Consider the following 72,089-nt stretch of genomic DNA (forward strand, 5'->3'; position numbering starts at 1 on the left):
CGCTAAATATCAGCCGGCATAATGGGCCTCAAATGGAATGTATTTACTCAGTAGACCAAGAACGGTTGTTCCAAATGCGACTTAGCTGATCATTCGTGGTTTATAAGTGTTTGATTCAGTTTTGCAACTCCATAAAGAGGTTTCTACCGTCTACATTCTGTTTCGTACAGCTATACTTAATAATAGGGTGAAACCTCATAAGATGCCAGTATTTATATATAAATGTATTCATACATAAGTTAAAGAATTAAAGAGGACGCATCGATTCTCTGGGACTCTGAGTTTCGCGCCTAAGCGCTCGTCAGACAGAACAGAGTTAAGAATATTCTTACCATCGTTTATATTTTATATACTTTATAAATTTGCATAAAAATAATACTTCAATTGTTACGCAGTAACGTTTTGTTTCTGTGGCAGCATGAGGACACGAGCTCATTACGTTTATTGAGTGATGATAATTCGGGTCGGCGAATGATGAGTAATTTTTCTTTGAGGCAGAGGTTGCATCTTTTGTTCGCGCTGTTGTAGGGCGATCTTGATGTAAGGATGCGCCATGAATTATAGTGGTTAATGTTATTTTCTTTAAGGGTCCAGATATGTTTGCTGAGTTCGGTAGAGTTTCAGAGTTTTGTTTGACGGAATGATGCAGAGTGGTTTCTGTATCTAGTCTTGAAGTCGTTTTCTGTGAGTCCGATATATGTTACAGTGGTGCTGTTGTCCTTGCGTGTGACGGTGGCTTGGTAGATTAGAGATGATTGGAGGCAGTTTCCGTTAAGTGGGCATGTTGTCTTCTGTCGGAACTTGCAAGTTTTGGTGTCTTTTGTGTTGGTGTAATCTGCGGTGTCATTGATGTGTTTGGAAGAATTTAGAATGCATTTGTTGTGGTTGTCGATGATCTGTTTAGTGTTATTCATGCAGCTGTAACTGATCTTGATTGTGTTACGATTAAAGATTTTTCTAAGTTTGTGATCTTTAAGGAAGTGCTTGTCTACTAGGGCAAGGAATCTGTGTCCCATATTGGTGCTGACGTTTTTGCTGAATGAGGGGTTGTACCAGAGAATGTTGTTCCGTTGTCTGTTTTTTCGGTTGTTAGTCGTGGGTGGTTCGTAGTGTAGAGTGTACCGGAGGGGGAGGATTAGGGTACGGTTATACGTAGGCCACCTAGGGATCCCTGCGATATTTCAATTCGTTTATCACGCATTCCTCTCGCTAACATTTGCGTTTAGCGGCTATTCGAGAACAGTGGAGGCGCGTAATTGCCGTTCAGATCGAAGAGAAACCGGAACCCAAATAGGTTAAATAGGAAAATCCGAAAACCGTATCGGATATCAAATCCGAAAGCCCGTTAGTATTTTTCGTGAAAACCGAAAACCAAATACTAAAAGACAGAAAATTCGCAAACCGCAATGAACCAAAACCGAAAAACCCATCTAAAAAAAAAGACAAAACCGCAAAACCAAAAATCCCAATGCCCCCCTCGCGAAGGGCTGGTAGTTGTTCTTGTTTGGGTTGAAAGTGACGTCTAAGAAATTGATGGTATGTTTGTTGGCTTCGATGGTGATACGTAGTCCGTTGTGATTGAAGATGCGGCATATTTCTTTTTTGAAGTTTTCTGTGTCTCTCGGTTCTAACTCAAGAGGAGCAGCGAAAATTAGATTTCGCTCAACGGAAATCAGTTATTCCCAACTGTGGGTGAAAATTTTGATTTCCTTTCTTATTTTTTTACAATATCGTCCATTTATTGATTCGCACCGTAAAATTAATTTAAACGTCACAAATCTTTACGGTGGTTCTAATTTGTAACCACATACAGCACAACTTTGAATTACATCCGCGTGCGAGATAGGCGAAGGATAGAAGGAAAGAAATGTATTTTAATGATGGAATCATAAAGAAAACTAATCCAAAGATTAATATAAAGGAGGCTCTTAGCGAGCGAACTACAGAACTAAGATTGAGACATTTGGAGCGACAGTGTTCCTTCGGCAATTTAGTCCAAGACTGGCTTGATGAAAAAAGACGGGTGAGTGTTTTTTTTTGTGAAGGATGATGAGGTCTGATGTAAAGGCTTTACTTGATTTATAAATAGGTGGTCTTCTTCCTTTTTGAATATGCATTTAACTAATAAGCACATACAAAAAAATTTGCAGATTTCTAAGAGGCACCTCATTGAACCGAAATATGAGAAATTTTTCATACAAGATACAAGGATACACCGTTACAAATGCACAGTCGAATCTTGATAACTCGAACCTTCAAGGAAAATTGTAAGAGGTTCGAGTTATCGGGTGTTGAAACCAAAGGATCGGAAACGAAAAATGGAAAAACGGTGTTTGCTGTTTTTTTACTCAACAGTATACATTTTAATCCAATTTTATAATAGAGAAGTCGAGTGAGAATAGAACACTAAATCACTGCAGAATTCACAACGTAACGTAAATAATATATATAAAGAATGACCTGAAGGGAAACGAAAGCTGCCTCGAATTGGCGGAAGGTTCGAATTATTGAGGGTTCGAGTTACCAAGGGTAAAAATACAATACATGTATGACGGAAATCCAGGGGAAATCGATTTTGGTTCGAGGTAGCGCGAGGTTCGAGTTAACAAGGGTTCGAATCATCGGCAATTGACTGCATAACCCTTTATAATGCGAAAGTGATCAAGCTAGTATTTCACTGCATAAAGTTTGTATTGTGTTATTTTACGAAGTTCGCGATGTTTTTTTTGTTCGTATTGTTGACTTGAAATATCGCTCTCAGGTTTCGGTTAGATTTGACAATAAAAATGTTGTTTCATTCAAGTCAAGGGCAGGAAACAAAAGCGAAATCATTTACGTAAATAGAAAATACAAAATTTTTCGCAAAATCTTGAGCCGAACTATCGCGAAATGTTTACTCTTCTCTCTTCAAAATCGCAAAGTAATCTGTTGTTTAAGGGGATAACTTACACTGGATTATCCGCACAACAATGTGTTAATAATACTCCTACTTGCTCCATGCTGGGAAAAATGCAATAACTACAGGCAGTTATTTACAATCAAGCTTTCATCTTTCTTGTAGCAAGTTTGTCTTTTGTCTTGTCAGCTACAAAAGAACAAGATTATTGAAAATGGAATTTACAGTAGGTACCACCTCCCTAAGCCCTTCACAGATTTACCAAAGATGAAAACCTCTCATGCATATATGGTAGGTATATTTTCTAGGATATCTCCAGTTACCATAACGGTTTCTTCATAATTTTGTTTTCCTTGAATGGCTAACGACCTATTAGAGGACAGACTGCCCCAAATCTCTTAGGCTTAGTTGTTCCAAGGCCGACTAGTGCTAACTCAAGGTAAGAGTTAAATTTTAACACCGGTTTCTTTAATCCTTTATTGAAAAGCCCTTTCCAGATAATTTCCTCCGTTCTTTTTTAAAGCACCCAATCATCAAATTGTAGGCAAAAAGAACTGTACTGAATTTTCTTACAAAACTTTCAGAACTGAGATTAGATTTCACACGAACCCTAGGTTCTCTTAACCCATTCTTGAACCACCAGGCCCTGATCTGACCTTGTACATTTCTAATTCTAATTAAGCTAGAATGCACAGATTAAGTAAGATAAGGTTGATTCGATGATACCAAAGTGCAATAAAGACAAACTTCCTTCAACAGAACTACAGAGATGTATGATTGTTATTGTTAGAAAGCCAGCAGCCATGTTTGAAATTGGTATCATCGACATATTTAGGACAAGTGTGGGTGGGTTTGTGTGTTGAGTATTTTCCCCAAAGATCATACGATTACATCCAAGTGTATAAAATGCTGCTATTTTAAAAAAAAAATTCAGAACAAACCTCCACCTTGTTCTCGTAATAACTTGTCACAAGAGAACATGAACTACTTGTCAGTCATGATTTTCCTCTATATGTGTTTCAGAGGAAATGTAATCTCAAGGTTGCGGACGAAAAGTTTCCAGCCAGAAAGGAATTTTACAACAAAGAAGTTAAGAAGACTTGTAGGTCTCCAGTATGCATACCAGTTGCAAATCAGCTCTACAAACTTCGTTACAAACACAGACCTCACTTCACCAGATATCCAAACTGATGTGGATCAGAGAGAATGCCCACTATGAAAACCACCCCAATAATTTTTCTTTTTAAATGATAAGTAAAGAAATGTTGAATGTGAAAGTCGAGTTTACTTTTCATTTTTTTTCATTCATTATTTGCTCATTCAATATTACATATTTAATGGCCGGAAAATTTTTCAATTCGTAAGATGAACTTGCGGACCACTAAACTACTAAAAGTGGGAGGTATTTTACCGTTCCCTCTATGGATGTATTTTGTCACATTATTCCTTTGACGCTTATTACGCAAGATGATCGTCTCACAACTGGAGCTTGGGCTGCGCGGCTTGTATTTCCATGGCCAGTTGGTAACGAAACTGAGACATCGTTACCTTCGAAAAACATATCTATGGCTTTCTGTTGTTCTCCTTGAAATTTATCTATCCCAAAAGTCGCGCAAACTTGCCTAAAAGCGTAGTCGTAGATCCCTGTTGTCTGAGAAGTTGACCATGAAAGCATTCTATTCAACATTTTGTTCGTTTGTACATGAAAGAAAACTCTTACCAATCCAAATTCACAAAAGAATCGACAAAATCGACTCATGACCTCTGCGATACCGGTGAAACTTTCCAGAGCTATAGCTTTTTGCGACTGCAAAATTGCAATCCTATAGAGGACTTTTGCGCGAATTTCCTGGGCTCCATTACCAGCTGCTGAGTCCGCAGAGACCACGCTCGAGGCCCTCGAGAGAGCAGCCGTCAATTCAAGCAGATACTAAAAGATAAGAATGCCAATTCCATGGCATTCATAATTCCTGTATTGAAATTAGTGTAGTTTACTCTGTATGCTCCACTTATCACCACTATATCAGATCGAATAAGGTTTTAATAACTGGGATGTGAAAATGTATCGGTTTTAACAGTTTTGCATGCGGTTTCGGTTTTGATCGAATTTTTTTTCAGTTTTTCGGTTTTGGATGATTTTTTCTACAGTTTTGCGGTTTCTAATAGGCCTCAATGCTCCCCTCTTTATTTGTAACGGAGCCGGCCCGACCTCCTCCACGAACGCAGTTCATTCTATTTGGAGGGAGCGTTGTGGCGCGATCTTCAAAGTTTGTCATTTGCAATGCAACCTGTAGTTTTTTCTTGAAATTATAGGTCTTCAGAGTTTTCAGTTCCTCGATTTAGAGGTAGCTTCCCAATGAAGAAGGAAATAAATAAAAATAGAAAAGTCTTTAGACAACGGGTCGCGGTCACTGTTATTTTTGTTTAGGGAGGGCCCACCTTGCAGCAGGATAATTTTGCACATTGGCGGCATGTTTTGTTTAACGGAAAGAAATCTTTTTGGCATATTAGAGTACTGACATTTGGGGTGGAAATTAATCAGACTTATAAATCTCGTGGGGAATCGCAAATACCTAGGACAGAGTTTGTACTCGAGATCAAGTTGCCATGAATACGTTTTGTTACTGGAAAGAATCGAAATTCTAATCAGGCCCTTACTGAGTTGTTGGAGCTATACATCTCTGAAATTATTTTATCCGGGAGAGAAGGGTCACTTAATTATGGTGTAGGATTCAACTAGTGAAGTACTTAATCGACTTAAATGAATGGGAGAAAAAAGTATACACAGGAACTCAATAATAATAGTCATAGTAACAGTGAGCAATGATAATGGTTAGTTACAGTAACAGTAATAGTAATAGTGTTAGCTGAGTATAGTAATAGTGATAATGATGGCAATATTACAAGAAAAATAGAAATAATAATAATTATAATAATCATAATAATAATAAAGATAATAATACTAACGATGATAGTGCAGGTAATAAGGGTACCGCATTTGCTGGGTGCTTACTTAAAATGAATACGAATGAGCGGTTGTTTTTTCTTCGTCGTGTTGGTATCTTTGCTCCAATCTATTCGCTCGCTTGAGTCAGGAGATGATAACATAGCTATCTTTGAGAGGAAATGACGCAGTTAGATTGTCTCCCTTTATGATCACACCATATATTCGAATTCCCAGCGGACATCTAAAAAACGTTTCAAATGAGTTCATTTTCGAACGGGAAGTTGTTGAGAGTCAAAGGGCACACTTAACATAATCACATGCATTTGGCAGCACCTGTGTTTCACCTTTATACGTGATGGCAGCATTGATCACACTTTTTAAAGTGAAATTCTTTCATTGTTGTCATAGCATTTAATTTGACATCCTGGAGCTCCCCAGTGAGCCATAATGTGATACACACGAATTATGATGGTGGCCTCTTAATCTTGTAAGGACGCGTCGCAAATGTCTGCGGCAGACGAAGGGTTTGACCTTGTACGCCAGATCTGAATCTGTAATAATTGAGATACATGATGATCTTTTTTTAACTCTGTGTGTCATTTTATTACCATTCAGTCTACGGGCAGTCGTGTTTGGCTCGTGACTAAGCAGGACGTGCTTTCCATTGGGTTTGCTTAAGTAAACGTTAAGCTATTCCTTAAACTAATGATTATCAAAAGTACTCAGAAAAGAGGAGAACAGATGGGATATCTTACGTTTAATAAACAGGTGATGAACATATTTGTTAACTTTCAATTCACGATGCGAAACGAACCGGTGCAATGCGGAAAAGAGAAAGGAATTTTTAAGATGAAAAGCTCCGTAGTAAAACTTCCTAGTTCATTTAGATTCCAGACATTCAATGACGTATATGGCTGGCTTTATGAGCGATTTCCCGATCAAGCTCCTCTACACTCGTCTTCAGTCAAGTCCACTGAGACCGTTTACCCCTAAACCATTGTGAACTACGAAAGCTGAGGATCTCTTCCCGATCTGTCATGGTAAGTGTACTGAGGATGGCAATGTTTTATTGAAGATTGTGGATGAAGGTTCGAGGATTACTCAGAGTAAACCGTGATTCCTCTTCGAATTTATTTCAAGGGAAACTGTTCGTAAAGAATATGAAAAGGAATTAAAGTTCATTAAGATGTCGAATATTACGGCATTACTTTGTCCAAGACAAGCCTATCTAGACAGCCTTGCTAATTTATTTTTCAAAAAAGTAATATCTCGATGTATATGCTATAGGACTGTTTATCACACCCGCCTTAGACTTGAGATTTCTTGTCTAGTGATGCACCGATCGGGTGAAAGAAAATTTTGCGCGTCATTTAAATATGACGACATTACCTATACAAGGTAAAGTTGTGAAACAGGAGAAAACATTTCGTATCCTGGCAACATTCCAAAACACAATTTCCTCAATGTAACTAGGATGTTTGTTGTTTTGTTTTTTTTCCAAGTTACTTCTGAGGTATAAGCTTATTCTTATGAGTGTCTTTCTTAGCAGGTCAAATAACAGAATCAATTTTGAGAAGTTTCCCAATCATTTCAAAGGATAAGGGCCTGTTTACATGGAAGTGGGGGACCCTAGGTAGGTGAGGTAACCCGCTTAGCCGTGGTCGAAAAATAAAACACGTTAACATACAATCTTACGACCCCGGGGTGCAGGGGTGAGGTTTCTTGAGGTTGTTGTTACGCTTGCGATTAGGGAGTTTGAGCACAGGCGTCCCAAGCTCACGTCTCGAGAAAGACGAAAGATTAATTCTTGGACAAGTATGTATTTATTTATAAAAGTGTCACGCGTTGTGTTACGCGAGGAACTATCGACTTAATACGTCATAAGAAATAGTTTGAAATATGGTCGATTTTACAACGCTAAATATTCCGAAATGTGAACATTTTACATTCCTTGTGTGTCCGTTGTGGTTTCTGGTGTTTTTTGCCATGAGACGGCTAGGAAATGTACAAAGTTTTAAAACATACGTGTTTCGCTTGTGAGCTTTTTGCCATGAAGGCAACCCCAGGTAGGCGGGTTACCCCACTTTGAGACGTTTACATGGCAAATTGTCACCCCGGCTGACAGGGTTACCCTACCTGGCAGACCGGGCAACCCGCCTAGGCGGGTCAACCCACTTATCATGTAAACGTGATCGAGAAAAAATAAGAAATTATATGGACAGGCGGGTTACCTCACCTACCTGGGGTCCCCCACCTCCATGTAAACAGGCCCTAAAATAGGTAGAATTCGGTTTTGGTCGATTGGGTTGAAAAATAAAAGGCTGCAAATCGGTGGTTGGTTCTCTAGAAGGGAGTTTAGTCTTGACCAAGGAGACACAGGAGACAATGATGTTCCTGGCTAAAAAATGACTACTCTGTGCTAGATTCGAACACCACTCGGTAAAACTGACACAAAGACAAACTTTTCGTAGCTTCTTTGTATGGAAGTTCCTTGTGACTCATGTATCAAAAAAAAGGAAATTTAGATACCTCCGGATTTCACATTCCTTTTTTCTTACAAGTGGTATGAAGGCGGGTATTTAGGCGGGCTCGTAAGATGTTGTAAGCTTCAATAAAAATTTCCAATTTGTGTCTATGATAAACAAAAAAAAAAATGCGCAGAACAAAGAGAAAGGTTATCAAATGAAATTTCGACGCTTCCTTTAAAATACGCAGTAACTTTGAAAAACGAGCAACTGGTATTTATATTAAAAAACAGACGGCATTTTTATTATAAAAATGGACGCTTCTCATAATTCTCCCTTTACCCTCGCTCTCTTCACTTTTCGTTTGATGTGGCTCGGGATATCGAGCTTAGGATTTACTTACGGGTCTCAAAGAAACGGGACCTGCGGGGCGTCTCTGTTGCTTTGTGTTTGTCAGGGGCACTTTGCTCGACAATATCCGAGCGCCATATTGGTTGTTGCAAGAGGGCTGGAAAATTAGGAGATTTGTTTTGCTCTATCATTTTTTCTCGACCGCATATTACGCCAGAGTGAACAGGACCGAATCGTCCTCTTCTCAGAAAGAGTTCGAGGACATTGTTCGGTCTGAAGGCGCTATTATTATTTCGAAACGAGACAGATTTCCTCCGGATACAGAGATCTTACGTTTAAACAGTAAAGGTTGGACATTCAAGGAATTCAAGTGTTCGACGGAGGTTTACTTTTTTTTTCACCATCCATTGGCGGAACGCAGAGGAAAATTTGCATTACTCTGTGAGATCTTTTACGCACTCGATCGATGCATTGGCTGTGAAAGAATGATTGCCATTTATTTCGTTGTTTATCGCTTCAAGCTGACTGTGCAGCAAGGTTCGGTGCCGGTTTATTTTTTACTAATAGTGGTTGATACAGTGCGAGAGCATTTCATGTACATACAAGTTACCTTAGACTGTGGAGAAGGAAATAATTTTTAGGCATGAGCGGGCCTTTCTCGTGTTGCGGGTGAACAGCATTCCATGTACGAACACAGCTCGAATGAAATAGAATTTCAAAAATATACGTATCCACTTGTGTTAAAAGCTGAATAGCATGCAGGGTTTGGAATTTCTTGATCATATGTAATGTTAGGTCTGTTTTGCTCTCTCGTCTCCACGAACTTTTTCAGTGGCTTGTGAGTGAAGTTTTAATCAGTGCTGGTTATATTTATAGCCATTTTATATATCATTGAGCATTTGTGTTTCGCTTTGTAGGGTGACCTACCGTCGAGGCTGACTTTGGTGCTTATGATGGACCTCGCCGAAAACGAAGAGGGTGAGTTACATTTCGTCGTAGAAGTCGTCTTTTTGTATCGTGATCAACACACTTTCTCTATGTGAAGTAATGTTCGGCTAAACAGATAGTCATTCAATTCATCAATTTTTCAGACGGTCTCCCATGACAAGGATTATCGTCACTGTTTTTTTTTTCTCGTTCTATTCGGCTTTTCTTAATAACCTTCAATAGTTTTTCAATACCTCACATCATTACTAGCTGCTTTCTGTTCAAACTACCGTCGATATTATCCTCCATAGTACAAGTAACTATTCAGACAAACATTTTACGCCGCTGTAAAAGGTTCGCATAAATTTGTTTCAAATCCCCTTCTCAGTTCCATAACAACGTACCTGTCATCGGTCAAAGAATATTTACTTTATGTTTTCGGTTCGTTTGCTCATTTCGTATTATATCATGTCCGAACAGACGCATTGCTATCAATTTTTGAATATGTTGCCTCCTAATAATTGGCAAAGTGGTTATTTGGAGGAATACAATGAACACTTATGGTATCAGTAAGTGTTTTTAACACCTAGTTTTGCCTTTGGAAGGAATTTAACGATCGTCTTCGGATTGCTCATTTCACTGCTCATTGAACGTGATCGATGTAAAATTCATCTGTCCGCAGCTGTTAGTATCAGAACGACTTTTTCTTTACTAGATTATTTACTTTATCGGTTGATTCCAGGGAAATACAAGTGATAACTTCATCTCTCATAAGAATTTAAAGAACTGTAGTCATTGCATGAGAGTGGGAATATGAAAGGGATTTGGTGGAAAATAGGAATTCTTGTTCTTTGTGTTTCCATGGTAATGGCAGGTTAATATGATCCTGAAACACATTTTAGTCTACAGTATTTACACAGTTGATGTCACTTTGTTGATTTTTGAAAGTTTAATCACCTGACTTGTTTAAGTATTAATATGAATTTATGTTGGTAGTTTGCTTTCAAACCTGGCTATTAATCTTTTAGTTTCTCTGATTGGATGGTTGATGGCACCTTGTAACTGCTTATTTTATTCCAGAATTTTGAGGCATTAGCGTGAAAACTTGGAATGAGATTTCTTGAAAATGTGTTCTTCCCTCAATCAATTTATCGCATGATTAGGAAGCTCACAAGTAATAAAGAAAAAAAGCAGAGCAGTGAAGCATGGGCAGCAGATTCTGATGATCTCTTTTCATGTGTACAAGCATCTGCAAACAAAGATGTATTTGGGACAACCTAAGTAGAATTATTGTTATTTGTCAACTGGAACACAAGTTTGAATAAAGGGAACTAATGAAAATATTGAGATTATTTGGTCAGGGAGACTTCTGTGATTTATGAAGTTGTTTTCTTTTTTCCACAGTTGATGAATTGTTATCTTTGTTTAAAGTAATGCTAAATTGGTTTTGATCTCCCCCTGAGTTTAAGTATGTGGACAATTCATCTTTGATAAAGATCTTTGGTGGACAAACATGTAACAGCCATTATTTTTAAGACTGTTAGGTGGGTCAGTCCACCTGGGTCATGTGCAATTTTAAAAGTAAGCGATAGAACTTGTACCCCATTTGTATCTACAGTAAGTCCAATATTAAAGTATTATGGGAGGGTCTGGGGGTATTGCAAGAGGTAAATAGGAGAACTCCAGAAGCTCTGTGTAAGTGTGTAGTTAGGATTATTCTATGGCTGTCTAAAATTGACTTTGTGATATAAACTCTAAGTGGGGAAGACAAAGTATAGGGGGAATGAAAACATTTTGTAAGCTTTGAGGAAATGCATCAATGGATGGTTCTCTCTTTTTTCAAGAATCAATTTTTACTCAGGACTGCTGGGCTCATTTAGCTTGCCATAGTAATTTCCTGCGTATACTGGTTAATAGAATTGAAGTGTTGAATTAGAGTGTTTGTCAAACTACTATGGAACTTAGTTTGTCAATAATTCTAAATCTATATGATCCTTTTCCCCTCCCTTGTATTTTAAATGAAGTTATTGTTTAGCTAGAGTACTCATCATTGTAGTTCATAGTGGGAATGCTTTGTAAGGTATAATTGAGTTGATTACGCTGAATGATACCTTATCTTTTTATTTGTAGTATTGAAAGAAAGGTGTCAATGCACCTATACATATATATAAATCTAAAGGAATTTTTTGTCATAAGAAAACTTTTCATTTTCCTAAGGCTATGTCTTATGAAGAGTTGGACATCTAATGATGAAACAAATCACACAAATTGCATTTTGATGTTTGTTTTCAGTTTTTGTGGTGAATAGGTAAAATAATTAAAAGAATATTAGCCATGAATTCAATGGAAACTGGAGGTAACTAGGTAATCAAACATTGAAACAACAGTAATTTAATTTTTTTCTGCCTTTTAGGTCAACACTTGATCCAACACTGTGTTATTATCCAACGTGATGAAAAAGGCTATGGACTGACTGTCACAGGGGACAATCCAGTTTATGTGCAGTCTGTGAAGGAAGGTGTGTACCTGTACCACTGCAGTAACTTTCAATTCATATCAGCAGGAATTGTTTTCTTTTTCCTTAGTAAATCTCTTAAATATTATGATTCAATTTGTGTTGATTATTATTCAGAAACAACTTCTTTATTATGATAATTCTGTATAATATATATATATATATATATATATATATATATATATATATATATATATATATATATATATATATATATGAATGTGGGGGTAGAGTTTACCTTGGCATAAAGTGCTCAATGCTGTGGTAGCAGAGCTAAGTATACATAAGTTAAATTCTGTCTGACGAGTGCTTAGGCGCGAAACTCAGAGTCACAGAGAATCGATGCGTCCTCTTTAATTCTTTAACTTATGTATGTGTATATATATATATATATATATATATATAGCTCAAGCATTGAGTAATTCAAGGTATTACTGGTGCTGCTGAGTGAGTGAATGGTACAAGGTTAAAGTGTAGCTCCTTTCTGTTGAAGAAATGTCTCACATGTAGGTATTTTTATGGTTTAATCTAACAGACTACAATCCCACAAACTCTGCATAATCTCACTGCTGTCTCCAAAGTTCCTTGAAAGGAGCAATTTTTCATGGTAACTCTCTCTTGGTATAGCTTTCAAAACAGTCGTCACTCCAATAACAATAACTACTTCTACTACTACGTGACTGAGTCTTTATATATATTCACTAAGTGTTCTGGAACATTCCAGAAGCTTACATAAGAACTGTTTTAGTAGTATTGCATAATAAATGTGTGACTTGATGAAATGTTCAGGAAAGTTCTACAGTATGCAAGTCAGCATGACTTAGCAGTCTGGAGATTTCTAGAAGCAACAACAATTACTCATAACAGTATGCTAAAGTAATGACAACTGGTCTTTTTTTATCAGGTGGAGCCGCTCACCGCACAGGTGTGCAAGTTGGTGACAAGATTGTCAAGGTTCAGGAAAAATATATTTGTATACTAATTAGCAAACAAGATGAAAATTGCAGAGGCAATGATCGAGAAAGATCCTTTTCTTTCTGAATACAATTCTTAGTTATTTCTTATTATACATGTACAGGACTGTGCTCCAGCAGAGCTCAGGTACCGTGGGCAACTGTTGCCTGGGGGCTACTCGTTTGTCCTACCTTTCATGAAAGCATGTAGGAACTGTTTACAACATACTACTGATACAACAGCCTGCATGCAACTTGTAGTTATTATAAAAGGACAGCTTTGTTAAGGTTACCATACTCCTTTTGAAGTGTCACGAGACAGAGCAGGGTTCAGTATCTGCCTTACAACATAGGACACTGTTTACAACATGCTTCTGACACAACAGCCCTCACACAACTCGTAGTTGTTATAGAAGGACAGCTTTGTTAAGGTTACCATACACCATGTGAAGTGTTACAAGACAGAGCAGGGTTCAGTATCTGTCTTAGCCTGTTCAAGAAGAAATGTTTATGCTTAGAAAGATGTTTTATTAGTACACTGAACAAACTATAAAACACATAGGTTAGATCTTAAGTTGCTTTATTGTATGCAAGAAGAGTTCACATTACATCTCTTGTATAGTAAACTGGAATTTATTTGTTTTCTACTCTCAAGGTGAATGGAACTGATGTCAGAGAGTTCAATCACATTGAAGTTGTCAACTTGATTAAATGTAAGTACTGTTTGACATGCATTGTGCCAGTTTGGTTTGTTTTCTTCTTGAATTCATTATGCTACTAAATCTTTCTGGCAAGCTGCTTTGAGTATAAAGTGTTGAATTGAACTGTGGTGGTTCAGTTTTTTGCCTCTTCTCTTACGAGGAATATTAATTGACCCTGACAAACTGGCATGCAAGGGTTTCATGAGGAGCCAGGCACTAGGCAAATTTAGGGGCTGGGAAGACAACTTTGTCCAGCTGCTCTCAAAATCTCAACTTAGAAGATTGAAGAATTAGTCACTACCCTATATTTTCCTCATGTATCTTCTCAAAGATAAAATGTATCTGAACTAGGAAAATGTAGAGATCTAAAAGGTAATAGATTATGCACTTACATTTGGAAACTAATTTTTCTGTCAATCAAGGCATAAAATCATGATTAAATTTTTTGAAGGGAATGAGAGCTTTTTTTGCACCAGAAGCATCTTAGTTTACTTAATTGTTAGTTTACTGAAAAAATTTATCATTTTCTGGGAGAGCACACCTCTACACCACCCTTGGGTGAGCAGGGCAAGGCTCTTTGAACCCCTGGGCATGGAGAGGTGATCATCAGTCGGTGTATTGGGTTTTTACTGGTTGTGAATAAGTATCCCATTCAGCTAAGGTAACAGTACTCGTCTTAAAGACCTGTTTTATTCTCATGATACTTACTATGCCTTGAAACTTTGGATTGAAAACCACATGCTAAAAGAGAAGTAGGTCCAGCAAATCCATCTTTTCTTTAGAAATTACATCTAAAGATGCTCTGTGTCATTTTAGCTGGTTCCTATGTGGCGCTGACCCTCCTAGGAAAACCACCCTCACATGCTCAAGGTATGGTAATGTTTACTGCATAAAGGTAAATAACAGTCTCCTCTAGTTTGGGATGAGGCAAAATTTTGTTCTTATGTGAATCACTGAAATAGCAAGTGCTACCTCTTCTGGTACCTTCTGGTACCTTTCTGGTACTTTTTGAGTCCTGAAAAATACACATAGAAAACACAAATTTGGATTGCTGATCCTGTACCGGTCATTGGCTTATCTAGAAGTTTTTAGACAGTTGATAGTTTTAAATAATATTCTCCACATTTGGTTTTCCTACTGCTATAAGAAAATTTGTGTATGTGAAAGTACGTGGTGCACTTGTGTGTACATTTGGGTATTACTAATATAGATTTTTTTACCATTTCTTGTTTTCCAGCTGACAGACAGCATGAGAGACCACCACAATTGCCAGTAAGTTAACTGTTAATTTTGTTCCATCACCATAGCTGGTGATTGAAAAAGATACTAATACATGCAGAGAAAGTTTGGGTTGTTTTACATTTGCCTCAGTGCTTAATGTTTGTTTTGAGTCAAGTTGTTGCTTTGAAGACAAACAAAAAATGCTCTGATATATGAAAGATATCAAGGAGTTTGTATCACTATCAGATGGTGATGATGTTGCCTTGGACAAAACTGAGTATCACTGCAAATGTTACTCAGGAACCCCTCATAATCATTTGGTTGTCCTTGAATATCTTCAAACTTGACTTAAAGCAGGATCCTTGAACATTTAAAAAAACTGAGGATCAAGACTCTAGTTTCAAAGAGACAAAGTTACATCTTAATGGCACTGTACTTTGTCTGTAAATACATTAATTTGTGATTGTATTCTGCCAAAAGCAGGTGCCCAGAGACCCAGTCATGGATGAGAGAACAGTGACCATTCAAAGAGTGCTTGACCAAGAGAAGCAGTTTTACAGGGTAACTGTGAAATTTCTTGAATCATACTCATAAGCTCATGCTGTCTTTAATTTCTTACACTTGTAAAGTTGCTCATTACCTGACTTTTTATCAATGTTTCCTTTGAAGAAAACATTGGATGAGTATACAAGGAGACCAACAGAAAACCTTCAAAGAGAGGTATGTAATATTTGGAAGAGCTGCCTTCCACAGCTTTTAGCCAGGATTCGAAAAGTGTCCATTCACAAGTGATATGTGGCTGAAGGTCAAAGGTCCCATTCTGCTAAAGGGGCCTAGGGGTATGCTCCCTCAGAAAATTTTGAAAATTGGAAGTGCCTTGGGTGCATTGTCTGGGATTTTCAGCCAATAATTCTATTGATTGACAATTCATAAAATGTGTCAACTTTTTTGTCAACAACCTAAAATTGATTTAAATTTGACCTGCTTCTGCCCATACTTAATGCCTCAGTCGCATTATTCCAAAGTTTGGTTGATGTTGCTCTTGTTGGCCATTTTGAGGAAAGGTAGAGACTTAGAATGAAAAAACATTTTCTTTCCACGAAATTGGTTCCATAATGTTTGTCATGCTCTAAATACATATTAATGGAAAATGGTGTCCAATTTTTGACAGTGAAAGAACTATAGATAGCTGAAGTAGAAGTTAGATGATGGTGAGACAGTGTCCGAAGTTTTCCCACAATCAAACAATTATGAAATGAATCAAAATCAACAAGATCTGCTTTTATTTATTTATTTTCTCCTAAAAAGTGACTGTCTACCTGGCTAAAAGCCTGCTTGGAAGTCAAGGGGTGGGTCTCTCACTTCTACATGTACCTAGAGGCAATGATCTTGTAATGATTGATTTTCCCAGTGTCTTACTAAATTTTTTTGTTATTTCCTTTTTAGCTTGCAGAATCAACAACGCGAATCAAAGCTTTTGAGGCAGAGCTCCATGCGCAGGTTTTTGATGGTTTATTTATTTTTACTTTAGAAGATTGAAATGATGGCATAACTGTGGAAAGTATTTAGAAAAATGGGGAAAAGAATAAACACTAGGAAGCAGTGGTGGCCTAGGGAAAATAAAATTATATTCAAGTGGCTTTCATCATTCTGCTCTCTTTCAAAGTTCTCCACATGGATTGGTTGGACTGCTAATCCCCTCAGTAACCACAAAGAGTATGTTAAGTAGTAGTATTAGTAGTCATTATGTCCTCACAAGATAAAAATTTCCTATCTTATGTTCATACTAAAAATGTGGAAAAGTAGCAAGAAGGTCAAAAATGGTAAAAACATGTAAAAACAGTTCTAATCTTGCAACAGTAAAGAACAAGCCTTATTGCATAAACTGTACCTGCTATTATTTGGTTTTGTTCCTCACATCCCATTGGTTACTTCCTATGTTTGACCATGTTCTTGTTTGCATCCTTGTCCATTTGTCTAGATAAGATTTTTGTACCATATGGGTGGATCGTAATTAGTTTGATCACAAGACCCATATGGTTGTGTGTATGCAATGGAGCGAGCAAGGCTAAGAAAAGCTTATAGGCCACGCATGACGTGAGCTTAAACAAGAAAGGAAGAAAAATAGGAAGGAGACTTTCATGTTATAAAATGTTTGTTGACTGAGTTAGGTTGGTCAGGACAGGAAAATGTTTGGTTTTTGGGCATGGTGCACAGACCCCACTACCCTTGGTCTGTACATTATGAGTGAAAGCTAAATATTTCCTGTTTGACCCTCCCATGCTGTCAATAAGTATGAGTGATTATACTACCTTTCTTGAAGAATGAAAGTTTACTGAAATGCAGTGTAAGAATGTACACGTTGTTTTCTTTAGCGACTGCCTGTATCAAGTAAGAATGGACCCTTTTCAGCTCCTCCTGGTAAAACAGTCTCTCCAACCTGGCAGCAAGTAAACCGATTTCCAGCCAGGTGTAATTCAGTACCATCAGCGGACAACACCAGTCCTCCTCCAGATCATGATCCAAATGCACTGTATGATAACTATCCACCAGCTGTTATTTCACCTGGCATCAGTGACAGTAGAGAAGTTCCTTCTTCTCCACCTCAGCCTCCCATGAGAAAGATCCCTCAGAAAGGGGACCAATTTATGGTATGGTATCTTTAACCTTTTAGTGATGGTTTATTTATTATTTTTATTTACATGCCCCTTCTCAGGAAATGAGGGAAGGTGGGAACATGCTGCTAAGTTTGTTTAAGGGGTATGCTTTTACTTAGCATATTAAATTGGCTAGAAAAGAAAGTGACGTATCAGCTTGATTTGCAAGGTTTGTTCTAATAGCATGTTCAATGTGTTACATTGAGCATTTAGTATTATATTGTACATTACTATTACAAACAGTAGACTCCAGAATAGTTTGGTGTCAGCAAAAGTTGGTTTGAGTTGTGTGAGTTTGAGGTGGGAGCCCCTGTCTTCTGCTGATAAGAATCTGGATATTGAGGGTTTTCACTGGAATGAAATCCTGTCTGATTTTCCCTTGATTTAGTTCTAAAGAATTTTTTTATTAGGATTTTGAGTAAACTGTAATGGCAGTGATGGTTGAGCTCTATATATGCGTGATGACTCCCTAGAACTAACTTGTTAACATGACCTTCTAACAATACTGTTGCATTAATCTGTAGCCTCTTAGTGGTATAGCTTCAGGTACTTATCCTGGAAAAAAAAGGCATAAGAAGGTTTCAGTAAGTATTTTTTTAACCCTTGCTAATTACTAAGCCATTCTTGAAAATAACAGCAGCTGTCTCACACTTGTTTAAGTACAGTGTACTTGGCTTTGCTTAAAAGCTCTCCTATATTATACAGCTTACTGATGGTCCAACTCATGTGAGACAACACTCCAGTCCAGAATCTTTCTTTCGTCCCGCTATGAATGGCAGCTCCTCTGAAAAATCTTTGCCTGTAAGAAATAATAACAAGAAAAAGAGTTTCGATGATGGATCTGGACTGTCATGGAAGCCTGGTTATCCAGCTGCCAAGGCACACAAAAATCCTCTGGTAAAGGGAGTTTTCTTTGAAGTTGCTCTGACTTTTTTGTTGATTTTTCACTTTTTGAGTTTAAGACTAATATTTTCACATGTGATCTTCCTTGGGAAAATGTACACTCTAAGGTGTCCTTTCCTTTGAACAGAGTGCTGTTCACTTGATGTGTGTTAGTGTTGAAGTGACTTGTAAGTCAGTTTAATCTCTATCCTTTCAAAGGGGGTGCACCTGTTTTTGAAAAAATATTTTCCTTGTTTGTCTGTGGCTGAAGCTGAAATTAGAGTCAGCTCCTAAGGTGTTTGAGTGAGAAGCTTTCATTATTTTGATGAATTTTCCTAATGCAAAAAGTGCTATACTTAAGTTTTGTGACCTAAGTGTTATTTTTTTGGTGGGAATGACTGAAAACTACAACTTAACTTGTCCAAGGTAGTAGTTACAGTAGAAAAGTTCAAACTTGAGAGCAAAATAACTGAAATAAACTCCTTGAAACATACACACATTAATTTTATTTAACTTGAATCTTGTTACTCACTCATTCTGTGTAGACTGCATCCCTTCCAAAAGCATGGAAGCCAATCGGTCAGGATAACAAAGGTATACTTATGGACAATGTCAGCAGTAAAAGCAGTAGCAGTGGCAACAGCTCACCACCACCACCACCAACACCAACATTAACAGAACCATTAGAGAAGAAATTACGCAATGATGCTGCTGATATTTACATTGATGAAGATGAAGAATCATCATATAACACCATTGAAATCAGCAAGGGTAATGACTCTCAGAATGATCCAATCATGTCAATGGAAGATGAAGAGTTTGCCTCAGATGATGAGAAGGTGAGATTGAGAGGATCTGAAAGTGTTGTATAAATTTCATTACTAACCAAATTGCCTTCTCTTTGTTTAACTTATTCCAATATCTATCAAAGTAACCTTCAAAATGTTTTATACTATATAAAATCATGGAAAAGAGTATCAATCCAGTACTTGTCTCTTTACCTCTAACATTTAGAGCAAACTAAGGTAATGTTGATGACTGACCCAATAGATATTGAATTTTCATACTTGTCAGTGTTGAGGGTTCATAACACAAAAATATAGCTTTCTGTCATTAATGAGGGAATTTCTTTATGGTGCCTATGTATAAATAACAAATCATTTTGTGTGAGTGGCAAACTTTAATGAATATTAGGTTGCATTTGTATAGGTCTAATGTTCTAGCTTTGAAATTACCCACTAACTTTTTTTTATTTTGGGTGAAAATGAACCAGTTGCCAAGTGCTGTTTCAAAGTCCTGAATTTTTACTAGAGATTCTAAAACCAATTTTTTTTTATTAACAGATAGATGACCATGGGCCATTCAATGATCTAGAAGTGCTTAAAAATAAAGCAGGTATAAAAAGCCTAAAAAGGAGAACCTTATCACGGGAATTGGGGGTAATAAAGACCACTTCTTGACAAGAAAATGAAGTTTACTTGTGGCGGGAGCCTCAGATTTGGTACAAGGCTTTAGAAAGTTGCATGTCTGATATGGTTAACTCTTGATGTTAAAACTTGCAACTCTATGGAAAGACTTCTGTTATGGTTAGTTTTTGATGAAGACATCAAATCAGAGATGAATTTTATTTCTTCCCAGGAGGAGTAGCTGTACTCCTAATTTTTTGGTGCTTACAAACCTAAATAAGTTTGTGCTTCACTTAAATGTGAAGAGACTTGAGGTTTCTCATTCACTCACTGTTGAATGGGAACTTTATATTGTAGGGGAGTTATATCTTTTGTATATTTTATTATGTCAAGGGGAGGCAAAGAATGAATGTTGTAAAGTAGTAGTGGTGTTCTCATGAACATGACCCCTTTCTAGAGGAGTTTGCAAAATTTAAATGTTCCTCTTAAAATATTTCAGTAATGAGACTACTGTACATGATTTGACGCAGATGATTTGGGTCATCTTAAACTTGGCTTTGCCTCTTTAATTACAGCTCATATGGCAGTTTTCCTTCACTACCTTATCTCAAATTGTGATCCAAGTAGTTTGGTAAGTGCTGACATTTCAAGGCTCCATCACAGGGTTATGCATTATGTGCTTGTGCTCATTGGTGGTCATTGATCTCTTTTGATATTGAGCTTTGCAATGGCTAAACATGTCTCAAAAAAGAGCAACATGTATTATTGTCATCATGTTGGTATATTTATCATGCACTAGTTTTCATTATATTCAGTTTTAACAGCTAAACTTGCTGACATAAACAGCACATCAAAAGGTCTTCCATTTGGCAATGGATAACAAGTTAAGATGTTTCTTAAGATGTATAGACCTAAGGATTTTTCCATTAAAGGAGGATTTTTTTCCTTGTTTAGTTCTTTTGGATGGTCACAGATACCTACAGAGAAGGAACTTTAAAAGAAATGAAGAAATGGGCATATGAGATTTATTCTACTTTCCTGGATGAGCGAGCAGTATGTAGAGTTTGACCTCTCTCTTTAAATTCTATGCCCTTAGTACACTTATAGTTGCTGTCAATATTGTTTGATCCAATGAGAACACTAATTTCAAATTTTATTTAATTTACTTATTCTAGCCCCTGAAGGTTGATAACATGGATAAAGAGACAGTCATTGAACCAATTGGTAAGTTATATCCTCCCCTTTTTTTTTATTGTGCACTGTTATTCTATTTTTCTAGGCTAACATAAACAACAATTGTAATTTTCATTGGCAACATTGGTTAATTTTTTATACAATAACTGGTACATTGCAAAATCATGTTTCAGTGAGTTGTCTCAGGTCAGAAGAAATCACCAAAGACTTGTTTCAACATGCAAGGTAAATTTCACTTCAAAACTAGTATTATACTTTGTTGTGCAAAAGTAATGCAAACACCTGCTGATGAAATTCCCAGCTTTTTGAAGAATTCTTGAGCCATGTATTGATTTGAACGGCTTGAACTTTTGGGGAGATATTCATTGAAGGCATTAATCACCTCGAAAATTTTGAGGGAAAATTAATTTTGTTCTTCGGGGTGAATCTTTGTAACGGAAATTTGTTGTTATTGTTCAGTCTTCTCTAAAAGATTTGGTTGAATTTGTAGTTTGTTGCTGTGTAATGCAGGAGAGAAAAATGTTGAAATCAATTCCATGGACTGAATTGTTCGCCCATGAGTCTGAGCTACAAATTTCTCTATGTGTTTGTGTCTTTGTTAATGAATGTTAAACAACCAGAAGCTTCACAGTTTGAATGGAAATTTGCTCTTCTGGTTCTCTAATGGTAACTTGCATTAAATGAAAATAAAAAGAGTAAACTACTTCATGTAAAACTTGCATGGGAATTTCCGCTATGATTCCAGTCTCTGTGTGACTTATGTTGTTTGCAATCTGCAATGCTCAGTGTACTAGTTGTGTCAATGCATTTAGGATAATTTACGTACTCTACTTTTGGTAGTCAAATTATTTAAAAAAATAAAATTGAGGTCCTCCATAAGCAAGGCCTCCACACGCCTGAAATACTGAAGTCATTGAAACATTAGGGTTACTTGTAAGCTTTTCCCTTATCACGCACATCATTACAGAGTTGCATTTTAATGGTTCCATGGCAGATTTACATATCACTGCTGGGGCATGGAAGATGTTGTGTGGATGTGAGAACAATGTAAAATCAGTATTGGCAAGATATGCCAGAAATTACACAAAAATAGGCCAATGTAACCAAAAGAGTAGAAGTGGTGCTTTCCCAATTTGATATTGTCAGCCGCCTTATTAATTACTCAGTGTTTTGTTGTGAAAGTGTAAGTATTTCACAACCTTTGTTTCACACACTTTTCTTTGTGTCTGCTTCAAATATGCTTTTATTAATGTTAATTTATGCACTCTGAAGGTAATTTTTTTAATTGTGAAGAATAAATATTTTCTAAACAAACACTGTGTTGTAATATCTGGAAAGCATACTGCAACCAGCAATATGGGTGATTTCTAATTGTGTGGGACCAAGAGCGAATGAAAGAATTGAAGTGGCACTTTCCCAATTTGTTATTGTCAGCCGCCTCTCACTAATTATTCAGTGTTTTGTTGTGAAAGTCAAAGTATTTTGCCGCCGCCTGGTTAGCTCAGTTGGTAGAGCGCCAGTCTGCTGTGCGGGAGGTCGAGGGTTCGAGCCCCAGACCGGACCAACACTCAGGGTCTTAAAATAACTGAGGAGAATGTGCTGCCTTTGTAATTGTACCAGCAAATGGTTAGACATTCAAGTCTTCTCAGATAAGGACTATAAACCGTAGGCCCCGTCTCCTGCATCTTCAGTGTTACATGGTCAGCAGGGGACGTTAAAGAACCCACATACTTGTCGAAAAGAGTAGGGGGCGTAGTTCCCGGTGTGGTGGTCTATCTGTTGTTTCATTGTACATTTCATGCATGGGCTGGGTGGGTGAGTGAGATCAAATATGGACTGATAGCGGCAGCCAGAGGCGCCTTTACAAGCTGACGTTCGATCTCACTCAATTAGAATTGTAAACCGCCTTGAGACAGTATGTGATATGTGCGGTATATAAATACACATTCATTCATTTATTCATTCATTTTGCAACCTTTGTTTCACACACTTTTCTTTGCATCTGCTTCAAATATGCTTTTATTAATGCTAATTTATGCACTCTGAAGGTAATTTTTTTTAAATTGTGAAGAACAAATATTTTCTAAACAAACATTGTGTTGTGATATCTGGAGAGCATACTGTAGCCAGTGATATGGGCGATTTTTAATTGTGTGGGATTGAGATTGAATAAACAACTAATGTATTTCTCAATTGCAAACATTTGACAACGCTCAAGACACGTTCTCTGCTCTGTCTGGTGAAAAGTTAATGTGCAAAACTATTCCAACCATTTGAGAGTTTATTTCTATCAATACTTATCTCTTAGTTGGAATTGCTGTGAGACGTTTGGGGCAGTTCATCCCTATTTGCTTTGGTTGTTGTAAAGAGATTGAACTCTGAATCAGATGTGATGGTTTAAGCTTTTTTTGCCCTTTTGTTTCTTTGTTTAAACATCAGACAAATGAAGTTGATGTGCAAAATATCTGGATTCCTTTGGGAAATAATTTCAGCCAAATACATGTATCTTGGTCAGAATTACTGTAAGATGTTTAGGGCAGTTTACTCTATTTACTTTCGTGTTCATACACAGATTGAGCCCAGAATCGGACGTGATGTTTTATTCATGTTTTGTCCTTGTCTCCTGTGTTTGGTCTTAAATTTAAAGTGTTGTTATCATACTGTGTCTTGGTGACTGAAAAAAAAGTTTGGAGGTTTATTTGGAATTATTTCTTGTTCACTACATGAATGATAAACAAACTTGATCACTTGGAGATTTCCATTGTCAAATCAAAGCAAAATTTTGGTTGATCAAAAAGAGGCTTTCTTCCACAAATTTTTGTTTCATGATGAAAATTGAAATGACAAATCACTCTTTGTTCAAACAAAATTTTGCTTAAAACTTAAGGCCTCAAACTTCCAATCAAATTTTCTCTAGAACTTTGGATGAAAGATTATTAGAACAAAAACAGAAATTTGCGGTATTTAGTTTGCATTACTTTTGCACAATGCTGTTGCTGGCAGTGCTTTTAGCCTTAAGAGCAGAATAGCTTTAGAGAAGGCAGCACCCCTAAGTTGTATGGTGGGATTAAATCAGGCACTAGGTTTGTAGTGATTTAATGAAAGTCATGGAAAGGGAATTTTGCCATGAATAAATTTATCCCTCTGAAGGGGACATACATATTCACAAGACAGGAGCTTTTACACAATTTAGTGAAACATATAGGCTCTAAGGGAATGTTGCTATCTTGTATAAGATACATATTTATTTTTGTTGTTCAACAGGACTTTTGCTGAAGCAGAAATAAAAGAATTGTTACAGGACTTTAGGAATAAACGAGCTCTTGGTCTTGGAAGTTTGTTTGGAGACCACCAACTGGAAGGTACTTTTTGATAACAAAGTCAAGTTTTGCTATATATTTTCTTTGCATAGGTCAGAGAAGATGCAAACAAGCAAGCATTGTTTAAATCAAACCATTTTGTGTATAATAAAATGTTTTTTACTCTTTTTTACTGCAGATGACAACATGGACAAAGGAAAGGAACTGCAAGTAGTAGAGCAAACTCTGATGCCCCATTTGGAGGAGATTCTGTAAGTTCAATCACTTTATTTGTATCCTATACGGAATGTAAGTGACAATTTACTTAGCCTACTGGGACACTAGATGTGCACCCATAAATCTGTGACATGTGTTACTAGGCCAACAACACGGAACTTGGTTTACATGTGCTGTATTTATTCTTGTATAAGTCGACCTTTCATGACCAAAAAATCATCCTAAAAAATCACCTTTGACTTATACACAAGTCATACATAAAGACCTGACCCAATCAATCCAAGAAATTAGCATAACAATTGTCTGAAGTCCATTAGGAAAACCGATTTTAAAAAACCAGTTACAATTGTGTTCACTTTCGTTTTCATCAAACAATTTCTGTAGCTTAGTGACTTGGCAAATGCCGTTGTCTCGCACAGTTTGGTTTGTTACATGAGATCCTTTGAAGCTCTTTGGCGTTTCTTCGGTTTACTTAATCTCCTTTCAATCTCAACATTAAAATAAGGTTGGTTAAATGCAAGAAGATTTCATTTTCAATGTGATTCACAAAATATGGTAAAATACTTCTCCAGCAAATCGAAGGGCCCATGGATGCCTAAATTGTGGTGATATAAACAAGTGCTAATAAACTTCATAGCACATGATTACAGGGTTTTCTTTAAGGTTTTAAGTAGTTGGAGCTTTTTTAAAGGTAAATGGTTGTGGGTCTTGAAATCCAATATGGCAGACAAAACATCATATCGTTCATGCTTTCCTGCCACCGCAGCAAGATTTGTCAAAAAGACAGTCCCCAGCTGAATGTTTTTAAACTTACCTTGAGTCAGAAGTCTTTTTATGTTTTCAGAAAAGATAGACAGTGCAAATTTATATTTTTATTGAGCCCAAGTTTAGACCTGATTAACACCATCTCTGTACGGGCTCTTGAAGCAATGAAAGTAGCTGACGAAACCTTGCAGAGAAGTTGGCCTACTTCACAGGCTGCCAGCTCTTATCTACAACCCGAAATTACATTTTGCTCTGAACTTTTTCAATTCCCCATGTTTTCAATACATCATCAGAAATAAGAGATTAACTTTTTGGGAAATTTCTATTTGTCAAAATTCTACTTCTTTGATTAGAAATGATGAAAAATCTGATTTTTGACCTTGAAAATGGGGGGTCGACTTATACACGAGTTCAACATTTACACAAGTAAATATGGTAATCCATCCAGCCTATGTAAAGTGTTGATCAGTTTCCCACTTAAAAAAGCTATGATTATTTTCAAGGGCTGAGTTGGAGACAAATACAGATGCTTCACAAGTAAACAGGAAGTAAGTGAACTTTTGGAAGCTGTGATGGTTTTGTGTCAAATGATTTTGAGAAACAGAGAAATGCCAATGCTAACCCATAAATAAGAGGGATTGTGGAAACTACATAAAAACTTAAACATAAAAGAAAATGTGAGTGATACACAGGTTACAGTTAAAAAAATTTCTATGATTTGCTGATCAGTGTGTCCTTTGAATCTTAGCAATGCAATGGTGTCAGCCCTTACCACCTTTCTAAGACAGGTTGGAATCACCATGAAGGTTAGTGCAAGTTGTAATATGTAGTACTCAACCTAGAGGGTTTGTGTTTGAAATGGCTATTGTTGTTTCAAATTCTGAGAGGCAATTGGGTAAGTTATATGAGGCAAATAAGCTGCTGTTTGAGTGAAAAGTAAGGTTACTACATAAATGTTACATGGGTAGGATGAGGCCATTTATTTTCCTTGTATACGATTAATGGCCCTCAAAACCCAGGGCACCACAACCCTCATTCATATACTTCCAATGTGAGTAAATATCTTGGTAGGCAAGGAATATGGCTTGCTTACCTTCTTATGGAGGCAATGCCTTTGACAAACCACCTTTCATCTCAATCGTGTGGTGCTAGCTGCATTCCAACTTTCTGTAAACATGTTAACACTGAATGAATTTCAAAACATGGAGCAGGGTGGTTCTCTAACCATTTTGCCTTTCAAGTTGAAACTCCTTGACAATCTTGCATTTTGTTAAGTCTTGTTTTAGGTTTACTTCAGTACAGTCTTCCTGCATCTGGCTTAGTGTAGCAGCTTATAATTTTTTTTTTCTTTCTAAGGGTACATTTTAATTTTGGTTGGTTTTGCAGCAACAAGGAAACAATGCAAACATTCTAGAACGATATCAAAGCTTTACTCGAAAAGAGAACAAACCATTATTCAAGATGAAATCAAATAAAAAGGTAAGAATTATTTATTTAGGGATTTGTTGCCTTCTTTGGCAATTATAATTTAGTGTTGTGTGGAATATAAACAAGCAGTGTAAAGCAATTCTAGAAGTTAAGCTATCACTGTCTTCAGCCTCTCTAAGGTAACTCTCCTCGTGACCAGACTGATCTTTTAATTGTGCAAGTTGTATTGAATAACTAATGGTAGGGGGCAGATTGGTCACTTGGTTTTTGCCGAAAAACAGAGGGGTTTGGTCTCTTTGAGTTTGGGATCACATACATGTAATCTTCTGAGCCTAAAGAAAGATAATATATCCTTACTACAGCATAAACCTAATGTACTGCTTTTACTGTTTCAGTCATTTTTGTTGTATTTTTTATGTTCAGACTGAAACAAGCATGTCTTGAAAAGAAAAAAAATAATGAATAAAAAGAGAACCCCTAAAGTTAAAGCAAAATGCATGCTGCTAGGCACAACTTTCATTGTTTCAGACATAATTAAATTTTCTTTCCTAGAAAGGCACTTCCACCCCTTGTTTCTTATCTTTCATCACTTTACCAGGTAGACTTCCAGTTAGTTTCCCTGACTTGTTCTCTCACTTTATGTAAATCATTTTCATAGTTGAAAGTTTGATGGAGCTTAAGAAGCATCTTTCAAACACATAATTTTATATTGGGTCTCTGCTTAATGTTGTGGTCTTTTATTGCTTTTTTTACCAGCTTTATAAACAATATGATATAGTGTTTTTAAATAAGGGAAATGCTGATATGTACTAGCAGAATTGGAGACCTAAAAGGAAGCTTTTGAACAAACAAAAAAATTGTTTCCATACCTAATCCTCTTTTCCTTTGAGGCCTTTCCCAGGGAGTTCTTTGATTAATAACTGACTTTGTATTATGGCAGATGAAAGGGCACCACTTTGTTAGTACACAGTATACAACTCCAACTTACTGCAATCACTGTGGTTACCTGCTGTGGGGGGCTGGAGACCAAGGATACCAGTGCTCAAGTATGTTCAATGATTGGAACTGATGCAATTAAACATAAGGGAGCATTTGTAGTTATATGATCTTCCACTGAGGAAGATGAAGAAAATAACAATGATTCACCAGTTCATTACATGCTATGTGATTCAAAGTGCAAGTTTAGAAAAGTATATGCAGCTCTCCTCTAGTTTTAACAAAACATAGTTTTTTCAAAGTTTCTCAGGAAGGAAAGAGATCAATCCCTTTAGCCATGGAAATTCCAATCCTTGAGTGGAAGAGGGAAACATCTCGATTAATTTTTGGAAGCCAGTTATGAACTGATATTAACTTTTAGCTATTAAGTTCCCCCAATGCCCCTGTTGTTTAGTTAAGGGGCCTGGAAACTTTCTTAACAAAAGTAAAAAAAAATCTTGAGAACATATCTCTTAATAAAAACATTGTCAATTCACCCTCTTAATGCTGTTTTGATTTCTCTTTATGGAATACTGCCTTTGTCTTTGATCAATTACTAGCTTGTGAATACAATGTACATAAAGGAAGCTGTTTTGAGACAATTGAGGAATGTCCAGGAACAAAGAAAAAAAGGGAAAGGGTGAGTGAAGTAGACAAGATGTTCAGCCTAGTTTATTGTTCACAGAAGATTTGTTGACTGTCTAAAGCAAGATTTAAACCTCTGACTGGTGAAGGAAATTTGTTCAAAGTTAAATTTTGTTGGTGTGGGGTATAGCACTATCCAATTTATGGATAATCCTTGCTTTTTCAGTTAGGATCTGATTATCATATGATTATCCCAGTTAGCATGATGAACAGGATGAAGATGCAAGTTGTTAATGCAATTATTAACTTAACACTTATTTTTATTTTAAGGAAAATTGTTTGAATGTCTATTTCAGTTCCAGCTAAGACTATCAATGTCCAAGTATGACTGCTTTGAAAATATTTTTTATAATAACTACAGCATTTTGCAATAATGAGCTGTGACTTATTGTGTTATTTCTTTTAGAAACCTACCATTCAAACTGGCAGGTCACCGTCCTTTGCAAATAATTCAAAGAAAATTAGTCAACCAGTGGGGCCATCTCCTTGTAAGTGACATGTATTTCAAGGACTTATAAATCAAAACAAAAGATAACTTTTTTCTTTGTGCTTTGATAGTAATTAGAGAAATTGTTGGATTGATTGAGTTTTCATGACAAAGTGGTACCATGATGAATGTTTAAACTAAAACTGCTTCAGGCTTCATTTTCTTATAATGTTTGTTCCACACTACAGACTGGTCAATTATTTAATAAAAGGAGAGAGAAAGGGTGGAAGGAAGGGTAAATGAGAGAAGGAATAACAATTGAGTAAATGGAGGCATTTTGTAATGATATTTAGGGGCTCAGAGTTAGAACCCATGGGTGGAAGGATTATATTTGGCAGATAAATCCTTAAAAAATATATTAGGCTATCTAAAGATTGCATCTCTTCCCATAGACAGCTTAAAAAAAACCTTCCAAATATGCCATAGTTGTATGTGAGCAATGGAATTTTTTTTTTGTTATGTAGTTGGGGGGAAAAATTGGAACCCAGAAAATGATGATGAGAATGAATCAGACACTGGAAACACAGGTATGTATCAGGGGAAGTAAATACTAATCTGCATATCTTAAATACATCAGTATTCGCTTTATTTATTGCACAAATTGCACAAGGAAAATTAACAATGTTTTTACTACAAATTGGACTTTGTCACAGTGACTAAACCTGTGTGTGATTTTATTTCTTTGTAATTTTTTAATTTTTTAAGTAAATAGCTATACGAAAAAAACCAAACAAACAAAACTAATAGTCCTCCTCTCCTGTGGCACCAAACCTTTCTGTTCCCAAAACAGCTTTTAGTCGGGTTTGCCTGCAGGGTTCTCCAATTTCTTGCCCTGTTGCCACATTGTGAATATGAGACTGTTGAAAGACCCATCCAGGCATATGTTTCATGTTTTTGTTCTGTAGAGCACAACAAGAAAAAGAGTGGTTCATTTGATGAAGATCTGGTAAGTATCAGTGCTCTTTAGTTGGAGCCATACAAAACTCTTAATCTGCTTTCATTTCCAAAGGTTTGTCAACAAGTTGCAGAACAGATTCAAATACTTGGCAACTGTTCTTGGCAATAGGTTTTGAAACCTTTATTCTGTAGAGAGAATCTGTCTAAAGGTTCAAATCCTAAATAAAGGAAAGGCTTGCGTGAAGTTGAAGGTGTAGAGAAAACTAAACTATTGTATACTCATCTGGATTTCCAACTCAGAATCACTTAAAAGGAACTGAAATTCCCTGGGGATGATTTTATTGAACTAGTAACAAGTTTGATTGGTCTAATGTTTTCAACTCTCTCCCTTAATTGCCTTTTGCCCTATAACCCAGTCACTGTTCTTACTAATCAAAGTCTTGTTTTCCAGATTTCTGGTGGCAGAGACAGAGGGTGAGAACACAATTGTACTCATATTTGTGATACTTAAGTGTGACTGTAGTAGCTTGCTGCCATGTACATGAATCAAGTCTCATTGCTTAGACTCATTCTTTTGTGGTTTTTTTATTGATTGATATGTTTGTTTGGTTTAGAATGACTGCAGATGACCTGTCCAGGTAAGTGCTCAATGAAGCTTGTGATGACATGGGGTAATTTCAAGTTCTTCATACGCAATTCATTTTGGCTTTGGTTCACTTTTAGAAACATTGTCTATACATGTAAGTTTCAGCAGGGTGCAAAGTACTTTTCAAACTTACACAATTATTCTTCCAACTGGAAAGTGTCAGCAGATTCTGATTTTTGGTAGAAGTTTAGTGAGGGATAATATTCAGCAAGTTATTCCCAGCTACAAGATTTTTCCTGTTGAGACTTGTGTTAAATGGTGGAAAGTTTGTTTCATTGATTGCGCTCTGTGATTTGGTGTTTATTTAGGTTTTTGGTTAAAGAGAGGGTAATTTTTATTCAGTAATTTCTAGGTAAAAGAGATTTTCCATGGAGAAACAATGTTTATTTCATTGATTGGGTATCACTATATTCCCCATTTTGTGCTTGTCATTGGCAGGTTTTAAATTGGAATAGTTAAGCAAATGGAGGTCTTTTCTCTTAACATCACTGTTATTACTTGATGTAGTGATGTTGGAAAGTAAAGACATCAAGGAAGATTTAGATTACATCAACCTAAATATTTCCACATTTAAATTTTGATTCGTAGGGAAGGATTTATTGGTTCTGGTGAGGTGAGTTTCCCAGTTATTCTTTCTGAAGTACCATATTTACTCATGTATAAGTCAACCTTTTTTGACTAAAAAAATCACCCTCAACTTAAACATGAGTTATACACAAAGACCTGACCCAAGCAATCTAAAAAATTAGCATAGCAATTGCCTGAAGTCAGTCAGGAAAACCAAGTTTACAAAACCAGTTCTAATTGTGTTTGAGTTTCTTCAGGGCATTTGTTTTCTTCAGCACATTCTTCGTCAGCGAAAAAGTTTGGAATAATAAATTTTAAGTGGCTTAAAGACAAACCTACTGGAGCTGACTTCTGTTGTGTCTTCTGATCTGTAGAATGGACATTTTGTCTTACAGCTTTGCTGCTGTTTATGGTGTTGAACTTTCATTTTCATTGAATGATTACAATAGTTTAGTGACCTGTCAAATGCTACTTTTTCGCATGGTCTTATTACACAAGGTTACATTTTGCTCCGCAGTTTTTTTAATTCACCTTGTTTTCAATTAATTCTCAGAAATAAGAGAATAACTGTTTGGAAAATTTCTATCCCTCTGAATTTTACTTCTTTAACTAGAAATGATAAAAAATCTGATCTTTGACCTTGAAAATGGAGGGTTGACTTTTATGCAAGTTCGGCTTATACTGAGTTAATATGGTAGTCACTAATTATCATTTGGGCATTAGAGTAGGGATCATACTTGTTTTTTGTTGTGAACAGTATGACATCTTTTTAACAAATCATTTGGGAGTTGGCAAGGTGGTTGATTTAAAATGTACCATTCAAATGAGAGCTTTGGCCTTTGACTGTTGATTTGCACTATTAGTAAATCAGTAAGGGATATCATGTTATTTTGTGTGACATTTGTATCTGCCTGACATGAGAGAGTTATTGCACCACAGTCCTACCCATAGTAAGGGTACATGTAGCTCAGGTTGATCAGGATCTTAATGATGTAAATTTCATCTATGTGCATCTTAAAATAGTAATACTTTCCACTAAAAAAACTTTCCTAATTCAAATTTTAAAATTGTTTTAAATGAATTTTTTTACAATGGAGTTTAACTCTCAGATGCTCTTAATCTTCATGTTGGTATATATGTTATGAGATAGAAGTTTTAACTTTAACAGATCACTGACTGTGTTTTGTGTTTTTTGATTTGGTTTCTCAGGAGGGAATGTTAAAGATCAAAAGGTTAGCATTATAAGGATTCTTACTAATTTGCTTTATCAAAATGAATCAAGATTTATTTTGAAATCATGAAGTAGCGTTATTTGAAATTATTATCTATCTCTTTCATTGCTAATGTTGGTGTCTGCTTTATTTTGCTTTTGTTTAGCAGTACAAGTGAGCTGTTTCTTGATAAACCACACCTCCCAAAGGTTGGAAGATCAGAGAGTATGAAAACACCTGTGAGTATTTTAACCCCAAAAATGAACATTGATGTGTAAAGTAATCTTTTGACATTATTTTTACAAGTGAAATATTAAAAGAGCTGGTATTTTATTCAGTGTAGATCTCTTTCCGAATGGCATGGGTTTGATAGTTGTACATGAACTTTTACTTGCATGAACCTCATTGGCCTCTTTCTAGTGAAAATTCTATTGATATGCTGCTTTTCCTCTGTGAATTATCAGGTGATGTTTTAAATACTTCAAAACTTATTGCTTCAGACGTCCTGTAAGTGGGTAGAGTAACAAGAAGGATGTTGAAAACCAAAAAATATCACTGTCCAAAAACAAATATATATATACATTAGTGAAAGAATCAATGAAACCATTTTGATTTTATTTTTTATTTTGGCCATGATATCTATGCTTGGAAATTTTGTAAATCTCTGGCCTATGGCTCATGATTTACAAACTTTTTGTATGTTCTCTCAGCATCGCACGTCAGTTTTTACGCTGGTAAACTGATGTAAAGTGTGGTCTATTGCAGCTGAAAAAGCAACATTTTGTTGATTGTTAGGGTTTTTGCCTTTGTAAGGTATATGTCTTGTAGTTTCCAGCAAGTGTTTGAAGCTACACTTGAACATATGAAATTATGGTATTTGTAACATATTGTTTCCTTGATGTTTAGAGAGAATTCAGTAACAAGATAATGAATATGAGGATAAGAAAATCTGTGGCAGGACCTGTGGATTCTGTGTAAGTAGTCTGCATGTGTAAACTCAGATAGACTTAAATACCCGTCTCAGTTGTTTAAGTATGTAGCAACAGCAAAAAATATTAACCTCTCACTAACTGAATATGAAGTCGCACCCTCCAATATTGGCCCAAGGTTGTGGTAGTACTGACCAACTGCTACAAGGTCCATACAAAAACGAACAAGGGCTAATATTCCTCAGTACAGGGCAAGGAAAGCTTGGTTAGTAAGTAGTTTATTACATGGCACTTGGACTAAATGTGTTTATTTTGAATTTTCACAAAATCCTTAACTTATGATTGTTTCTGTGGAAACAGTCTGTATGGCAAAATATGGACCATAATGCTAAGATTTATCTCAGGACTATCTTGCCATAATAATTGTAAATATCTCTTTTTTTTTTGTAGAGGATAGAAAAAAGTTAATTTCCACCCTGTAATCTTCTCATAACCAGCATGGCTCTAAAATTAAAAAAGACAATTGTGTGGCAAACAAGATGTGTGCTTTGTTTCCTTGTACAATACCCAGTGATACTTACAATTTTTTTCCTCCCTTAAATTCTGTATTAGGAATGATTATCGGTAAGTGCTTCAAATGTTTTTTTTTAATTTGCATGAACAGTGCAGCTGTTATTTTTCTTTGTTGTGGCTGTTTTGAAAAGCATGACATCAACGTACCAAATTGTATGAAATCTCTCTTGATTTGGCTCTTGTTTGATTTTTCAGTGGTGTGGATCCTCCCACAATGGATGTACTTTCTGAAGATGGTATGTTTTGTGGTATAGATATAGGGTTAAAAAAAGAGGGAAGTGTTGTGAGCCATGCACCAACAGTTGCCTTTCTAGATTTGAGAATTCTTGAAAGACCTGGCCCTTTCTTTTGTTACACTTTGCAAACATTTCATCATTCAGCCAGGCAGTTCACCAAGTCATCAACACCTTTCATGCTGAAGGTTGTTTTGTACATGTTTAACTCGTGACACTGTCCTTTCTCTAACCACTTCCTTTATGTTGAGTGTTGAATCGCAATGCAAACTTATTTTACATATTGATAATTTTTTTTTATATTACATGCATTTGCTATAGGTTTGTGGAATACAACCTTTTCAGCAATTTGTTATTTCTGGCCCCTTTTATTTTCTGCATTTTTAATGCTTTCTTACTAAATATTTATCTGTTACAGACAGTAAAATTATATAAGGTGGATGAAATTAATAGATGATTGGGAAAAATGCATTTTGGTGCATGAGGACATGAAAACAACAAAATGCTGAAAAGATGAAGGGTGTATGACTCTAAATGAAACTGTTAACCTGTACTGGTATTGTACATTTAAACTGTGTCATTTTGTCTTTTCATTCATTTGACTTTTATTTGACTTTCATTTGACTTTCATTTGACTTTCATTTGACTTTCATAAATGTTTCCATAAAATTATTCATCTCAAGCCTTCACTTTCACATGACCACAATGAAACTACACCAATAATAATTTCTTAATAACTTTAACAGTAATCATATTAGTATTAGTTTTGTCTGAAAAACAGCTGCTAATTGAATTATGGCTCTGTAATGATAATATATGAAAGCATTTAACTATTAGTAATTTTAGATTTAATGCAATGGTTAGTTTGAAAACAGAAATCTTTATGGAGGTTAAAGCGAAAATGGTTCGTGATTAAGTTTGAGTTCTCGTGGAATTTGATACAATTGTCTCAGGGAAGAACCTCAGAGCCTGTCAAGTATCCAACAAACCTCTTTTATGTGGCAAATTCTACTTAATATCAACTGAACTGTCAAACAGCACACTTTAAAAAATGCTTTTTCTTTAGGAGCATAAGTACCAGCCTTGAACTTGCACGGCACCTTTATATGATGATAGGATTCTTTATGTTGCAAGGCTGTGTCTCGTCAAAAGATTGTCATCCAGAGCTTGATTTTGTAGAGGAAAAAAGTGTCATATTAGCTAGTCAAAAAATACAGGCTTTTTCGAGTGATTTCTGGTTCACCAAATCACTGGCCATTTTAATGGTTAATCCATTTGATTTTCTAATGTTGGCGAAAGCAAAGTAACAGTTCTGCTGTTAGATAGTTGTAATATACCATCAACCGACTATGTGATGGGCGTCATAACCTGTGTGCTGTTACCTGCTTAACTAATTAGGAGGTGTTAAGTTGTCTCGACTAGGGCAGCACATTCACTGCATTCAGGCCACTGTACATACATTTGTTTTACATACAACATCATACACATGAAAAATGTTGATATGATTGCAGCATTTCCTAGCAGCACTGTTTAGCACTCTGTGATCTTTTTAATGTGACTGCGTATAAATTTCAAGGTGAGTTTTTTAAAAAGTGTTCATATGAAAGACAGGAAGAGTTCAAAAGAAAGCAAGTTGGGTCCTTCAGAGGAAGAATCGTACTTTTTGTTGTGCATTGACCTTTAAACCTGTGGTTAAGGAGATGATGTCAAGGAAGCTTTTATAAGTTCCTATGTATACCGAAATTTCATGTTTTTTCTCTTAGAAGTTTTTTTCGTGTAGAATAGGCATCTGATAAAGTTGTTTTCAGGACAAGTTAAATAATTTCTTAAGAAACTTAAACGACAATTTTCTTGGTAAGTTAAACATAATTTTGATATCTTTACCTAAAATACATGATAAAAAGTTTTTCATTTAAAACTGCTATTTTGTTGGTAACGCTAAGTAAACTTAAACGAAGTTATTAGCATATGATTTCCGTCATCACCCTTTGTTTGTACTTCCACATCTAATCTGTGTTATTTGCTCTCAGGGAGACGTGCCCGCTCACGGTCTCCTTCTTTTCTGCCCCCAGAAGAAGAACCGGTAAGTTATGATCCCTATTATGATCTTTCATTCTCTTTTACATCGTTATTTATAGCGGAGCTCGCGTAGCCCCATAATTATATAAAATAGTAGTAACCCAGCAAGCCGAAAAAATTTGGATGTACGTACAAGGTGCTACTTTTACCATGCGTGATCAACTGTACCGCGGGCACGCCAACGCCACGGCTTTGTCGAGTAGTCCAGTGGTCAGTGTACTGGGCTCCGAGTCGGACGACCAGGGTTCTAGTCCGGCCGGGGCAAGGCGTTGTGCCCTTGAGACGTGCGGGAAAAAAAATGCGAGCTCCGCTTTTAGGCTTGGCTAAATCTATATATTAATGGTTTCCGTTTGTGGAGAGGTGCGCCCCATGGCACCTGTGCTAGTTCGCCCTTAACGTAAAACAAATTCACCCACACCTTTACTAGTTCGCCCCCAAACCTTTCTTAGGAAGCTTAGTTCTTACTTCTGAAATTTATATGAGGAAAATTTTATGGGGAGATTTGAAATGTTTTACTTGGTAATAAGTGTAATGTCTATCATTTTAAGATTGGACGGGGTTTTAATAGTTTGATATTTATGCTTCAAACGTTAGGCAGCAATGGGGTATGTACATACACGTTCTGCCATTGTAACATCTTTCTTGTTTTACAAAATGATTAAAAATTTAGAGATTACGAAAACAAAGAAGGTGTGTTGTCCTAAGAAAAATTTGCTAAGGGGAGTTGTTCTTGGAGAGTTTTACATACTATTGGATAAAATTTTAACCAGCTGGTTGAGAGCATGAAAAGCCATTGCAAGATTAATTTTAGAGAGAAGTCTGACCACATTTCTCTGAGCAGACATTTAATGACAGTAAAATGATATTCATAATGTAGCTGTGGTGCAGTGCTTTCCAACTGATACGATTCATCCGCTGATCAATGGTTTATTTGATGTAGGACCCAGACATGGAAGTAGATGCCCAACCAACACCATGGCAACAAGTTATAGATAAGAAGGTACTTAACCTGTTCTTAAGGAAACGTCCATGGCAGGAACCAATGGTCTTAAAATGGGAAATAAGTTATTAGAGTGAGAAGCTATCGAAAGAGATTTTGCCTGTTTTTGAATGTGGATTTTTTTGCGCGCCGTCATGTTTCAAAGTTGGACGCTTTATTGTTGCCTCCACTGTCTGCATGAAAAAAGGCCTACCGTATTACGGCATTCGATCCAATATGGCGCCTACCGGGAAATTCAAACGCCAATATTGTAGGCATTTGTTTCTAGTTTTTATACATTTTAGTTCTTATTTCATTAATTTCTACCGAATCTTGATAAACTGACAACAAACTGAGCATTTCCATCAGTTTGATGGCAACTTGATCCTCTGGTGGAGGCTTCCTTTAATTGAGACAAATCAAGTAGTCCTTCCTGCACCTGCAGGTATTGTATTAATGTATACATCATTCCCCTAAGTCATTTATGGAGAGATTTCTGTACAAGTTTTTAAGTTGACAGGCAGTTGTCTGTTTTCTTCCCGTATGGGTCGAGTATTTTAAGTGAGATGAGATTAAGGTGATGAGAAATATGAATAGGACAGGATGTGTCGTGCAATTTCGTCTGAGAACTGGAAGGAAAAAGAGAAGACTGAAAGTTGTCTAGTTACGTACCGAATTGCGTTAAATGGTAGTGGACGTTGTGTCTCTTTTTTTTTTCCTTCCTTCAATAGACTCTAAGGAAGTTAAAGGGAAAAGAAATAAAGCGACAAGAATTCATTCATGGTAATTATTAACTTAAAACATATTCTTTCAATTTTGCAACATAAGCGAGAAGTTGGAACATGTGGCAAGCCGCAGAAGCTTTGAACTGCTAACTGTTTTACTATTTATCTGAATGCACATGTAGTTCATACTCGTACAAACTGTGAATTACAGTAATGGCCACAAGGAAAATTGTCTGATGTCATAAAGATGGAAAAAGACTAGATTTAAGTTAACTTGTTACTTTTTATAACTGTTTCCTTCCTCCCTACCAGAGCTTATCTACACTGAAAGAACTCACGTTAGAAATTTAAAAGTCCTGAGCAAGGTGAGAGAAGCGTAATTGCATGTTATGTAAACTGTCTCCAAAGTTCCTCTCCAGTATTTACCATCCCTTTCCCAGGCTCTATCTTCTCTCCACGTCTTAACCCTTAAGGTGGGGGTAAGGGAGAGCCTGGGAAGGAGGTGCAGAATTAAGTGACGAGTTTCCCCAAAGTAGATGATTTTACATTGAAATGTGTTGTTTGTTTTCAGGTTTTCTACAAACCCATGATAAAAATGAATATTATGCCTTATACGCAAATCCACCAACTTTTTCCGAACTTGGATGCTTTGATTCAACTTCATGGTAAGGAAGCAAAAAGTTTCTTTTAAGTTTTGTTTCACGAGAATCCCTCCCCCAAACAATCAAATGGGCAGTATTCTCTTCAATTAGCTGAGTTGATGCAATGCCACCTTCATCTCAAGTGCACGTGTAACTGTTATCAGCGAAGTTTGTTAGAATCCATACTTCTTATTGATTCAGTAAGGTGATGCATTTGAGGTGTCTGTCTTGAGATATTTTGAATTAAAACTAGATTAGATGAGTACTCAGGTTTTGTTGTTGAAGTGCAACATTCTTGCAGAAGTTCAAGGCGGATGAGTATAAAAAATATAATTGTGTTGTCTTTTGTGTTTCCTTGTAGTGTCATTAATGCAGAGCATGATGGCCAGACAAGAAGAATCTGATGAAGTTATTACTTGTATTGGAGACGTTATGCTCGATAGGGTAAGGCCCACAAAGTGTACGTTCTTTGGTACAGATTGTTGTTTAGTTCCTCGTTTTGTTTTTGTTGTTGTTATTGTGATGCAAGAAGGTCAAGGCTTGTAGCGTGAAGTTTCCCTGTTATGGAGTAATTTTTGTTTTGTTATTGTTGTTGTAGTTGTAATTCTTAAAAGGGAATTTCTTGTAGTGTGGACGTTCCTTGCTATGGATTTGATTAGTACTGTTCTTGATTTATTTACTCTTCTCATCATGTAGTCATTTTGGGAGGCATTGTTGTCCACTACATCTTTCGTAAATCTAGCTTGTGAAATGGTTTTTTTAATCTTGGATTTTTTTCTCTCTCCAGTTCGACGGAGAACCTGGTGAGCAAGCAAAAGAGGCTTGTGCACAATTTTGTAACCATCAGAAATTTGCTTTAGAGCAGCTCAAGGTTAGTGGATCAAGTCCAAGTTTTACGTGTTGAAGAACCATCTTAACTTCACTGTGACGGGGTAGAGATGAAAGATATCCTAATACATTGGCCTCCGAATCTACTCACTTGTACATATTCTAGAGACACATCAAAAGTTTGTTAATCATGAAGGAGATTGTTGCAAACTAAGCACTGAACTGTAAAGCAATACTGAAGACACTGTACTGTACGGTTTCCTTTTTTCACCCGTTTGTGGTCCTGTACACATGATTTTACATTAGCGATGCTAGCAATCCAAGCTTTGAGCTGGGAAAGGACTGCACTTAGAATGGTTCTGCTTTTTCTTGGAAGTTACCTACAGATGTGCAGCAATGAAAAAGGTGTAATTTTTATATCAGAACCTACGTTAATTTAAGGTATTCACAATTCGATGATTCTCTTTATTTCAGCATCGACAGAGAAAAGATTTAAAACTGCAACAGTTTATAGTGGTATGTGCATTTCATACTTGTACTTTGAAAAGATGGTTCAACCACCACCTTCGTAGTTAAGTTCCATATGTAATGAAACAGCGAAACTAAGTTTATAGAGGTGTTCTGGGTTTATAGCACTATACTGAGGTTATTTTGATTTTCTGAGTTTATTATGTAATAAGTTTTGTGATATTTTGCCTTTCCTGTTTTCATACAGAATTGTGAAAATGATCCTCTCTGTCGGAGGTTAAGACTGCAAGATATTATTTCAAACAGCTATCAGCGATTGACGAAATACCCGATGTTGTTGGAAGGCATACAGAAAAATACTCCAAGTACGTGTCACTGTAGCGACTACTGTAGTCACTCCGAAATCTGTTTCAAGTATGGTTGCTACAGACAAAAAATTGTTTATGTCACAGCCAAATATTATTCCTCGCCTACCTTATCATACTTAAAATTTATAGTCGATCAAACAGGGATTTGATCATAACTCCCATGACTTCAAGAAACTGTTAGAGATCGTAACATCAAACAGCTGACCACCATTTTGGGTAAACCCAAAGGGCATTGTTTTAAACTTTGACATTTTCTACAGATGAAGAACTATATTTTGATTTCACTGCTTTGCTGCTCTAGCCCTTTACACGAATTAAAAAAAAAAAGAATGTTCATTGAAATATGTTTTAGTCCAGTTGTTTTCTTAGCATAAAATAATGTATGGTGACAATTTTTAAGAAGAGGTTAAGGAAACTGGAACCAAAGATTAGATCAAGTCTTTAATAAGCTTTTATTTTTACGTAGGTTCACATGAAGATGGTAGAAGTATCGAGAGAGCAATACAGTGTACCAAGGTAAGAGATGTTAGTTAAGATTTTGACATTTTGGAGTTGTACGAGCTCCACTTTGAAGTTATATCTCCCAGCAAATCTTTGAATTTTTGGTAAATCTTACCCGGAATTGACGTTGAGTTAAGACTTCAATTCCAAAGACCATCCAGTGAGAAAAGTTAAATTATGGAGGTAACCACTTTATGCCACGAGTATCGCTTGACGTAGAGCTGGTGATTTTCCACTCGAGGGAAGTCTTAGAAGCCTCAGTAAGCAGTAGAATACTTAATTGATTGACAACATTGATAAACGTAGGATGCATATTCTGTTGTTGCACGGCGCTTCATTTCGGTTTTTTTTTTTGTTACAGAACTTGCTGGCTTACGTAAACCAAAGTGTTAAGGAATGTGAAGATCAACAAGTAAGATGGCCAATCTCTCCATCTGTCTTTTGTCGTAAATATAGATTACTCAAATGTGGTAATTAACCGGCATTAGGAGGCATTTGGCATAGAATGAAATCATATTTTCGCCAGTCTTACTCTCCAGTCAGCAATTGGGGATGTGTTTTGCAGTTTTTACGTTAGGTGCTGTGCAGATATCTGAAGTCTGAAACCATGGAGCTTGTAAATGCTTACTTCTTATCAGTGGCTCATACACAATGTACTGTAGTATGTGTAAGTTTATTTCATGCACTGGAATGCAGTCATTAGCAAAGAAAAGGACGGGAAATATAAAAAAAGTAAATAAATTTAAAAAAAAAAAAAGTAACCTACGATATCTGAAATGGCCACCGACCAGCTCAAGCATGTAATTTGATGACAACAGATACGATTGACGTTTCCGGTTTTTTCTCATGCAGAGACTGGCAGACTTTCAGAGGAAAATCGACAGGAGGCCTCTAGAGAACACCAATAACAAACTTATGGAGGAGTTTAAGGTGTGGATAAATCAATGAATGACATTTTGTTTTTACTGAAAAACCGATGGTCTATAGGTTTTATCAAGCCATAGCTGTTACTTTGTAACAATCTAAGGTATCCACGGAAATAGATAGGAATTAGTGAAATAGAACCTCCAAAACTTTTAGTTTCATTTTCTATCAATAACGTAACTTGATGTACGGTTTACTTCAACTAGTTGTCCTATTTATTTGTTTATATATTTATTTATATATTATATATTTCCTTTGAATTTTTCGCCCCTTGATGTTTAGAACCTGGACCTCACCCAAAAGAAGTTGGTTTATGATGGTCCACTTACGTGGAGAATAAACAGAACCAAGTGTGTTGGTTAGTTGATATGATTATAAGTGATTTTGAAATAACTTGTCTGCACTGTTTTTTTGTAATCGTTATAACGATGAGGTTTGTTTAGCAACATCTTTCTGTGTATGGTTTTTAAATCTGTTTTATAGCAAAGTAACAGAAATAATTTGGAACAAGTGGGCATCTAATCATCTCTTGTTGCAGACTACTTTGTAGTGCTTACGTTGGGTTTTAATTTTTTCTCTCATCAGATCTTCATGTACTGTTGCTAGAAGACTTGCTTATTCTCCTTCAAAAGCAGGATGAGAAGCTTGTTCTCAAATGTCTTAGTTCGACCTTCCAGGCAGGATATCTAAATGAAAAGGTAACGTCTTGTAAGACCTTTTCACAGTTTTTCTTGTATTCCGAATTTTAGACATCATACGTTCTTTGTTTGTTTACTCTATAGACCACGCACAGTCCTATCATCAAACTGAGCAGCGTGCTTACAAGAAATGTGGCTACTGGTAGGTTTCTTATTTCACATAAACCGCACAGAACAGAGGAGTCTTATTATATGACTGCATTTTTCATTCATTTCTCTGCACCTTTACAACGTGATTTGCTTAGGGCTACTGACCGATAATAAAAGCGACCGCAAATGCGTCTGTTTGAATCCAACGTAAAAGTCAAAAACCAAGTAGATTACTGGTTGGTTGCCAACTCATTAAGTTGTCGGCACCTCGGGCCTCGACTTTGCCTTGTGCGGAAACGTTCGCTTGCCTGCCGTAGATTTCAACAGACCCGTTGCGCGACAGCAGCTGTTGCTGGTCAGTCAACCGAATTGAATCATGTTGCTATTGTTGGGTGAATTCAGTTTGGAATAGAGTGAATTCCCCTGCTCCCTGTGCAACTACCGATATATTGTCTCCTGGTTAGACTTTCCAATTCGTAAACCAGTTTCAGTGCTTTCTAGTGAAGACCCATTTTGGTAGTTTGGTGTTTCCGTGAATCAGACTGATCGGGCAAATGTAGTCTTGTGGTTGAAAGTGGTGTTCAGCCACTAACCAAGCGTTAGTTTTGCTTTTTAGTAATTTATATCATAATATGAGATAGGAGTTCTACCTTTATGATTGTCTTTATCCCACTACCATCAGATAAGAGAGCTTTCTTTCTTGTGAGTACGTCTTCATCAGTTGGACCACAGATTTACGAACTGGTGACAGCAACTGTAACAGACAGAAAAAAGTAAGTAATCTCTGTTGTTACTATATTGTATTACTAATTGCTATAATTTAGCTTAACTGTAAATCTAAGCGGTGTATGAAGAAAACGTGTATACTTAAGCCATAACGAAACAAACCATAAAATGCGAAGGCAAGTAAGAAACAGATGTAATAAGCCCCCTCTGTAATTAGCCCCCTCTTAAAAAATCCTCTCGAAAAGAAAAGCAATCATCATTTGCCTAGGTATCCACCTAAATGACAGAATTATGCACTCGATAAACTGAACACCCTGTTTACCGTTATGATTCGATCAAGCGCCCTCCCTTGAAGAAGCACCCCCTCTCTAATAAACCCTTCCTCTCTAATAAGCCTTCCCCTCTTTAATAAGCCCTCCTTCTCTAATAAGCGCCCCTACTCTAATAAGCCACCCTCTCTCTAATAAGCCCCTCTCTAATGAGCCTCCTTTCTCTAATAAGCCCCCTCTCCAATAAGCCCCCTCTCTAATAAGCCCCCTCTCTAATAAGCCCCCTCTCTAATAAGCCCCCTCTCTAATAAGCCCCCTTTCTCTAATAAGCCCCTCTCTATTTAGCGACCCCTCTCTAATAAGCACTTCTTCTCTAATAAGCCCCCCTCTCTAATGAGCCCCCTCTCTACTAAACGTAACCTCTCCAATAAGCCCCTCCCTAATGAGCCTCCTTTCTCTAATAATCCCTTCTTTAATAAGCGCCCTCTCTACTAAACGTACCCTCTCTAATAAGCCCCCCCTCTCTAATAAGCACTTCCTCTCTAATAAGCCTCCCTCTCTAATTAGTGCCCCCTTTCTCTAATAAGCCCCTCTCTATTAAGCGACCCCTCTCTAATAAGCACTTCTTCTCCAATAAGCCACCCTCTCTAATGAGCCCCCTCTCTACTAAACGTAACCTCTCTAATAAGCCCCCCCTCTCTCTAATAAGTGCCTTTTCTCTAATAATCCCTTCTTTAATAAGCCCCCTCTCTACTAAACGTACCCTCTCTAATAAGCCCCCCCTCTCTAATAAGCACTTCCTCTCTAATAAGCCTCCCTCTCTAATTAGTGCCCCCTCTCTTGTAAACGCCCCTTCTCTAATAAGCGCCCCCTCTCTAATAAGCACCCCCTTCTCTGGTGAGTGCCCCCTCTCTAGTAAACCCTCCTCTCTAATAAGCCTCTCTTCTCTAATAAGCGCCCTTTCTCTAATAAGTGCCCCCTCTCTAATAGGCACCCCCTTCTCTAATAAGTGCCCCTTCTTCAATAGGCGCCCCCTCTCTAATAAGTGCCCCCACGGTGTTTGCTAACAAGTGCCCCCATTGACTTAGCACTCTGATTCCAATAAGCGCCCCTATTCTGTTTCTCTGATAGAACTGGTAGAATGCATGTACGATGTGGTTAATGTGGTTCATCTTCCTTTAATATCTTACTTAAAGCCTTATTATAAAAACAGTTGTCTACGTCTCAGTCTCTCGACTATAATGTCTAAGTGAGTACACAGTTCCTTCAAATGAATGATCTTGTCCAGAATTTTGCGATTGCTCGGTTTATGGTTCTAGCAAGGAAGGATCTAGGGCGGGATAACAAGTCCGTTTTCAAAGAAACATCAGAGCTTTGTTTCGCACATTCTGCTGTTCTCAAAAAAGATATAAACGCCTTGTCCTTAATAAGCGCCCTCCCTTGAGGCCCCTGGGCGCTACATCGAATCATTACGGTAGTTACATGTAGAATTTTGAACTTGCCCTCTCAGGAGCCCTTTTATCGATGTAGTCAAAAAGCAGCTAACAGGAAAATTGTGCTTTCTTTCCACAGTTGGTATAAGTACATAACCGATGCTGTGGAGGCATTCAAAATAAAAGGTTTGCTTCATTTATTTATGTTAAACCATTTGTATAGGACTCTAATTCTTCAACTGGAAAAGGGACTTACGAAGTTACCCGTATTAGAAAATTAAAAAAATAAGAGGAAAGTCATACTGGATAAAAAGGGCATGATGAAGTAGAATTGACATTACCTTTAAAATTATGGAAAAGGATAAGAATTTGAGATTCTCTCTCCATCGCAAATTGTATGAATAAGGGAAACTGAAAGTATATCCTCGCGCAGTTGTCGGGCGGGTAACAGTGGCCCCAAAAAAAACACTTCTGTGATGGTAGTTATCTTAATTTATCTTGTGTAGAACGAGGTCGTCGCAATGCAGTATCAGTTGAAGGTGTTCGACAACCTGTATCGGAATTAGATCTCGCAGAGCTGCCCAGCAGACGAGTGAACAACCAAGCAAAGGAAGAACCTGCCAAGGAACAGAAGCCGAGGGAGGAAGATGTTAAAGCAGAAGAGGAGGATAGAGAGAAAGAAACTGATGCAGATGATGATTTTTCTGATCCAGGAGATGATGACGAGGAAGATCGCACTCAGAATCAGGACGAAGATGATGATGAAGATGAAGAAACGGAAAGTGAGGCACCAGTCACTCAGGAGGAAGTAGCTGTTCCTAAAATTAATGAACCTACTGGTCGCCAAGAATCGCAACTCGAGTCTGAATCTGAACCGGATTCAGAACCGGAAACAGAGACCGAAGTTTCAGAGAAGGATGTTAAAGAACAGGTGCAAATACAGAGCGAATCACCAGTTAAGATTCAAATGGCTACAGTTGAGTCCAGTCCTCCGAGCGATTCAGAAACTGATGTAAGCATTTGTATGAATTTATGGATCATAGCTAATGAGAGTGATATTTGAGTTCTCAGGTAGAGCTCCTTGAATACAAGAGGGAAAAGGTCTCACCACTGACCCGGTTTTTCTTCAAACCGCCGCAGTTTTAATGCTCCAAATTTCAAATTTAAGCTGATAGGGTGTTACTGGCGCTGCTTAATAGCGTTATTTAAATTGCTGTAGCTATGTCATCGCAGAGCAATATTTATAATGCTCTATTTTGTATAGTGTTTTGACGTTTCCCCCTGAGGCCAACGATGAAAGTTTGAAAATGTCGAGAACATAGTCGTGATGTTATAATCTGTTGCAGGTTCTTTCAGCTGAGGACGGTGAAGCGGCCGGATCTTCACTTTTCAACAGGGCGGCTGTGGCAGATCTGACGAATGAAGAGAGTGTGGATGAAAGATCTTTACTGGAAAGGAACCGAAACAGTGTGACTTCTGAGTCATCCTCCAGCTCATCCAACGACACGCTGAAGATAAGAAGAAGCTATGTGCACATATCTGCTGATGAACAAGATGAGTCTGTTGGTGGGAATCCTTCCCGTTCATCTGCTGTGCTTTTAGGTGTGTAGATTAACGTTCACGGTGGAGAAGGAAACAAGAACATTACAATTGTACAGTGTGTTATAGGTCTCCTCTGTCCACTTCTTTTTCACAAATAAAGCAACTATTCCAGCTGCGTTTATCCCGGAATCTTTTTCGTACTTTGCTGTAAGTTTAATTTAGCTGGGTTATTGTTCGCTTCATACAAGGAATTTCAGGGATCTTAGCTAAGTATGTAATCGTTGACATATCGGAAATCGGTTGTGATCATCAACAGCTCAGCTGTAACCTTTGCGTTCTTGTTGCACTGAATGTACCATTAAACTGTTTACGAGTTATTTAAATTTTTTTTCGGTAAAGCGAACTTTTTAGTTACATTAGATTCAGGACTAAGTTTGAATCGCCCTCGATGGCGATGCCACCTCTATAGAGAGACAGTTTGGCCACAACAGGATGAAAACACGGGTTTATGGATAATGTCTTGATAATGTCTTGGACCATCATGAAGTGTTCGTTTTAAAGGATTGACCACTTTTGTGGTTGATACGTGAAGAAAATTTGCTTTCATGGAAATAGTTACGATTTGTTTCGTTTTGCTTTCTTACAGAGTTACTGAGGTCAAAAGACAACGATCTTCGCAAGATTATAGAGGAAAAATCAAGACTTGTCGCTGAGCTCAGGGTAACAGTTTTGTTAGTCTATGGAGCTAATTAGTGAAAGAAATAGAATTGCCTTTAAGACAGAGTGGTCTTTGTTTATACGGAAGGTAGTTATACCCTATACACCCTAACATCAGTAAGCATACTCTCCATACTGTTCTCTATACATTTCCTAGGGTGCTAACAAGGAGAGTTTGTTAAACAACCAAGAGCTTCTTTAGTTGATGATCATAACTTAATTTGTGATTCGGTGGAGTTAGATGCTAGTCACTTACATGTGTATTGTGATTTTATATGTAGGGGGCAAACATGACGATGGGATCGGCCACGAATGAGGTAAGCCTCCTCTTTTCCTTAGCTCGGATCTTAAGTCGAAATGAAGGTGGAAATAGGCTACAAAAGGATTTGAGCCGACTGCAGGTTGTTGTAATTTTAAATTTACCTTAATAGATTGAACTGTCTCCAAATGTTTTGTCTTGTAGTGCTGTGGTTGATTATTTTAGTGGTGACGCACAGATCACTCGACGAAGGCCTTAAAAAGAACTACTGGTGACTTGTTTCTTGTTGTGTTGCTTTTTTTTTAAATTATGAATTGTGTCTGTTTTTTCCAGAGCCACGTGAATGGAGATTCAGTGGAGGCTAGGTACACAGTTCTGCAACATTTACGTGATACTAACTTAAATCTGACTTTGCATGTACTAATTTTCACGTAGCCCTATTGCAAGTGCGCGGCAAGGCGACAAACCATTAGTACACTGAGTCATCTGTTAACCACACTACCTTCTTTGGAATTTTTTCTGTTGGTTCCCTTTCATTTCTTGTTCGGATCTTTTTCTTGTAATGATGTAACGTAACTCGTCACCTTGTACAGTTGCTGTTGGTTTCATTGATAATCAATGCTTCGTTCTTCTTACAGGGATTTAATTTTAGCGGCAATTCTTCAGGGTGAGTTTCAAATGTGTCATGTTTCCGAACTGTTTGCTTGTGTGGAAAGGAATTGACGAACCAGCATGTTGATATTTTAACTCAGGCTCTTTGACTGTTGTTGTTTGTTCTTTTGGCTTAGCAATGTTCGGTGTTCAAGCTCAAAATTTTCATGTTGTCAATGGTTAGAGGCGCTTTCCCGATGAAATAAAACAAATGCGAGCCGTTTGTTATGTATTCGCTCTTGTTAGCTGTGTGGTGTAGCACTCAAGCTCAAAGTCGAAATATTTGCGAGTTCTAATTCTTTTTTCAAGTTATGTCAACTCATTGGTATTAATCTTGAACTTCACCTAACTGTTTCGTTATAACTGAAAAAAAAGACCTTGTGCTTTAACGCATTTTAACGCACTGTATTTAAGAATTTGAACTACGACTGAGGTGGTCTATTGTTGCAACGGACTTTGTTCGCCTTATTATCATGGAGGTAATTACTTTGTTTTTCGTTACAGCGAATCGTTTGACAGTAGCGGTCAGCGATGTGCTTAACCCAAATATAGATGACATGTCTAGGGGAGTGGGACACCTCGGATATGGTGGCATTCAGGGTGACTTCTCACCTCAGGTTGGTTCATATCCTGAGCAATATTGTGATGCGCAGTTTTCCAAGGATGATAGTTCAAAAAGCTCTTGGTGTAGATTTTAACTTATAGAGGCAGATTAGTGAAGTCTATACCACTAGTTACTAATGTAGCGAGTGTGAGGAAGACAAACAATGCACATTGCTGTTGAACATACAGTGTAATTAGTTTTGTGAAAGGTAATCATTAAATATGTAAGTGAACAATAGGAAAAGGTATAATGAGTGAATGAGGCTCCTTTTACTACGAATAAACCTTAGAGAAAGGCGCATTTTGTCTAAGATCCATCACCTTGCTTCAGTATGAACTACTTATTAGTGTTACGTACAAGATTATCTTTGTTGTCTCTTGCAGCAACAACTCGTTTCGTCCACATCGGTGCTTAATGAACAACTCACAACGTTACTCGTAAGTAGCTCTTGAAAATACTGTCTGTTCTGTTTTGTTCTGTCGCTTTGTAAGCTCACTCATCATTAGTTTTTTACTCAATTTTTCCAGGGAGTTATAACTGATCGAGATATGGTGCGAGACAGGTGAGCTTATTCCTTGTGGATGTTTTTGTGGTTTTGTTGTTTGTTTTTTGAATGCAAGCATGTTTTGGTCTATCTCTTTCTAAGATCAGAAAAGGCACTTTCTCTTCGTCCCTTCCCTTCTCTTGCAACAGGGAATGTCCTCGCTGAGTATTGTGACTCAAACACAGCACATTCAGTATTATTCAATATTCATTTCTAAATCGAATTCTTAAGTCATGCATTGAATCGTTTAAGACATCTAAAACTCCAATGTTTTGCTTCCATCTCTGTCCTTGTTTCTGTTTGCTTCTACGCGTTCATATTTCGTGCTTCAAACATGTTTTCACTTTTTTTTGTTTTAGGTTGCGATGTGATCTTCAGTTAGCTAACTCTCAGATTCAGCGATTAAAGCAGGGTCGATCATCATCTCGTCGCACGCGAGAACTTCCTGGTTCCCAGTTTGCTGTTAATGACGATAGTTTCTCAGGCGGATTTCATTCAGACTCACCTCGACCCAGCTCCCCAACATCTACCATCGACTTTGACTCAGGTAAACAATCATAAACATGCTTTGGGATCACTCTTAAGGGCGAAATTTTATTTACAGGCAGCTTTTGGAACTAATTTTTTCTACTCAGTACAGAGAAGCACAGCCATTTTTTGGATTTCTTGTGTCATTGATTATGTCTCTTCCTTCCTTTTTTTTTTTCTTTCTATTTTTCCTCCTAGATTACGCTCGTTTATCGGAGACAAGCGATTATTTAGCCTCTGAGGATAACATGGTAGGAAGTTATTATTTGTTTCTTCATAAGGTGGATGTTGTTAATATGTTGTGCTGATGTAAACCAGAATACACAAATCAGAGAAAAGTGTCGAATTTAGCTCTAACATAGTTGGTAAAGTTTATTTTAATCAAGTTCAACTCCGCGAGCTTGCACCACTTTCTCATTGTGCATGCTTTGGCAATTCTTACGCATCTTTCGTTCTCTCCAAACTTCCCACGTGCTTCATCGCTCTGATGAAGGCATGCTAACGCGTGAGCCAATTCTTAATTGTCAGAAGGATGATGTTTTATGTATACGTTTTCTCTCGTCGTTGTGATTTAAGATTTAGGTGCCTTCCACTTGTACCAACAATGACATAGCATGAGCTAAGTTCAGGGCACTGTCTGAGAATAGGTTATATTAACGTTGTGTCAATCAATTAGCCATCAGTCTGCTGCATTTGACTTCGTACCTTCCTTTGCTTATAAATTTGATAGGACTCAGGCGGTCGTTCGTCCTCGATGTCTGGATTTCGAAACAGGAGTTCACTGGTAGGTTCATGTTGTTTACCAGTGTCACGTTTGTGAATACTTCGGTGTTGGTAACGTTTTGCGTTTTGTGTTTGGATTACGTTTTGACAATGCATTGTTATGCTCATTTTGACCTGTAGTTAGAATAGCTTGGTATTTATTTTCTTCTACTTTTCTTGTTTGTGTGCTGATGACAGTCTCCATGCAGTAGGTGCTGATCTAAAAACTATGATAATCTCGCACTCGTGATCTCAAGAGGTTGATATTTGAAATACGTTTTTTTTATTGGGGTTTATAATAGTACTGAATGTTTTTATTTTAGTTGAGATATTCTTGTTGTTATAAGGGTTAAAACGTAATTCCGTTTTACTACAAACCTGTTACAAAGTATTTTATAAGTGTAGTTTAAATTGAAAGAAAATGTGAATGGTGATCGAATTCCCCATCAACAAGCGTTATTCACAGCCCCAATCAAACAGTAGATGTAGCGTCACGTTCGCTTAGGCTTGCTAAACAATTCGAGTAAGCAAGAGAAAATTTGACTTCGAGTAGTGAAGTTTCGCCACTATGATCATTCCTTAAACACTTAAATAAACGTAAGACTGTACAATGAAGTTAAACTTGTGACAGATTATTTATAGCGTTAAACACACACATTATCTAATGCACGGATGTGTGAATTTGTTTGTTTTTTTTCTTTTTTTGTGTGCGTATTCATTCCCATGGCCTATTGTCTGTATTGAATAACTCCCTCCACCCCCACTTTCTAACCAGTAACTGAAGCTTATTTAATTTTACTTAAGATGCTAACAAATCCAGAACTCGCAATTGGCACCGAATGCTACGACGTATAGCACGTGGTAAGTCATTCGGTTTTCTTGTGCACCCGTCAAACAACTAGCTTAAACACGTAGCGTAGAACGCCTTATTATAGAATAGATAAAGTTTAATCACCTTCTGGACTCCAACGCGCAGCGTTCGAGTCATACTTTGCGTGCTTTGAGAGCCGAAGCCGTGGAGTTTTTGTTTAATATGATAAGCCTCTTAAACTTAAAGTACACTGTAAGGAAATTTAACGACATTGTACTAAATCAGCACTTAAAAGATATGTTATGTTATTCAGTGTGCTATTTAGTCCGCTGTGTTACTATGAACACCGTCTATTATATTGCCTGTTTACACATTTTCATTTCCTGAACTGTATTTCGGTTTTCTTCGCCAATTAAATAAAAAAAGGAAAAACGGAAAAACTCGTCGATCCGATTCTAACAGATTAAGATTTTATACTTGGCACACTGGTACTTCTTGCTCGGGAATTTTTTTACTTTTTCCTTCTCATGAATGTTTGCAATATGGTGTGGTTGTTCGTTAGCTAATTGACCAAAGCACAAACTTCGCCATGATGTTAATGTTGTTTCCAATCCGGGCGAATAAGATTAATTTAAAGAAGGACGTTGTCGGCGACGCGTTGCGACAAACTTGAGCGATGTAGTACCTACAGTCATAAGAAACAGTGGGTCATTCAAGTGTTGGCTGGTTGGTCATTATGATGCTTTTGTTATTGGTTTGTAAATAGTGCTGGCTGCTCTTTTGTTGATTTTGGGTGGAGGTTCAGTGGCGGATAACTCGTTTTCTCTTAAGAGATAGTTAGTGAAGCATTCTCGTTACCTCTCACTTTTCCTAGTTTGTCAGTGATAAAATTTTGTACTTGACGTTGAGAGATGATCTCAGATTCACTTGATTCTGTGGTTTTCTTGTGTCTTCAATACGTAGTGTTGAAATTCCTTGTTTCATACTGGTAACTCGTTTGTTGTGAAAACTCGGTTGTGTACTGATGTCATCGGCTGTTTGTCGGCATGTGGTTTTCTCTTGACCATTTTCTTTTGCAGATTTTTGGTTAACAGATCTGGAAATGTTGCTATCTATTTGTTAGGGTGCTAGGGTTTCCCAAAACAATTGATTTAGTGTAGCATAAGTAGTCATGCTACTTCAAACTTTGTGTTAATTACGCTTTGAACAACCACACCTCAAACTGTTCTTTACGTTTTAGCGGTACTTTTAAGAGTATGTTATTCATCAGCTGCACTTGTGTTTGGTAGTCAAATGATGTTTTCAAACCAGGCACCCGAGAGTAATCTTACAGTGGTTAGGTTCGTCTTAATCGACCAATCAGTTGCTAGCTCTTCTCGCCTTTCTTGTTATCAGGCCTCCAGTGGGTACCGTTCCTCCACGGCTTCTTCTCGGCACTTGAGCCGCTCACGTGACGAAGCAACGACGCATTGGCGTCAGGGAAGGAACCTAACAAACAACAGGGCCTACTGGAGCGACGACGGTGCGGAGTATGAGTCACAGGCACAGATATAGTTAAGGGACACTCGCCTCTTTGCTTTTGTAGTTTTAGTACGACATGGAACCAGCACAGACTGTGTGGAATGGTCACCATGATATGCATATGACCACCAGTGCGGCTTTTGATGTCGACGTGCTTCAGGGATGAGGCGTCAACAGATCTGAAGCCTCAAAAAATTTACTGTTATCAAAGCTTTGTGCTGGCACAGCCTTGAATAAGTTTCAAATTTCAATTTAAGTCAGGCGAGAGAAGGCATTTTAGTCTGCAATGTTTCTTTTTTATCGTTATTTTAAATTATAGGAAGGATTCTTGTAGTGGAGTTTTATTTAAGATTTCTACTTCTTTATTCACCTTTAATTATTGAGAGTGATCTGCATCAACATCAGGCTTTTAGGTTCTAGAATTAAAGATATATTGAGATATATATAATGATCTAATTGTGTGGAAAGTTTGCCACCAGATAAATTTGAATTGTTAAACTGAGATCTTGAAAGAAATTACTGTAACTTGGCTTGATGATATCAGGGGATGGTTTCGTATACGCTCTGTTTGTGAAGTCTTCCGTAAGTTTCTGGAATTGCTCTTTGTACCGTAGAATATTCAAATTTTCAACGATCAAACACTGCAGTAACCAATGACATGAGAGCTCGTTGCGAGGATTGTTTCCCTTTCAGGGAATGAGTTTCTAGTCGTTTCGACCATAGATTTGTGCCGCAGTTTGGATAGGTGTCAATCAAGGTGCCTTTGTTTTGTAGTTTGCGTTATGAAATAGGTTATACAAAACAATTTTAATGTAAGAAACACTTCACTTTCTTATGTTTTTCCCCCTTACGTTTAAATTTTATTTCTGGGAAATTCGAAAACTGTTCTTTCTGATTTCTCTGAAGTCACCCCTAGATACGTTCCTTTCACCACAAGCTTAGTGTTAAGTGTCAGTATAGATGCGTAGGAAGCATAGTAAGGGTTTTGAACTATAATTTGTGGTAACAAAATGAAGGGTGACGAAATCGTGATGTTGGCGGTGGGGGTTGTTTGTCCCCCTGCAAATTTTTGTGGTACAGACGATGGTGCCGAAACAAACTAGGATTGGATAGGAGTGGAGTCTCTTAAATGTACAGATGTATTGTTATAGACCTTGACAGCGTAGATAGAACATTTTATTCTTTTAAAGTGGAGATTGAATGTATAGTATTATTGGCCCAAGTTTCCAATAAGGATATTTCCTGTAAAGGATAAATGCAAATGGCCAAGTTAGTTTAGCAAATTAAAGTCCATTAATAACAACTTGAGTTGTCTAACTTGATAGTAGGGTATCTCAGACTTGTATTCAGAATATATTTGTTGAATGTACAGTATTATGTTCCAGTCGCGCATCTAGTCCATCTGTATACCGGAAGTCCAAAGCTAAAAAAATTAATGATATTGTATGGGAGCTATAAGAGTGCAGTTGTTTTGGAAGCAAATGTCTGACGCAGATAGAGTCGAAAAAATCTCTCTAAGTTTGTTAAGGAAACCTTGGTAAATGTCGTCCATCGAAGTCAACATTTTTTAAACGGTGATGGACTAAGGAATCAATCGTGTTGCATTTGTATGGAGACACCAAAACTGTCTTCCACCGGTGTCTGGTGTTTTTCTTTTCACGATCAGAATCAACAGGATTAGGTGGTGAAAAACTAAGGGAAAGTCGCATTCTGGCAAGAATGGTTGAAGAGTTATCCTAAGATACCTGCGGACCATATTAAAATCGCTTAAAAACAAACCTTACCTCTTCGCTGTCTTTTCCATCTTCGCAGTCGAACCACTCTCTTACCCGTAGATCAATGAATTGAAGTTTGAATTAGTGGGCGTGGCTTGGCAATCTCTGGGATTGTGCTCATGTTGAGAAGCAATCCCTCTAGACTGTTGGGGACGGTCTCGGGTTGTCATGGGGTTTGATGAATACAGAATACCGACTAATCTTGATTTGGAGTTCCTTATCATTTTCATCCATGCAAGATTTAGAGTCTAATGGTAAACTTGTGTTTTGTTTAGACACTGCAAATTAAATGGGAAAAGCATTACTTCACGAATCTCGCAAACTTTTGCGCTCGCTTTCACTGCAAAATTATCGTTTAAGTTACTTTATTCACGACATTTAAGATAGATAGGAACTTTTGTAACGATGGTTCGTTCTTACTTATTGCTCGTGAACTAAATTACATGCAATATCCCAGCCGTAATTCGACGCTTCGGCACCAACGACGTTGTGGACCGACTCTTCCCTCGCCTTTGAAGGCGCTAGCAGGACTTCACATGCTGAACGCATCACCATGTGCATCTTTGATATTGCTATCTGGAGACGTCAACCGAAATCCTGGTTCTGTTAAAGACCCATGCTTTCTGTGTAACAAGGGATGTAGGAACAATCAAAAAAGCGATTCAGTGTGACGACTGTGATAACTGGTATCATGTTAAATGTATCGGCACGAAGAAATGTGAATACTCCGTTATTGTATCTGACCCCTCGGCGAATTGGATTTGCACAATATGCATTTGCTCTCTCCCCTCACACTTGCCTGATATGGATAATGATTCTCATTGAAGTTGGTCTAATCTTCACGAAACAAATAATCCAGAAATACGTACGCTGCGAGGATTTAAAGTCGACCACTTGAATGTCAACCGCCCTTTCAACAAACTAGACAGTGTGAAGGAACTGATTGAAAAATATTCCTTCGATATTTTGGCTTTATTTGAAACTTGGCTTACATCTGAAATCAGCGATAGCGAAATTTCTATCATGGGATACTCAATTATGCGAAAAGACTGACAGAATTCGTCGAAAGCTTGCAGTGGTGTTCTTATTTATGTTAGAGACGGTATCCCATTTATTCGCCAAGCTAACTTTGTGGAAGATAACTTTGAATGTCTTTGGATCGAAATCAACAGACGGTTCTGCAAGCCCATGGCTGTCGGTGTCGTCTGTAGACCAGGCTATTTGAACATTGAAGATTTTGTGAAAGCTCTGACACGTATTTTGGATAATACAGACTTGGATAAAGTTGAAACAATCATCCTTGGTGATTTTTATGTCGATTATTCAGCAAAAGAAAAATCCTTACGTTGCAGGTTGGACGAATTTGCACTTTTTCATTCAATTTAACACAGATAATTTCCAGGCCCACCAGAGTCACGGAGACATCCAAAAGTACAATAGACTTGCTTCTGGTCAATAACAATCACAAAATAGTCCAGTGCGATGTTTGAAACTCGAGCATTAGTGATCCGAGTGCAATCTTTTGAGTGATGAAAGGAGGCGTTAAGAAACTACCGCCAAAGGTCTTTGAATATCGGTCTTTCAAAAGCTACGCGAAGAAAGCATTCATTAATGACCTAAAACAAGTTTCATGGAGCATAACTGAGGGAGTCGGTGACATTGACGATACTGTGTTCCTTTGGGAGAAGCTCTCTAAGATTGTGTGGATCATCACGCATCTCTTAAATCAAGGCACGTTAAAGGAATGCCAACCCCTTGGGTTTCTGACAAACTTTTGGAAGTGAGACGCGATCGTGACTTTCGTCGAAGAAAGGCATTATCCTCAAACTCTCAGTATCATTGGGGAATGTATCGCAAATTGGGAAATTTTGCAAATCGGGAAGAGAGATCTCTCAAATCACGGTACTATTGTAAGCAAATTAAAGATGCAAAGAACGAAAGCTCTTTGATATGGAAGGCGATCAAGCAAACTTTACCATCGAATAATATGGATACCAACGCCATTTTCTCTAATGGAAAAGTCAACGCTAGTTCTATTGATATTGCAGAGCATCTTAATCAAAATTTCACGAACATTGGAAGATATCTTGCCGAGGCGTTCCGCAATACATCGTTTGCGGCATCGAAAGATGTTACTAGTGCTTATGACTTCAAACTGAATCCGATATCAGAAACGTTTGTCCATAAGGGATTAAGCAAGATGAGAGCAAACAAAGCTATTGGTCTAGACAAGATCGGTGCTCGACTTTTACGTGACGCAGCCTGGGTCATTGCCCCTCCGTTGACTTATATCATTAATCATTCCTTGAAGATTGGTAAATTTCCTTCTCGTTAGAAGTGTGCGAAGGTGATTGCCCTCTTCAAACAAGGTGACAGAACGAATATGGATAACTATAGATCAATATCCGCACTTCCAACTGTAAGTGAAGTGATTGAAAGAGCAATGTATACACAACTCTACGCCTTACTGAAGTCTCATCAATTACTTGTAAAGAATTAATTTGGTTTCCGTCGAGGTAAATCAACACCCTTTGCCTTGACACAATTTACTGATGAAATGCTTGCAAATATGGACAATGGTCTCGTAAATGGAATCATCATAGACTTAAAAAATGTCTTTGACACGGTAGAATACACAATTTTAATTCATAAACTTAAAGCTCTAGGAGTGTCTAAGGTTAGCCTTGCCTGGTTTCAATCCTATTTGATATCTCGTTTTCAAAGAACAGTTATTGGTCAAGCAACGTTCTGTAACAGACATATCTCTGTTGGAGTACCACAAGGATCTATTCTTGGTCCGCTCCTTTTCTCCATTTATATCAATGACTTGCCTACATGCCTAAAGCACACATCTGTTACTCTATTTGCAGATGATACTGCCTTATACTGTTCCGCGAAATCCTCCACAGAGTTACAACAAATGCTGAATGAGGACCTTGCTAGTGTAGCAGAATGGCTTAATGACCATAAACTTACACTGAATGCAGCCAAGTCTAAGTTTATGATAATTAGGAGCTCACAAAGGCTGAAGTCCCTCGGGAAAATTAGCCTACAAGTCTGTGACGAGTTCCTTGACAAGGCAGATTGTTACAAATACTTAGGAATTATTATAAATGAAACCCTGACTTGCAGTGATCATGTTGATTACATTTCAACCAAAGTAAATCAACGACTTGGCATTCTCAGAAGGATCAAAAATTTATTGTCAATACACACTAGAGAACTTTAAATAAAATCAATGATCTTGCCTCTCTTGGATTATAGTGATATTGTGTGAGGAGACAAACACAACAAAATTCTAATGGCTTAAGTCCAGTTATTGCAAAACAAAGCTGCTAAATTAATCCTTGATAAAGTTAAACATTCCTCCGCAACAGAGGCAATTAACGAACTTTATTGGCTAGTTCTATTTTCTTTTGAGATGTATGTTGCAAGTGAACAATTTTGTCAACGGATAAGATTCGTATAAATTTTTTAGAACCCCTTGGTGGTTTGTAGGCAGGAGGAATCGAAGAAAAGGTTCTGTGCTACTGAACTCTGGAGTTAATCAGTCCTCAAATATGAAATGATTAGTTATGATCTTTTCGATAGTAACGTGGACTGGATCATTGTAAAACAAGCAATGTATCATAGGTCGTTGATGCTTTCTTTATTTCATTTACGTATTTGTTGTTAAGAAATGTTACTTTAGGTCGCAGGAAAAGTAAGAGTTTTATATAATGTAAATAAAATCTGTGGAGCAAAAAACTGGGCATGAACTGTTCAGTGTGATCATCCAAGGCTCACCTTGTTCGGCAGTCTTGCTCAGCATTGAGGTGCCCCTGAGAATATAAATCGGGTTTTATACAGAATGTTTTAATGAGTTAATACTACCATTTTTTGCGGATGAAAACTAACAACAAACCTTCGATCGCTAACTTTAACCGTTCTAAGCTCCTTCCGGAAACTTGTTACAGCTGAGCCAGCAATTGTGCAGCAGTAACCTGCACAGTTGAGAATGGGCTCCAAACTAAAAACAAAGAATGCCATGTCATCTAGATAAACTGCTACCCAAATTGCTTCTCTCGCCTGCATACTTCGATGAAGTATACAGGGGAAAAGAAAACGGATAGGGGAAATACGGCACACGTCAACAATCACAGACACACGATCGTTGAGGGTGAACAGCTGTCTCCTGGAGAACGTGTTTGGATACCAGATTTGCGCACAGAAGGCCTTGTGGTGAAAAATCTCGGGAATCCAAGATCTGTTACAATTGGCACACCAAAAAGTGCCACCCCGGGGGAATCGTCTGCTGCTTCGGAAACTAGAGCCTCGACTCTTTTCACGACAAACTTCAAAATCTAATGAGCCATTAAACAGGTGCAGTCGCATGGTGAAGAGGTACTTACAACTTTAACCAAGAGTCTGCCTGAGGTGCAACATCCCAGGAAGTTGTCCCTGAGAATCCCCTGGAACCACCAGCACCTGCTGAACTGCGTGGCTTGGCTTGGAGCGGGTTCGAAGACCACCTAGACGGTACCCTAACGAATCCCGAAGAAAGACAAGCCAGTGCTCCAGTTTCCTATCAGAAAATCCTACTGATGACGGTTAAATCATGTACGCGTTCAGAGCATGTTTGATTGCGGAATCCTCATTAGTAATTAATTTAACCTTAAATGATGACTATGGCCTGGAAAAGGCCCTAAGAAAGTAGAAGCCTTTGAAAAAGACTTTAAACGATAGGAGATGTGATGTAAAAAGGCCGCTTTGTAAGAGCTCACGCATGCGTAAGGGGAAGAATTAAAGATGGTGTTTACGTTCTCATTTGCACTACTTTATTCACACAACTTCTTGCGTTATATCCACACAACAAAATTATTGTAGCACATGCAGTGCTCGTTGGACCGTAATTCGAAAAACTGTGGCAGAAAACTTCAGTCTCTTCAGAGAGCATGAACTTGCAAATTCCGGACACCAGGTTAAAGCAAAAGAAAAAGAATCAAGAGTAAAGGGTTACAGAAAGCGAAAAAAAGCCTCTCATATAAATGCTTTAAGAGAAGCGGACGAAGAATTTCTGTGGCGGTCATGTGAGCTTGGTAAACATTCTGCTCAAGCATAAGTCAATGTCATCGAAAACTTTGGCCACCGAGGGAGGCAAGCGTACTTTTCAATGTTGCATTAATTGACCAGCTATATCATTAATAAGTGAGAAGAACACATGCTTGTTCAATTTAAAATCAATTTAATCAAAAAAATATTTCTGATAGCCAAATTGCCCATAGTCTTATTACATATACTATTCTTTCGATTTGTAATTTAGATACCTATCTCAGCTCCCCAGGGCCCACCAAAAGTTCCTCTACATTCGACAGTTAGGGTGAGTCGTTAAACCCAGTTGTTTCTTAGGACCTTTGTTGGTTTGCAGTGTTCGCTTCTTTGATAGTTAGGGATAACGGTTGCCTCTTGTTGTGCGGCCTCGTGCCTGCTTTTTGCTAGGGTAGCCCCGCCAGTCCTCGCTGATCTTGTACACAATCCAAGCTCATTTCTTTCTTCTGCTCTCTCCACGGTAAGCATGACGTCCGTTGGAATGTGGCCTGGAGGAAAAGGAACGCACACGTACTGTGGCAGTCGTTTGTCCCGTCTGATAATAAGGTTGTCCCTCGTCACTTCTACACTTTCAGCGTGAGCAGCACTGACTGGTAACTCACTATCGGGGGAAGACCTCGAGGAAAGCCTCTTTCGCAGCCGATTGAGTATTCCACCTTGCGATTTCTGTTTCTTTTCTGTTCGGTCCTCGGGAAGTTGTTGCAACTCTTCTTGAACACCGCCTGATTCTGGGCATTCCCACGACGGACCTTCAGAGTTCCTGGGGTAAACGCGACGGGAAAGTCCCCCACTGGATTCCTCATTAATGGAAGGTACGGAAAAGTTGTTCATCCTTTTTTACTTTAAACAATCATAGATTGGCACTCGCTCCAAGAAGGATTTAACCAACAACCTAATTGATGTTATTCACTCTATTTTATATCTGTTTTAGGGCAATTAACTATTGCGAAAGTCGCCGAGGTTGATGAAACATTGATTTCGCAAGGTGTCTCTTGCTAATCAATCTCAATTAGCACAATTGTTTTCAGAGAACTTGTCTATTTTCGCCGCTGGACTTGCCAATTAACAAACAAGAGACTTGCTAATTCACAGAAGTTGAATTTTTCTTGCCTTTTTTTAAAATTTTTGAAGTTTGAGTTGAGTTGTAGTTGTAAAAATAAATGTTTTGCTTAACATTTCGAAAAAGATACAGGTAGTTATTAAAAATGTAAATAGAAGCGACAAAGTTACACGAAATTGTCGTGAAACGAGACATACTCAACACTTACACGCTCTGTTAAACCCCTTTGCGGCCGAGAGACCAAGCATGGACTGATTAATTTGCTACAACAGCGGTATTCAGTCATGAAAATGTTTTGAATATCACATTTTTTTGGGGACAAATGTCCTCGTAGAACATGAAAAATACTCGACATTCAGATTCAGTTCTCGTTTCGGGGGTCTTGTGAAGATGTTTCATTGACAATACGAGCAATCATATTGCGGAAGTTTCTTACTCTGGTCGTCATGAGAGTCTGATGAATATAAAACACCGACGAATCTTGATTTGGAGTTCCTTATCCTTTTATCAATGCAAGATGACGAGACTAACGTTAAACTTATGTTTTCTTAGTGCATCAAGATGATCTTGCCGTGGGCTCCTCACAATTTCCTGCTAAAGAAAACTTTACCGCTGAAAATTTAATCGCTGAGGTTTTGAGAAAGAAACAAATGGATATTTCGCCATTTCATCCTTGTTCAGGAAATATATTCTTAATGGCGTGTATAACGCCCTAATATACCCTTGCTCACCTCAGCTCTGCGACATATCTAAATTTTTAAGGCTAGATAACTCAGTCCAAACTTGAGAGCAGACTGCAATTTAATGGACTTTGAGTGCGGAGTAAAGCGTGCTATTACGAATAGTGATAGGGGACAACGTACTCATATACTAGCAGAGCTCTTGCAAAACGGAGATGATCAGATTCGAGACTTCTCCTTTATTTCACTCTCTAAATACATTCACTAATTCTTCAGTGGTAAATCGATTGCGTCCAAGAAATTAGAGAGCAGGCTAATTGACTTAGGGTTAGTAACAGTAATTAGTTTAACAGTAATTAGTAATTCACGTCACATTTCTTTTATTCTTGACGTTATTTTTACTAGTGATATAAGGTTTCGTTTGTCAGCAAAAAACTTTGCTTTTCTCTCTATGAACAAAAAAACACAGAAAGTTTTTCTGTGTTACAACCATTCCTTGTAAATTGAAGACCAAATATCGACATTACAGCTGAAAAATAAAAATAAAAGAATAATTTTTCTGACACAAATTTCTACAGACGTAAAACCTTGCGTTACACTCATGGGTAAAAAAACAAAATTAATATCAAAACAAGTGGTGTTGATTTTGTTATTTTTTTCCTGCCTGTTGTTTTCTCATGTTTGTTGTTTTGCAAAGGAGTGTTTAGTTAAAACTAATTGTGCTCTGAAAATTGTGGCCAATCTTAAAAAATCCAGGGTCAGGCAGGTTATGGCAAGCGCAAGTGGACGAAAAACCAGACCCTTTATTGCATGGGCAGAAAATGAGGAGAGCCTAACAACAGGTTCCCAAATGCAAAAGAAATCTTTATGGCCAGACGGCAGTAAAACTCTCTGCAGCAACGACAATACCAACAAACCATTTACTTGGCCGTGGAATGAGCATGAACTTGTAACAGAGCCTGTTACAACAGATTGGGCAACTTCTTCGCACAAAGTTTCTTCACCCAAACGAACCCATGGATGGCGCGGATGGAAAGGAAAGATGAAAATGTCCTCGGTCCAGCAGACCTTTAAAGGCGAAGAATATCATTCTGATAATTGCAATATTGTGCACGATGATTCAAACACTATGCCTTCGGTGACGCACCCAAGTCATTTGCTAGTCTGTCTTCCTCCAGGCTGTGTTCCCACTGAAGTGATCTTTCGAGTGCCTAACAATGAGACGGAATCGCGACCACAATCAAGGGATGTAATGGTGGAAGACCCGGACGTTGATCTTTGGATGAAGGATATTTTTCACCAAGCAGTAACAATGCAGAATGTTGAGCAACCCGTGATCTCTGCACCACGTATCTCGACCTTGGAAGGAGCTCTCCTGGAGAAAAGATCTTCTACAGATATCGAGCTGAGGCTGTTTTTGCAAAATCAAAAGGGGGTTATTCGCAGAAATGCAATTTGTGAGGAGCTGGAAAGGACAATGACCTTGATAAAAATCAATGGGGTAAGATTTAGTCTGTGGCATCTCCGAGAGGAACTGAAGATCACTTCACAGATAAAGAATCCGTAAGGTGTTCCACTCTTTTTGGATCTTTGAGATTAGATATTGTGTTTGAGATCATATGCCGTAATGCTGATCACTCAGGAAACAATTTTACGAGAAATAGTCGTAACACGGAAATATTTTCTTTTTTTACTGTTCATCGCGAAACAGCAACTTGCAAAAACAAAAAAATATTTTTCATCAATAGAAGATATGGAAGTTTTAAACCTCGAATGTTTTGCTTTCTTTTTGGGAGCCTATTCTGCTTTGTAATGAGTTAGATGTAAGCCACTGATTGTGTATATACTTTCTAAACCGCTATTGCTCGCAAAATGTTGCTTTCTTTACATTCAGTTGAAAACTGTTGAGTTTGGAAGATAAATAGATAAACCAGTATTTGTACTGATAGCTGAGTCAACTGTAACAGCGGCCGCTCAGAATCAGGACCATCCTCCTCGATGGAAAGACTCCTTTCAGAGTTCAAAATAAATACAGTGAACATCACCAAAGTTTGAGATGAAAAAAAAAAACTTCAAGTTCATCATTATTCGATTCTCAAAAGCGATGCAAATTGAGGCCGAGAAATAAAACCCGAATTTACTGACATGATGTCCTTCTTTTATTAATGTGTTCTTAAAGTTTTGTTTGACAAAAAGGTTTTTTAAAGAAATAATAATCATAATTGCCTGCTTTAGCTTAACTCCGATGTCAGAAAAAGCGAATATAAATAACCTACTTTAATTAGGTTGTCAGGCGGCGAGAGCAAATTGGTTCTACGAATACAATTGCGCTAATCAAAAATTAATTAGCCAGAGAAACCTTACACTGATTAATGTTTTACCAATCGCAGCGGCTTTTGCAATTTTAGTTAATTATCTAGGCACAGAAATGAAAAAGAGTGATGTAACGATGGAATCAAGGATTACGATCGCGGGTACCATTCTACAGGGTTTATTAACGTAGAGATTTCGCCAAGCTTGAAAGCGGAGACCCAGTCACTTTTTTTTCAGCCCTTCTCTTTATTAAGACTCCTCTGAACTGGCTGTCGAAGGGTCTTTGCAAGGGAATTAAATGACTATTCGGAGGGTGGGAGGGGGGAACAACGGGGTTTGAAAACGAGGGATGATATTCTCACAACTTGCAAAGCGATCGAGACGCATGCTAGTCGACAGTATTTTCAATACGGATGACCGATACGGTTTTTCCGAATCGATACGATACCAAGAACGATACTGATGTTTTTCTTCGATATCGATATCGATACCGCAACTTCTCTGAGTGAAATGATAATTTACGTGATTTGATTTACCAAATAAAGTGTTATCCCTGGAGTTATATACTGTTCAGTACTCCTCAAAATCAACAACAAGATAGTGAAAAATTTAAAACCGGATTAAGGGCGTACTTATGTCGAAACTCACTACTGTCGATCAGTTCACTCTTGCAGCGCTCAAACGCCACTTAGACCGGTACACATCGAGGCTCAAGAGCAATGAGTCTCTCCAGCCTCTTGTCAGCGGTTAGTCGGCGGCGTGAGATAAAGTGCCGGCAAGTCACGTGCAGTATCGAAAGCATCGATACTTTTCGCCGGTATCGATATTTTCTGAGCAGACCTCGGTATCTATGGCGGGTGGATTGTGTCAAAATTAGTAGCAACAAATTCGATGGCTCACTATTGGATGGCTTACTATTGGATGACTCACTATTGGACGGCTTACTATTGGATGGCTTACTATTGGACGGCTCTCTACTGGATGGCTCACCGTTGGATAGCTTACTATTGGATGGCTCACTATTAAATGGTTCAGTAATGGATGGCTCACTATTGGATGGCTCATTATTGGATGGCTCATTATTGAATGGTTCAGCAATGATTACTCACCATTGGATGGCTCACTATTGGATGGCTCACTATTGGATGGCTCACTATTGGATGGCTCACTATTGGATGGCTCACTATTGGATGGCTCACTATTGGATGGCTCACTATTGGATGGCTCACTATTGGATGGCTCACTATTGGATGGCTCACTATTGGATGGCTCACTATTGGATGGCTCACTATTGGATGGCTCACTATTGGATGGCTCACTATTGGATAGCTCACTATTGGATGGCTCACGATTGGATAGCTGATCATTGGATGGCTCACCATTGAATGGTTCAGTAATGGATGGCTCGCTACACATTGCATACTGAGCCGAACGCGAGGAGCCTAAATAGATTTTCCTTTTACATTTTGCCCATGAGAGGGTTTAGGGCACATGTTTCAAAAATAGTTTGATTGTTATCAAATTCTCTCTTTTTTGCGTCGCCACAAGCCAAAACAGGAGCCCATGAAGTAATGGATTCCTGTATAACTGTCAAGCAAATGTATCTTTCATGAGCCAGAATGGCTCTGCAAAGCGTAGTCATTCTCAATGAGGGGGGGATTTTTGCGTGACATTTATCACCTTTTAAACCAAACCAGCTGGAATAAAGAATATTGTTTTAGCTATTTAGGAACCTCTCTCTGTTTTTTTTTTTTTTTACGCGTGAATTGAAAAACATTGTATTATTGCATTCAAGAGAAACAAAAGGTTTTCATCGCTGGGGTCAAAATTCTTTGCAAAACGAATGGTTTTTAACAAACAAATTAGATAAACTATGTCGGGTATTTTGAGGAAGTCAGTCAGATTGTTGAATGTGGGTTAACATGGTAGAATATTGACGCTCAGGGTGATTTGTTTCGATATAAAGAAAACCAATAATAGTTACATCATGTTAAAGGTTTTCAGGTTGATTTTGCAACTGTACCTTTCATACATAAGCGCGGCTCCGGCAGGTTTCTTGCCAACTCGATGAACAAAGAGCAACTTTCCCTGAGTAGGTCTTTCACTCATTTATTGTCAGTTGACTCAAACTACCCGTTACTTCATGCTGTTCGGTTCGTTTCCCTAACAGTTTAAATGGGTGCGTTCTTCTGTATTGGTGTAAAATTGTCAGATTATTTGAGTACAGTGTATCGCTTAGAATTTTGACTGTCAGTTAAAATGTTAAATCAGGCATTGACATCGGCCTTCATCTTTAGACTCCCACAAAGGGAGTGACTTGTACTCTGGCTTCTGAGTTCGTTCTCAAGAAAAGTCCACGCACTGGTTCTGATTCTTGTATGAAAAGGTAAGTGTAATAAGCCATGTCTCCCTTTTAAAGTGAATTTTTATTACTTAGCGTACATGTACTATTCTGTTTCTGTGATCTAAGAAACATCTTGAAAAGTTACATCAATCTCTTTAAGTTGTTTACTCTACATTTGTCGGTGCGTGTTTCTTGTGTCAGTGCAAAATTCACTTTTTCCAGTAGACCAAAAGCAATAAATAGCTACGTTTGACAACAGTCAGAGTTATGATAGCACTCAAGCAGTTTTTTCCGGATTCGTGACCAATGCGGGATGTTCTGGTATCGGATTCGTTTTGCCTTTCACGCATCAGTACACAAATCCTCGATGTAGACAGCGAATCCGAAGATTTTGATTCCGATGTCTAAAATGTGAAATTTGTATTCGAATACTTTAAATTCAAAAACGTTTCGTATTGTAAACGATTTTTCTCACGAGGCTGGATATTTGTCAGCCTCCTCGTTTGCGATTTTTCTCAAATATTTTACCTTATTTATGGAACAATTTATATACTGTAGCTTTCAAAACAATTCTCAGCAACTTGGACTCCATAAAACCCTACATTACTATTTTAGTTTTCTGTAAGACAGAATTTGAACAGTCCCAGGATCCTTAAATATTTTTATTTCATCGCAATATCGAACCAAGGCAATTGTTGTGACCCGTGGTTTATTCTTAACTATTTTAGAACGAGAGTCGAGCTAAAAAGTCTGGTTGATAACCATTTTCCCTCTCAAGTGGAAAACTTTACTAACCCGAATACCCTGACAACGATGAATCCAGTATCATTTATGAAATAAGGAAAGAAAGTCGCCTGTAGTGTAAAACCTATAGTCAGAAAAGAAATCCTGCTGATGATGTAAAATTTTACCCAGGAGCCTTTAGCTTGGCCTTATTGTGATTAACAAAACTCACCGTATTGTTTCTTAAATGTGTAGAAAAATCGACAACTATGTTCCCAATAGGCGCCGGTCACTTAATTGAAATCATAAAATGGAACTCTACAGATTTCACAATAGGAAGGACTCGAGAGGATAATACAAAGTATCTAATTTTTTTGCTCGGTATCTGTCCCCGTTTATCTCAAAACGAATAATTTATAGATTTTTTTCACTCTGGTTCTTTATATAGGTGAAATATAGACAGGCAAATTACAGGTTATATAGATAGTTATATGTTATGAGCTTCAACATGTCGCGCCTCCTTTCATATTTTGCTGCTCTAATCAGTAGGATTGTGTCCGGTCTTTTCAACGCTTTTTTATATCTAAGATGGCTTTTTACGAGTCTGTATGCATTTCTTTCGTACATAATTTATGCAACAACCTTCTCTAAACCATTCAAAATATGAGTAATTTCAAAATGTTTGTTAAACAGGTAACTATTTCGAGAATAGACGGGGATGTGGTAATTTTGATTTTTTCTCGAAAGTGGCTAAGTGTAAATAAAGCAACTTTTTGCATTTATTTTTCAAGCAAAAGGTGCAAGGTTGAAACTTGGAATCGTGTTGTTATCCGTGTCGATTTAAATTAGCTTTTTAACGTTTTGGGAATTTTTCCAGACTTGTCGTACTTTGCTTAACTCATCGGCAAGTTTAACAGTCCTCTCTGATTTCGTTAGTCAGCTTTCTTCACGAGAAGGATGGCCATTAGAAAATCTCTGGGAAGCGAACATTTCATTTTTGTGAAAGCTGTATTTACAATTATGACGTATATGTGGAGTGGAAAGAGTGGAACTTTTGCCTCTGAAGGTGAGTCAAGCTAACCTATTTGGTTTTTCGAAAAACTATTAGTTACAATATCGGTAAACTAATGTAAGTCGTGGGAAGAAAGCCACAAACTGGACCAACTGAGCTCTCGTTTCATTCGGCGGCATCTAACACAAATTTGCCAGCATGATAATCAGTACGAAATAACGAAAGCTACAAAACTGGTAAGCTCTCCAAGGTGCGGAGCTCTGGTCTCACACTGACACACTCTCAGTAGAGAAAATATGGAGACGTTCTTCTCTCATGCATGTATCTCAAAAATTGACCCGAGATGAAATCATCGCGTTTGTGACAGGAAGGTCTTAAATCACCTTAGAAACCAAACTGTTTTTGTAGAAAATATATGAGGCCATTCAGGCTAGAAATTTCTACCAATCAGAAAAAAAATTGAAATTTCGAGTATGAGATGTTGCTTAAATAATCTTAAGAATATCCTTGAACTTCTGAAATGAGGAGTATTTTTGCTCATAACTGTAAGTTAGTTACAATAAATTTTGCCTTACAGTTTGTGGCGAAATTGTAAACAACACGCTGAAAAGTCCCGGATATCCAAGTGCTAACTATCCTAAAATGTTGGACTGTATTTATATGGTTGTCATTCCATCTGGCATGGCTATGAACGTTTCCTTTGAAGATTTGTACATTGAGGATGACAGTACGTGCGAGTAAGTGATTTATTCAAACATGACAGCCATAAATTCATTTGCAGTTGGATAGAGGATGGAAAATGGAGCGGGGGTGTAGATTGGGTAGGATAGGAAAGATCGTTGTGCTTCTCTACCCTTCTACACTCGTGATTTTCTTTTGCTCCTCTGTGCCCTATTTCCTTACGCAACTCCCGCATGGCTGGAAGGAAACTGAAGTAATTGCTATTCTTATTGTGTTGGCAAAGTTCGCAGTCCCAACCACGTAACGAAAGTTCTGAAGAGGGAGCTTGATAGGAGAGCAGTAAAGTAAATCTCTTCAAACTTACAGAGAGTTATAAAAAATACATCGTCAAGGATGATGTAAATTTCTAATTTCTACCCTAGTTGTTACTTTTTCCTGCTTTTTGACGATCGTCGGATACTTTTCGTAAATTTCAAGCAAATTGTCGTTCGAAGTTTCAAGCAGGGCAGTTGGGAATCCTTCTGCGATAGAGGACCTGCATGCTAACATCTTGACATCGCGAACGAGACTTTGAGCGCGATGCTCGAGGAGTTCGCTTGAAATCTACGAAAAGTATCTGTCGAATCTCTTGGCCGAGATGAAACGTTACCAGCCACGGAATTTTTTCACAAGTAATTGACAATTTTTCATTGTATATATTTATTATAATCCTTGAAAAACGCTGCATTCGGTAAATTCATTTTCGTCTCTTAGGCATGATAATCTGATGATTATCAATGATGAAAACCGCGACTACGGAATGTACTGTGGAGACTGGACAGGACATACAAAAACTGTTTCTGGAAAATATGTTTTGATAACTTTTCACACGGAAATAGAAACCCAAGAGAGGGGATTCCACCTGCTATTTACTGCTGTTCCAATCAGTAAGTTTAATCTTGGTGGAGAATTGTTATTTTAGTGTTTTCAAAAATTTTAAACAATTCTGAAGTTAAGCTTTTTCATGGTTAGACAGAAAGTATAGAGATAGAAATTCGGCCAAACGGAAGGAAGAATGGAGAAGTATGGCAAACGTTTACATGGACTGACATGCCAAACATAGCATGAAAACGTTTCAAAAAAATTTTGCGAGGTTCATAAAGCTTCCAAGAGCTGCTGTGAATATTGTTTCCACGAACATATGATAGGATTCAAATACCTTCCTTGTATTCGATTGTCTCACGAAGCTAAACTTGAGGATGAATATTTTGCTCACGCACAGTCGAGAAAGTGTCAAATCAAACGAAAGCATGTACAAATCGGAGGTCGAAAACGTTAGTTTTATGCGATGAGGTTCTTCATAATTATTCACTGACAATACTTTGACTTATTTTAGCAGGAAACAGGACAACCAATCAGCCATCATTTAGTGGTAAATATCATTCCAAATTAATAACAGTTGATAAGGCCCTACCTGTAATTCAAATACATTTAACTAAACTGAAGACTTTATTACAAACCGTCGCTTGAATAAATGACGTTGGATTTTGTCGACGGGTCAGAAATTAAATAATCGGCATTTAATATTTAGATTCACCTTCTCAATTGTGACTGGCCACGACAGGCATGCTACCGCTCAAATTTAGGAAATTTTACGTTGCTGTTTGGCAGAGAACGGCTGACAAATGTACAAAGTTTTGAAACGCACGAGCTGAACTCTTGTTCCGCCCATAAGATCTTTTATTACGCCACTTCCTCGTTGCCCTCGTCATGGTGTACAAAAATGTACAATAAATCAATTGTAAATTGAGTGTTGTTAGATGGCGACAGTAATCAAGGCCTTGCTTTGATTTTACACGTCAGGTTTCGGTTTTCTAACGTGATGACAGAGGCGACGGCGACGTAAAGAGACTGGGTCCAGGCAGTCAGTTGCTGTCGGGCTTCCTTCACGAAAGAATCTCGGAAACTGCCAGTTTCCCGGCCAGTGTGAACCTTTCGTGCTTAGTTTCTTGCGGATATCGTTCAGTCTTTCACTTAAATCGCCGAGCATAAAATTTATCATCTTCATTTACATCATCATTGCGCAGAAGCATCACATGTTTACACTCATATCCTCGCAGTATGCAGGAAAATTGTCTCTATGGACAAAGTTAAACGGCTTAGCTAGCTGCGTGTCTTATAGAGATTCAGAGGTAGAGTGTCGAAAATACCAATCGGGAGGTCGTAAGTTCGACTCCTTTTTTTTTCATCTCCTAGTATGCGTATGTCATTCACTAAATAACATATTCCTTATATTACCAGGATTAAAATTAACCATCTTCACTCACATCATCATTGCACATGAGCACCACATGTAGACATTTCTATCCTCCTAGTATGCAGGAGATTTGTGAATGATTTAGTGAATGATACAGGCATACTTGGAGAAAACATCGAGTGCCTTCGGAAGGAAAGGAACCTACGACCTTCCGATGAGTACTTTAGACACTCCACCAGTGAGCCATAGGAGACTCATGGCAAGCTAGGTCATTTAGCTTGTCCATGGTGACAATTTTCTTGCATACAGCAAGTGTAGGAATAGAATAGAATAGAATGCCTTGTTCAACACGCACCGAGTGATCTACTTTGAAGCTTCCATGAAAACGCCACAAAACACAGAATATTGGATACTAATCGTTAAAAAGATCCTGGAGTTTTTTTTCCTCTTTGCATTGATAAAATTCATTCATTTATTTGACAATGACTTTGCTCATTCTACGAAGAAACACGTTGTGTCCTGCACATGTCGGGCTTTTGAAAATAGTTTCGACATAGGGGTTACATGGAGAAGTTCCTTTTACAATTCGTTACAGTACGGACCGAGAGGTTAGTGAGAGGTGATTAGGTATCTAGGGTCAATAATAGCACTGCACCACCAATTTGACTCTGGATAACTAAAACTTTAACTGATCTGGGTTTGACTTTAGGCAGTCCATCGAATGAAACAGAGTTATATAAAGATTTTTGGAGATTATCTTACTGCGGACAATCTTGTAGAATACAAGGTGAATTAACTATGTGCTGAAGATATTGATATTGCAAAGGTATTGCTTAATTGCTTGAGGTTGTTGTATGTCTATAGGCTGTGGCAAGGTGGTAAACGGCACACTTATGAGCCCGAGATAGCCAGCGAACTACCCAGCGTATCAGGACTGCATTTATCTGGTTCCTATCCCACAAGGAACAACAATGATCATCTCTTTTCACGATTTTGATGTGGAATATGATGACCAGTGCAGGTAAGGGTGAAAATAACATTTACTACGATACTTGTGGTCACACAAAAGTCGTTTTGAGACAAAACATTGAGGAAGACCAACGTAGATGTTAGTAACCAAGTGTTGATAAATTTGAAGATTAGTAACTTGAGATCGGTTGCGTTGACGAGGCGTACTGCAAAAATTTTTAAAATTACTGGACCTGTTTATTTTATGCTCAGCCAAAGAAAGCAAATCAGATGAATGGATCTCAAATGTAACTATTTTTTTCCTTTTGTTCGTAGTTTTGATTATTTAAAAGTTTACAAATGAAAAAAATGACAAGATTGGTAAATACTGTGGCCAAATATCAGACCCCGGGCGGACTGTTCTTGTAACTGGAAAGTATGCAATACTGATATTTCACTCCGACTCCAGCGCTCAGAGAAAAGGTTTTCTTTTATTCTTTACAGCCATTCCTCAAGGTAGGTCACTTCAGAAAAGCGTACAACTCTTCAATGAA

At 37.6% G+C, this 72,089-nt stretch overlaps 2 protein-coding genes across 7 annotated transcripts; one reads left to right on the forward strand and one right to left on the reverse strand.

Moving 5' to 3' along the window:
• Positions 1-8,783: 8,783 nt before the first annotated feature.
• LOC131784031 (rho guanine nucleotide exchange factor 11) lies at positions 8,784-53,978 on the forward strand. Of its 6 annotated transcripts, XM_066169262.1 has the most exons (67): positions 8,784-9,196; positions 9,577-9,637; positions 12,000-12,104; positions 13,006-13,055; positions 13,710-13,767; positions 14,572-14,625; positions 14,993-15,027; positions 15,457-15,537; positions 15,646-15,696; positions 16,423-16,476; positions 17,352-17,627; positions 18,158-18,217; positions 18,339-18,530; positions 19,061-19,354; positions 19,859-19,910; positions 20,497-20,552; positions 20,876-20,974; positions 21,097-21,145; positions 21,289-21,340; positions 24,380-24,477; positions 24,614-24,686; positions 25,920-25,964; positions 26,165-26,222; positions 26,803-26,895; positions 27,785-27,890; positions 28,380-28,459; positions 28,871-28,952; positions 29,416-29,478; positions 29,857-29,897; positions 30,300-30,322; positions 30,463-30,486; positions 31,083-31,107; positions 32,271-32,293; positions 32,439-32,511; positions 33,179-33,246; positions 33,970-34,010; positions 36,038-36,090; positions 37,027-37,086; positions 37,797-37,848; positions 38,103-38,155; positions 38,362-38,455; positions 38,793-38,875; positions 39,219-39,302; positions 39,734-39,775; positions 39,975-40,092; positions 40,562-40,611; positions 40,958-41,008; positions 41,449-41,526; positions 41,803-41,878; positions 42,106-42,218; positions 42,303-42,360; positions 42,991-43,081; positions 44,876-44,922; positions 45,243-45,748; positions 46,083-46,338; positions 46,925-46,998; positions 47,277-47,312; positions 47,588-47,619; positions 47,893-47,921; positions 48,410-48,522; positions 48,893-48,946; positions 49,037-49,071; positions 49,413-49,600; positions 49,780-49,832; positions 50,312-50,365; positions 51,148-51,204; positions 52,550-52,691. In XM_066169262.1, the coding sequence occupies exons 2-66, from the start codon at positions 9,610-9,612 to the stop codon at positions 51,196-51,198; spliced, it is 5,346 nt and encodes a 1,781-aa protein (XP_066025359.1). In that variant the 5' UTR covers positions 8,784-9,196; positions 9,577-9,609; the 3' UTR covers positions 51,199-51,204; positions 52,550-52,691. The 6 variants fall into 6 exon arrangements, with proteins under 6 accessions (XP_066025359.1, XP_058956789.2, XP_066025357.1 ...); XM_059100806.2 differs by lacking the exon at positions 51,148-51,204 and having other exon boundaries at positions 52,550-53,978; XM_066169260.1 differs by lacking the exon at positions 51,148-51,204 and having other exon boundaries at positions 36,080-36,090; positions 52,550-53,978.
• Positions 53,979-64,692: 10,714 nt separating this feature from the next.
• Positions 64,693-65,007, reverse strand: LOC136281906 (variant surface antigen E-like). The gene has a single exon (XM_066168940.1). The coding sequence runs from the start codon at positions 65,005-65,007 to the stop codon at positions 64,693-64,695; it is 315 nt and encodes a 104-aa protein (XP_066025037.1).
• Between the last annotated feature and the right edge of the window lie 7,082 nt (positions 65,008-72,089).

This window comes from Pocillopora verrucosa, chromosome 6 (genome assembly GCF_036669915.1).
Source record: "Pocillopora verrucosa isolate sample1 chromosome 6, ASM3666991v2, whole genome shotgun sequence".
In the NCBI taxonomy this organism is placed as follows: domain Eukaryota; kingdom Metazoa; phylum Cnidaria; class Anthozoa; order Scleractinia; family Pocilloporidae; genus Pocillopora; species Pocillopora verrucosa.

What these genes read in the sequence shown, in the direction of transcription:
- LOC136281906 (XM_066168940.1), bottom strand. Translation starts at nt 65,007, where the DNA reads ATGTGTAGCGAGCCATCCATTACTGAACCATTCAATGGTGAGCCATCC.
- LOC131784031 (XM_059100806.2), top strand. Translation starts at nt 9,610, where the DNA reads ATGATGGACCTCGCCGAAAACGAAGAGG. An exon ending in AAAGGCATAAGAAGGTTTCA is followed by an intron (nt 18,218 to 18,338) that starts GTAAGTATTTTT and finishes TATATTATACAG; the next exon opens with CTTACTGATGGTCCAACTCA. An exon ending in ATCAGACACTGGAAACACAG is followed by an intron (nt 29,479 to 29,856) that starts GTATGTATCAGG and finishes TTTGTTCTGTAG; the next exon opens with AGCACAACAAGAAAAAGAGT.